Source organism: Pagrus pagrus (assembly GCF_965226575.1).
Source record: "Pagrus pagrus genome assembly, chromosome: 1".
NCBI lineage: Eukaryota > Metazoa > Chordata > Actinopteri > Spariformes > Sparidae > Pagrus > Pagrus pagrus.
The window spans coordinates 30,445,905-30,515,994 of NC_140185.1; the positions used below are offsets into that span (position 1 = coordinate 30,445,905).

The following is a 70,090-nucleotide window of genomic DNA, read 5'->3' on the forward strand; positions in this document are numbered from 1 at the left end:
CGGTCTCGGTATCACTCACACCAGGTGTGACCGAAACTGTACTGCATGTGTGTGTGTGTGTGTGTGTCACTGCAAATGATCAAACCAACACTTTTCTTCATCTGCAGATTACAGATTTTTTATCAAACATACACAGAGACATATATCTGCTAATCTGCTAATGTGTTCAACAAACTACACATTCACTCCGGGCCGTCAAATGATAGTGAAAGAGATGCTGTCTCGCACATGGGGCTGAGCTGGTGTGTGGTCAGTGACATCATGGGACAGAAGCGCTTCCTCATTCCAGCTCGCTCACTGACACTTGGCCCCCTCACGGTTTCAAACACAGTTGGCTCAGTATCCCTTGACCTTCAACGACTTTATTTGAATTGTTGGTGAGCGTTTTAAACCCTGCAAGAGAAGTTCAGCACCGTGTTCACACCAAGGAAGTGACAATTGAGATGACACCTTTGATGTTTAAAGATGCTTTCTGGGTAAGTCTATTTTTGTGGTCTTGTGCTTTTTGCTGAAACTGTCCTTGTCAGAAACTGAGAGACCATTGCTACCTTTACTGTCATGCAACAATTTATCTTTAGGTTTTTTTTTTATATTGAATTCACAAGGTAAGTGAACTACAATCTAACTGATTTGTTAAACAGACAATCTAAAGTATGTGAAAAACAAACCGACACTTGGCTTGTGACACAGACTTCTGCCTCTGGTGTATATATATACAGTTCACTATATTTGAACTTGAAAGACAGTCATCTAGAGTCTTATAATTAGCCCACATGTGCACCACATTGATGTCACACAATGTTAACTGTGAATAGCAACAGTATTGTACGTGCATGATACAGTGCAGAGTTAAAATAAAAACGTTACTTTCAAATCGACACGTATCGTTTGAGGGAACTGGTGAGTTGTACAGTTGATAAATCCCACAAACTGTCTCTGTGCTACAAGACTTCCCTCTGTGTCAGAGTAACTGTAATGTGTCGAACTAGCGCTCTTCGCTTTTGCCTTATTTGACGTTCTGCTCCGCTGCTGTGGGCCAGATGAATTAAGCACTGGGTATGTCACATAGAAACTATTTTTTGCTCAGTGCTACTTCTGCAATTTTACCACATAGTGAGTCCAGGATTGACTCAAGGACGTGTTGCAATAGTCGTTGAGCCATTTCAGTGTTAATCTAAGGTTTTCTTCTGTGTTGTCTCAATACAGGGGTCTGAATTCAATTGTCACGCCGGGTATGACGCTCTGATCCAGAGGTTACGAGATGGACGGCAAATGTGCAAAGACGTGGAGGAGCTTTTAAAGATGAGGTAGCATCATGTCGGCGATTCACTGAAACCAAAACTGATCATTTAACTTGAGGATTTAGGAAGTTCCTCGAACCACATGTTCCTATGTTTTGTGATCGTTGTGTAATTAAAGCCATGACAAAATATGACAAATAGAAATTTAGCACATTTAGATTTTCCAAGCAATGACCAGCTCACAGCAGAAAGACAAAACCACTGTATCACCTTGAGATTATCATGAGACAACACAGGTTAAAATTACACGAGTACCAATTTTGACATGCAGTATTTGGACTTCACTTGTAGTATTTAATGCTACTTTATACTTTATAAATAACAAAACTTCAGAGGGAAACATTGAGTATCTTACACCACTACAATTATAGTTACACAGTTCTCTATAACCACTTGGCTAGTAGTCTATTATCTGAGTACAAGAATATAGTAAATAAGAATACAAGTTTTATGTAAGTTTGATTTAAAGATGTTACCACAACAAAAGATGTGTGAGGCCAATGAGGGACATCTTATCATTATGTTATCGCTACCAAATCAATCAGCAATGACCACAATAAAACAATAACGACGTTCTTGTTGCTAAACGATGAAGTCCCGTCGTAAAAAAAAAAAACAAAATATAAAAGACAGACTTCATGTGAAACTGCGTAGCTTCTTACTGTGAGCTTCAGCGGTAACTGGGTGGAAGGTGCTAGTGATGTTATCTGCAAGTGAAGACAAAACAGAGTGGCGCTTCTGTCTGTCTTTTGTTTGGACACAACAGTTCAGTTTTACCACTAAACACTGAAAGACAAACTGTGGGCGTCTGTTCCTGCTGCACAGGGCGCTGGCAGAGGAGAAGTATGGGAAGGAACTGGTCACTATTGCTCGCAAAGCTGGAGGACAGGTGGAGATCAGGTAAACGCAAAAATTCAAGGTCAATATTATGGACTGTAAACACATACTGTACACTTGTTATGACATATGAGTCAAAAAAAAAACCTCTGGTTTGAAAAAGGGTTAAAACATCAGTCAAGTGCCCCTGAGTCACATTGATTTTAGAGGAAACACACATTTATGTTTCTGTGTGGCAGAAAAAAAGAGAAGGGAGAGGCCGTGTGTGTGTGTGTGTGTGTGTGTGTGTGTGTGTGTGTGTGTGTGTGTGTGTGTATTTCAGTATACAGGTCATTATCTCTTGCCAGTTTCCTGCTCTGTGGTAAAAATAACGACTCACATTTTTCAGCAAATGTCAGAGAGGGTGATCTTGATGGTTCTTTGTCCAAACTGCTCTGTTGTAGCTGCTTAGTCACCATCAGCAGTCAGACAGATGAGCTGTACTGAGCTTTGTGACTGTGTTTTTTTTTTAGAAATGAATAGTAAGAAACACATGATGCTGAGCAAAGTTTATTTTAATCTTCTGCCTGTTTGTGCCCGGCAAAAAATGCCGATGGTCACCAAATTGCCTCCAATATTAAATATGCATTGTCTTTTTCAGCACCTTGAGAGCCTCCTTGGAACAACTGAAAACACGTAAGTTCATCTGTTCAAGCAAAGCGCTAAAATCTGCCGCTATATTTCTTATTACAAAGTGTACAATGATTCATTTTGCTGTTCATTTGGCCGCAGAAATCGAGAACATCGGGAACTTTCACATCCAAATGTCTGATAAATTGAAAGAGGAGGTGAAAAAGATTGAGACATTCCGAGAGCGGCAGAAAGAGCAGAGGAAGAAGGTACTGGGCAACTTGTGTTGCTTAACAACTGGCATATTGTGCACAAACAGAGGTGAAGTTTGACTGACATAATGTGAGATTTGATGGCTTGCTCTAACTTGAGGCACATAGAAATTATTCCTCTCCACCTGTTTGTGTCATACAGGCGCACAGGTGTGCCTGTTAAATCAGTGTCATGCAATACAAGAGCGCTGCAATCATTCCTATTTGTGAACAATACAATTTCTATTTCTACATTTTCAATTTCTTCTTCATAGATGTTGAATTATAGAAAAGTTGACTCAACCCTGTGATCATTTACGTAATTATGGTTCTTCACTTTCACATTTTTAGCTTGAAATCTGTTAATTTTGACCCTTCTGTCTCCCTGTATAGTTTCAAAGCATCATGGAGAAAGTCCAGAAGAAAAAGGTTTCATTGTACAAGAAGACCATGGAGGTAGGAAAACACCCGATTAAGTGTTTTACATTTAACAAAGACGTCACACATGAAGCATTTTTCTTATCGTAAAGAAATTGATTTGGTGGCATAATGCACACGGACATCATTGGTAGTAGCAGTTAAGGGCTACACAGCTCTTCCTGTTTTGGGTGGAACACTGTAGTTTCTGTGGTTTCTGTTTCTGTTTCTGACAGTCGAAGAAGAGCTATGAGCTGAGATGCAGGGAGGCGGACGAGGCAGAACAGGGGGCTGAGAAGGCGAGTGTTACATCGAAAAACCCTGACAAGGTGCAATAACTGAATAAGCTCCCAAACTGTAAACGTAATGCCAGGCTGGTTTGTGGTTTAAAGGGATTTAGATACAAACTTTCAGGGTATTTCTTTTAGACCCTGACCAGAACTTTTCCAGCCGATAGCAGGTCAACATTAGTGGTGTGAGTTTTCTGCAGCTGTGCACAGTGATGCAATGATGCAACACCTAGCAAGGAGGAATTTGAGAGTGTTCGTGTGCCGCCCTGGCGCCTGTCATCTCAAGTACTCTTCGGCAAATCCCTCAAATGACACCAATAAACTTTTTGTTTTTTCAGGAAAGTAACCTTCCCAACATGCCTAACATATTTTGTTTCTTCTGATGTGACAATGATGATGATTTAATGTGTTCAAGTCCCACCAGTTTGTGCTCAGAGCCTGTCACGATTGCCATGAACATCTTGTTTCCTGTGCAACATTTATTTCACAGGTTCGTCACAGGGCGAAGCACTGCAGACAGACAGCCAATGAAGCAGGTATGACCCAGAATCACCTTTCGTCTCTTGAATTTCTATTTTTAACCTGCATACAATTGATTTTAATGCATTTGTGTGGAGAAATTTGACATTTCTCAATAAATCAACCACTGATTATCTATGGACTCTTTATACATAGTCAGCTCTGCACATTTTTTGTATTTAACAAATTCAGATGTGTTAATTCCTGTGTGTCACTTCTAACCATAACCATCCATGACACACAGAGAAGCTGTACTTCACCAACACTGTTCAGCTAGAAAGTGTTCGCCAGGACTGGGAGGAAACACACAAAAGCACATGTGAGGTACTGTGGACCTGCCCTGCTCCCTCACACTGCCACAACCAGAACAATGATTTCTATTCACAGACTAAACCTCACACCACATCCCCTTAATCTGTGAAAAGTAGAATTCCTCTAACAACATCCTTCCTTCTGCTGACCAACGCATTTTATCATCATTTAACATCAAACCCACAATCACGGTGTACATGATAATGAGTATGTCAGCTGTTGCAATGCATTTAGATGATACAGCCGGTGCAGAGTAACAGAAAGGAATCAAGTCTGTGCAGATGCAATAGAAACCAGTGGTATGCGCGTGTTTCTCAGGTGTTCCAGCAGCTGGAGGGAGATCGCATCAGCATGCTCAGGTGTGCTCTCTGGGACCACTGCAATCATTTCTCCATGCAGTGTGTCAAAGATGATGAGGTGAGCTCACTTCCTCTTTATTTATATAGTTTCGAATGGACACAAACACAAGCTCACTCCAATCTCTCAAACGCTTGGTTTGAATCCTGTCGCCAGAAACAAGCACCAGAAATTTAGCTGTGAATTGGTTAGGGCACTATCTGGGTCATCAATGAAACAGACCAGTCATGTTTTTTCGTAATGTCACAGCTTTGACCGGAAAATATGCATTTGGAAGCAGTTATCCTTTCAAACGCATGTTTAACATTGTAAAATGGTTGATTTTATTTTGGAGCCTAAAATGATGGTCTTCCAGGAACCAATCATATCATAACATCTTAGCCTTTAGCTCTAACCACAGCTGTAGCAAAGTGCTGCGTATCCCGACCACAAGCATGGCTGTAAATATGTTGTCTTTCTTGAAAGCAGGCGAAGACACTGCATATCAGAACTTTGCCAGTCATTCAGTGGATGATTTAGTCAAAGCACCTTTCATACAGCCTACCTCACTTCCCCATTTATTGTTTGCAAGACTAACTGCAATTGAAGTGAAAGTCTCTCACGAAAGAAATGTTTGCACACTTGACCTTTTGAGTTTTACAGGAACAGTTCTGATTTCACAAGAATTGCCTCCCATTTTCTGACTGTTGTCCTGTTATTTTTAAATCAGCTTTACGAGGAGGTGAGGAAGCAGCTGGAACAGTGTGACATTGCAGCAGACAACAACTATTTCATAGAGACGAAAAGCACGGGATCGAGGCCTCCAGGTGAGCTGTCATGCTGGATAGTAATGAAGTTTTACAGGCTTGTCAAGTTGAGAAGTTGAGGAAAACTTGAGAAGTGAGGAAAAAGTGCAATTACTAATGAACCGGACTTAGAGTGCTACTTAACTACTAACCTTTCTCTCTCAGTTGACACACAGGCAGAAAGCAACACTTAATCTCACTTCTCAAATGAGCAGCTTCCCTTTTCCCCCCACAGAGCCCATACTGTTTGAGAGCTGTTACCAGGCGGAGACTTCCGGGAACAGCAATGGCCAAGCTCATTTCGCAGGAGGAGAAGACGACACGACGAGGAGGTGTGACACCATCCACCTTTGGAGGAGGAATCAGGAGTAGATGGCAATGTTTCTGTACAACCTGCCAGGTTACTGTGGCAGTAAGAAATTGCTCTCTCCTCCTGATTCATCTGCCTTCAGTATCTTCTTCTTCTTTTAACCAGAAAACACATCAGAAAGAAACATGTCCAGCTTTAGTCCCTTTTTTTGTTGATCGGAATATTTCTGGAAGACACTGTGTAAAAAAAAAATTCTCCTTACCTGGATCCCTCAGGTGCTGTGATCCTCTTCTTGCAAGTTCGATGACCCTCAATGTGGACAGTCTTCACAACTCCCAATCAGCACTGACATCTCCTGACGGTTGTAAGTACTGCATTCACTCTGTCGCTCTCTCTTACACTTAAAGTATGGTGGGGTGTAATTAACGCTTCAGCCTCTTTGTGCTCTTAGTGGATCTTTTTTCATTTAAAAATGGACTCACATATTTAAAATTATATATGGCCTTTTAGCAACCAATCGTACGGTTATATAAATTAAATAACAATATAACATTTTGCATTTGTACCTGCCAGCTATCACTCTGACTTCAGCTGAGGATTCAGATGGAGGATATGCACCCCTACCAGGCCTCCAGTATGAAGCACCACTGACCACAGTTTCATCTCATGAAGAAATCTTTGCTGTACTTTATGATTACTCTGCACAGGTAATGACTAAAAATGCATTATCTACTGTGTAAAAAAAAAGCAGGTTAGTGTCACCTAACAATTGTCTTATTCATATTGACTGGTCAGGAATTGGATGAACTGTCCGTCATCAGAGGGGACATGGTCCGAGTTTTGGTGCGAGGAGAAGATGGCTGGTGGACGGTGGAGAGGAACGGGCTGACTGGATTGGTGCCGGGAAACTTTTTGGGCCAAATCTGAACACACACACACACGCAATCAGGAAAATACATTCGGATACACGCAGACAAACCACAACACACACTATCGTCAGAAGCAAATGTATGTGCATGTGCTAAAAATAGAAGCGTGTATGCATCCTGTGTGAAACTTGCATAAGCCTCTTCAACCACACGTACACACACCTTTTATCAGGCTGTACATGGGTCTCTGAACCTGAATTGAAAATGTTGCATGCTTGAGTAGGCCATAAGTTATTTGAGCTTTGCTTTTACAGAAGTTTTGAACATGATCATCAGATACCCTTTTACAGTAATTACTTACACAGCAAAGCTTTCCAGAAAGATTTCTTAATCGATCAGTGAGGTTATTATTTATAAATGATTTATTAGTCCCGAAAAGATGTTGCATTGTAACGCTGCTACCTCATGTGTTGTACAGCTGGGATTATACATGTGCATTGGAGAACTATAAATCATCTGGTGTTGTGAATTTGATAGACTGTTTAGTCAATGTCATATTTTCAACGTGAGTGAAACAAGAATTGTACAAGTGCAAGCTAAGCTCTGCATGGTGGCAGTAACCAAACTTTTCTTTATCAACAATCTGAGCTGTGGTCATCAAATAAATAACTGATACATGGATTTATCTCCAATTTATAACAAAATGACTTTAGCACTGGGTTTGATTGATAAATTAGGAGTCACCATTAAATAAAGTGAAGAGTGTATGATTGAAACAGGGTACTCTGCATATTTTCCAGAAAAGTTAACCTCAATTAGGCTCTTCTCAGTTCAAGGACAGAAACTTCCAGGGGAAAAAAGGGACTGGAGTGCGCTGACAGACTTGTAGCTATACCACATGCACAATTGTTATCGGATACCAGATATACAATAACAACCTGTTGTAGGTAAAGAAATGTCTGCCTTATGTCTTCGTCCATTCTGACTCTGTTAGACAGACACAGACACTTTAACATTAGTGTAACACAGTCCCTTTTTTCCCCTTTGAAGTGTGCGTGATGTTAGTAACACCCAGCTCTACAAGAGCTCATGAGTGTCAACATTTCTTTAGACTGTTGCTGTTCATTATTTTAATAAATTAGACACTATGTGTCTCAAACAATAGGGCAGCTGTGCAAGAGGAAGATCCAAGAGTCGAGTTGGGAAAAGTGGCTTGTTGAGGTAGTGCCTGGTTTGGTTTTCTCTCAGGTTCTGTTTTTCATTTCACTGTGTTTTTGTTGTTTTGTTTTGTGTGTGTGAGAGCTAGATGATATAGGGTTACATGTTTATAAATTGATCTGTAATTTCAGTATGTCTTCTGTACATAATGTATTTTGTGTGACCTTGTGGATAGATCCGCAGCTACTGCATGGCGGTAGCAGCTAATGTAGAGCAATAACAAAAGATAACTTACTATGACTGAGGAAACAATTTTCACAAACGGTATTTGTTTATATTCATTTTTTCCAGCATCTGATGAAGTATGAAATAATTACCTCTGTATGTATAGTTGACCTGCTAATATATTTACTTAAATAAATAAACAACCATGTGGATGAAATTAAACATTCAAGTTAAAATTAGTTTATTGGTCTCCTGTCTGTTCTCAAGTGTATACACGATGTTTGTCATATTTGTGTGTAGTGGCACTAGCTAAATAACTAAGGATCAACTTAACAGCTCAAAAATATTAAAACGGTGCACAATTTCACAAAAATGTAGAAAATAATGTGTCATGATACTTATAGCAGGTTCATAACTAACAAAGTAAACAGAAGGGATTCTCTAACTGTAACAAACTGAATCTACACATACACAGGTCTTCAGGTAACACTGATAATAATCCTACTAACAGCAACTGGAGACTAAAAGGTTCATTCACAATTTATATATTGGCAATGCCTCAATACTGAAGCCTGATTCAGGGAACATCCACACCAAAACAGTGTACATTATTCACAACCTGAATATTTGTGAATATGAAGAACTCTTTCCACCAAACATGGCTCTTTGAGAGACCAAACACATAGCTGCTCAACAAACTAAAATGTAACGACTGAGATAAAAATACTGAACTTGTTCTGTCTATGGTAGAAAGTTTTTTTTCATTTTCACAAAGTCTGGTCAAACCAGGTTCTGGGAATAGTGTACGTGTTGTTTTTAGCATAGGTTTTCCGTTTTAACAACCAAGAAATATCTCCAGAGCTCCAGTCGTAGTGCAAACTAGCACACAAGGAAATACATTCCACACGCTCCCAAGCATAAAGTCACACATACTATGCTCCAGAGTACCTCACATCATCCTCACTGGGGATGAGCCCAAATTTTAAGAAGCCACAATTAAAAGGAAAAAAGATCTGCATCAACATCAATAATGTCAAATAGCCATATACAACTTTGGCTTCTGTAAATATTTCAGTATTGGTAAGAAAAAAAACATTTAAAGTAACAGTAACTTACAAAGCATGTCGATAAATAACTGGTTTCCCCTTGAAGCCCCCGCCCACCCAAACCACGTCTTCAGTGTTCGCTACTTTATCATGAATTGTGCAAGGTGTGCTTGAGCTTATATAACTACAGCTGAAATCTACTGTGGACATGTCCGGTGACGCTCCTTTTTTGATTTTCTGAGTGCTTGGTTTGGCTGGCTGCGTCCTTCATGCATAGCTGTTGGTTGTGACCAGCAGCTCGTACGCTGGGTCGTGACTCCTCCTGCACAGCACCACGCAGGCACAGAGCATGCCCAGCATCTGCAGGCGGACAGCAAAGGGAACAAAATAAACTCGAGTCCTTACAGTCTTCAGTAAACTTGGCAGGAAAATAATGTAAGTGTGAGTAAAAAGCAACAACTAACTAAATATAACTCTAAAACTATAGGAAATCACACTTTATAAGCAAATGATGCGTCATCTTTTCACACATAAGATGCATGGTGTATTTTAATGAGTGTGTTTGAATTTAACATCAAGTGATTGGCCATGCTGTCTTTGTCACTGCTTTGGGAGCAGGGGTTTCCTGGTAAACAGCTACCATGCTGAGCTGTTCGACACAGTAGCAATCCTTTGACACAATTAGGTCAGAGCTTCTGTCAGCTCGGTTTGTGCTGACAGAGATTACTGTAGCTTTGATCATGCTCCCAATGCCCATGCTTTTACTTGATTTAAATATAGTTATGTAATGGAAGTCTTTAATGTGTTTTTTTGCAGTGAGGTAGCTGTTTGCTGTGAATGAAGTAACCTCAGTGTTAACCACTCACAGAGGCTGATTCTTTGATTTAGAATTACTGTCACCTTTCCAACTCAAGATACAATCCTTGATTTTGATTATATCAAGGATAGAAAACGATATTTTGCAGTATAAAATGCAGCGTACTTGAGAAACAGACAGATTTATACAAGTCAAAAGCTCAGCTGTAATGTTTAAACCACTTATGATGAACCAGGAAATATCTCTGCAAATCTAATAAACATCTACAACACATAATTTGAGTTTTTTTACATTTGTGGCTACAGTAGGATGCTTAATTGGGCATTTGTTTAAAACCTGTCTGAACACTCATGTTGCTTGCACTGATGGACAGGTGACAATCCTTGTCCTTACCTGTATAGATGCAAAAGTGAGAGCAGCCCATATGACGTACATCATGATCTCCTTTAACTTCTTCACAACAAGAGCTTCACAACCCTAAGACAGAAAATACATGATATTTAAAGTTTCACGACATTTCTTCATAAACAAAAACACAGGTAATGATGTGCCATGGACAAAACAATATTTTCATCCATAACTCAAACTTTGTTCTGTGGTTTTATCTGAAATGCCACTTTGCTTGAGCATCCTGTCCGTACCTCTTGGTAGAGATCTCCTGGTCGAGTGAGAGTGCCGGTACAGTTAGTGATGCTGGGCTGACAGCAGCTGACTGGGACGCTGTTGTTCTTGGACTCTTTAAACCAGCGAGTGTTTCTCCAGTCAGAGTAGTTGTGAATGCCGCAACAGTGAAGCTAACAGAAGAAGAGAGAAGACTGGTGAGGGAAAATCTGCAGGGGCTGGAGTTATAAGTGTAATTTGCTTCACAACCTAAAATATCCATCCATCAAAACAACATAGGCACGAAAGAGACAATTTAGTGTCAGTTTAAACTTGAATTTTAAAAGAAAAAAAGAAAATAGTTAACACAACAGATTTTTCTCCTCACCTGCCTCTGCACATAGTCAATAGCGCGGCTGGGAGCATCAGTGTTGGTGCCGTTGTATTCGTTGTAAACCTTCTGGATGGAGTGATTCACTTCATCTTCTACCTGAAGCACAAACACAAGCAGCTGTTACGGTTCCTGTTCAGCAATTGCGCTTTGTTATTATATTTCATCTCTAAGGAACAGTTTCTCACATTATTATAAAAACTAATTCAGAATGTAGGCCCTTAGGTAACATTCTTGCCCTAAAGAGTTTGTAAATATGAGATAAGATGAAGAAAAGTGTTTACCTTTGCCCTGTATATGTAGCCAAGCACCACCACCACACACTCTGTTACAAACACCAGTAGGAGGATGGCAGCAAACTGAAATGACAACAAAGACACATTGTTCAGAGGCTCATTAGTAAGGTGAGTGAGAAAAAAAAAGATAGGAGCACAAGAACGACACAAAACCAAATTCAATTTGGGTGAAATGTTCCTTTAATGGCACTGCGAATCATTAGCAGTGTAAAATAATCTAACATAAACTGTTGCATGTATGTTCTGCCTCTGCGTTCAGTTGATTTTAAAGGTGCAAGTAAAATGTACTCACGGTTGCAAGACCACAGGAGCTTTCACGTATTGTTGCACAGCAGCCGATCAAGCCAATGATGAAGAGAAGAGTCCCGACTGCTATTATGATGATAGCAGGGATCAAAGTGTACACGTCCTCAAAGAAGTGGTCATAGTCGTCGTATGTGATGAACACATAGGCTCCAATGTAGCATAAAATTCCAGCAGCAGCCTGCAGAGGGAAACAGAGAGAGCGCCTATTTTTATTATCTGTTTTCTTCATCATGATAATTTCATTCAGTTGCTAAATAAATATTATAATGTACATTCTTTTTTAATTTTCTATGTTGTATGTGCATTAAGGGGTGTGCATCAAACATACACCGATCAGACACAACTTTAAAACCACTGAAACGTGAAGTGAATAACAGTGATCATTTCAGGACAATGCAATGTTCTGCTGGGAAACACGGGGTCCTGGCATTCATGGGGATGCCACTGCAGACCCACTTGAGGCCCAACCATTGATTGGACTTGGCTCTGACTCATCGAGACACTGACACAGGGATTTTGGGGGTGTCCTGTGGTGTCTGGCTCCAGGGCATTGGCAGTGAATCCTTTAAGTCCTGTCGGGCCTGTCACTTTCTTCAGGCCACTCCTGAGCAGTTTTTGCTAAGAGGCAGGGCACACTGTCCTGCCCAGAGGGCCACAGCCATCGGGTGTGCTGTTGCCATTACAACTGTACCGGATCTGCAACAGTGTTGGGGTGGGTGGTGTATGTCAAGTAGCGCTAGGGCTGCAGACTTAATCGCAAAATATCGAAATCGCAATATGACTTAAGTGCATTATCAAGAACTGCAATTATTTCATAAAGGTAAAATGAGTCACAAAACAGTGTTTTAATGAAATGTTGTGGTGCTGCAGAGATGCTCTGGCCTACAAAGCTTGTTCTCCAGATGTAATAAAACATATTTGTGTGGCAGGGACCAGGAGAAATGCCACATCATCATGAATTTACTAGTTTTTCAGTGACAATGAAAACTGTGCTGTCAAATTGAATTATATCGTTATCGCAATATCTATCAAGATAATCACAAAAACACTTTCTGACCATATCGTGCAGCCCTAAGTAGCATCCACATGGATGCCAGAACCTAAAGTTTCACAGCAGAACATTGCATTGTAACAAGATGATCAATGTTCATCACTTCACCGGTTAGTCCTTTTAATATTCTGCCTGATCAGTGTACACTGTGGTGTTGTGTAGGATTGAAAATTATTATACTTGCTGCACACTTTTGCACACCTTTCAACAAGAACCAAAAAAAGTAGATCACATCACTCCAGTTCTTAGATCTTTACACTGGCTTCCTGTCAAAGAATAGATTTCAAAATCCTGCTGTCTATGAACCATCAAGACCTTTGAGGTCGTCAGGTACAGGTCTGCTTTCAGTCCCTAGAGTCAAAACTAAACATGGAGAAACAGCATTCAGTTATTATGTCCTACATATCTGGAACAAACTCCAAGAAAAGTGCAGGTCTGCTCAAACTCTCACCTCTTTTAAATCAAGGCTGAAAAACCTTTTTGTTCATGTCTCTTTTAAACCTATTCTATTTCAGCTTATTTTCCTATATCATGACTTGTTTTAATGTATTTTAAATGCAATTTCCACTGTCTTTTAATGTAATTTGTATGCCCCTGAGTTGCCTTGTGTCTGAATTGTGCTATACAGATAAACTTGCATTGCCTTATATTGTCAATAATGTATGCAACTACAGTCAAGCAAATAAAAATCTGCATTTAAGATGACAGAAACAGTATAAATGCAAGAGATTACTAACTATATTTTGGTTAGTCTATGCTAAATATCACACATTAACAAATATGCTAATTTAGCTCCAGCTAAAGAATAACAAAGACTGGTGCAGTGTGATCAGGGCCACGTCTTCTCCATCCTGGAGATAGATGTTCTCCTTTATGCTCAACTATTCACAGCTCTGTTCATACTCAATACGTGTTTATCTTAATCCAACTCTGCTAGTCTGTTGAATTCACGACACAATCCAGCTCAAGCAGCACTGCAGCTTCACTCAGCAGCAGCAGCAGCAGCAGCTTCAGGACCTGGCAGCTGCTGCATAACGTCATAGCTACAACTTGTGGGCGGCAGCTACCGACACACTCCAGCTAGCTCCCCTCTCGTTATTGTTTCCCCAATGAGCATCCCCTTACAGTGAAAACAAAAGCGACTCAATGTCCGTGAATATTAAGGCTTAAAAAAAAAAACAGCGTCGCCGAGACCGCAGACTGCAGCGCATCTCTGGCGCAGTTTGCTAGCTTGCTAACGCTCTCCATCCCCTGGCCCTCACTGGGATGCTGCACATTGTTCAAACATCCTTCATCCGTTTTCTTACCCAAAATATGAGATTGAGAAAAACCAGGACGGTTTTGGAGGACGTAATTCCACACTGCCCCATGGTGTCGTGACGTCTAAAGTGAAAACTGCGACTATTATTATTAAAAAAAAAATACTGATGCACCTGCACCTTTTGCTGTTAAAATAATAAAATGGCTTCGGTGGTCCTGCCCCCACTGTGCGGATTCTTCTGGGCTCGACCAATCAAATCACCGCAAAAAAAAAAATAAAACGGCTGTCACGTGCTCCGATGACGTCACCATTCAAAACAAACTGTGATGGAGGGCGTTTGAGCGCTGAGCCCTGCAGCATCAGTACGTTACATAAAACCGTGACAAAATACTGTGCACAGAGACGCACCGCAGCACATGTTGCACTTAAATGCACTTGACCAAATAACAGACAGTGACAAAATATAATTTATGCTGTTCCCTTGATGTTTGATTTTTTTTCTCCTCCTCATATATCTACCATTATTTAGCCTTCTTACACAGATATGTTTGGATTGCTTCTATGTCATTAAACATAATGTATACAGGCAGTGTGATTTTGATTTTGAAGAAATGTAAATGTCCAATGTGAGTTTTACATTGCTCTTTTGATATTATAAAGTAAAAAAACAATATAGATAGATAGATAGATAGATAGATAGATAGATTGTTTAATATCCTTTTACACAAAAATGCGTTGCCACAGTCTCTACAGAGCCTCCACACACAGATACATAAATACAGTAAACCTTCATAGCACATATACATGAAAAACATCCGTACCTTGCCGCTTCTGCTGTATTGATTTTGATCATTTTTATTTAAAGGTCATCTGTACGAAAAGTCGATTTTTGAGTCTCATTCCCAACTTGTCAAATACCGACGCTTTGGGATTGTAGGACGGGTCGGCCAGCATCCCTATTACATATATATATATATATATATATATATATATGCGTCAGTATTTGAGAAGTTGGGAAACCCGAAGCGTCAGTGTTCGCCAAGTTGGGAATGAGACTCTAAGATCAGAGCAAAACTAGTGGATTGCTCTTCAAAACCTGTTGCCTACATTACCCACAATACAATACCCACAATTCAGCAACTCAGTGACATCACTCGAGGCAATTAATCAGATTACATGCCACTTCCTCAGGAGCCACAAAGGGCTTTATACTACTTTTTTTCACATATGCAGTTATACTCCACAAGACCAGTAAACACACTTTAATGTGTAAAATTGGTGGAGTTACACTTTAATATTTAGTTTTTTTTTAGTTTTACTTGTACACCACAGAATGAATTTAAACGTGTTAGACAGAGCGGGATGTAAAATGTCAAGCAGACACCAAATGTACTTAAGTACATCCAGTGCTGTCACAAACATTGAGTGTCAGTAGGCAGTAGACCTTCAATAGTTCAGCTCTGACATCCTGAGTACGAGTGCACAGCTTGTGGTGATGCTGCTTGACTGGGTTGTTTCAGGCTTTTATCGTTTTCTGCATTCGCAGCACCCGTCTTTTGAACACATAATGTAAGCCTGTTAAAAAAAAACACTGACAGGCTGCATCAGCACTGAGCTGTGCTTATGTGTGGTATGGGTTTTTATGCCAGAGGGTGGCAGCGTAGCATTGCTAGTTTTACACTGGCATCAAATGTGTGAGAGGAAGAGGCAGTTGGTAAAAACACCCTACAACCAGACTGTAATCCTCAAGCTGACTACATACATTTTTTAGATGTTCACTTACAGGTTTGAATAAATGAATAATATTCACACAGTTTCTTGGCAAAACTGAATGTAAGACACATGTGATATGCCCATATGTCTTTATTTAAACCCGTGAGACCTGTTTATCTCCTATCAGAGCAGGATTTATCGCTCAATTGAAAATTAGTGCCTTAAAGCCTTGTTTTTATTGGGTTAAAGCCCGACACATTTGTCTATGTCAGCTTTTGGTGATCAGACTGAGCAAGAGTGAAAACCGTATACAAATGCAAGAGGACGCCAAGGCTACTAGTGTTGACACAACATACATTTACACTGTGAATTATGCACCAGGGATACCTGTTGGCTATAAATTGACTCATTATTAAAGCAAAGCAATATATAACAAAGAAAGGGTGATGAAGACAAGATATAGTCCCAGAGGCATAAACATGTGCACACGGCTTTAGGTCACATGTTTCGACACTGTTAAAGTGTGTTCATAGCCTTGAAAAATCACATATTTCTGCACCATACGCTATCAAACGTGACAGCTGGTTGTTAAATATTGTGGTGAATTACATGAGTTAAGTCCAGAATGTGGTTTTACTTGCAGAACAAAGCAAAAAGGGCTTTGTTGAGTTTACACATTTTGCTCCTCTCATCCACGTCACATGAAAACATGACATTTATTTTCATACAAGTGAGTTCAAATTTCCAGTTCAATGTGGTAACAAAAAAGCAAATTGAGTGTGATGTCCTGCTGTCTGTTGTGTTTGTTCAAATTAAAATGTTCAATTAAAATGCAAATGGCTTGTAAAACACATTTACAACCAAAAGCTTTAATTAGCAAAAGACAAAACTGACCTAGAAACACCCTCACGGAAACAAATAAACTGTAAATCATGTTTCAAAACATGAGTTAATAGAGACATTACTGATCCATCACTACCATACACAACCCATATGGGGGATTTGTTTGAATTATTTTCAGTCACATCATAACAGAGAGTTTAGTGTCCATCTATAAATAGAACTAATTTCTAATTCAAATTTAAAAACAAAATATTAAAGGCTTCATTTTTAGATAAACCTCAGCTGCCTCAAAGATTAAAGTCTTTCTCTGACTGATACCAGCTTCCTCTCATTTGGTCAAATTGATGGAGATTTACTTTGAGGGAAATAAATTATAACATTTTTTGACTGGAGATTCACTTCAACCAACAAAAAAAGAACAAAAAAGAATTAAGAAAATCATAAGTGTGCAGGAAAAACATTTCCTCATCCTGGAGAATTTAAATTTATAATGATCTCCTCTTTGGCAAGCATCGAGTCTCCTGTGAATTCAGAGACTCGGAGCTGTTCACTTATGTAGGCTGACAGAACGAGGGATTACTAGATTAATCTGAACATATAAAGGACTGAAGCATTTATATGAGCAAACGTTCAAAGTAAGCAGAGGGCGCAGAGGTGCTAAATCTGAGCTCTCATTCCCACAGAATGGAGGATATTGCTTACGACAGGGGAGGTCTGTGCACGCTCAAATTGTGTGGAGACATCACCTTCTCATCAGTTAACACTCTGCAACATGTTTGGATCTGCAGTTTTAATTCATGAGAGGACGGTCATATTCTCTCTCTCTCTCACGCACACACACACAAACATTAATAACTATAGTATCAACACATTGAGCTGCACTGTGCAACAGATTAACACACAGTTGCCTGACATTTCAGATTAATTAACAGAAGACAGTGTTTGGAGAGGATTTTTTTGTCAACATTCAAATACCCACTGTCATATCTCATGTATCTGTGCTATCAGAGAATAAATAAGCTATGGCTGATCCATAATTACAATGTCCTGAATTTTAGCTCATAAAAACAGTTTTCGCTGCACAGACCCAGGAACAGTTTGTACTTTTAACCAAAAGTAACACAGTGATATGTTTTTTAAAGTACACACTCCTCATCAAACTTTCTGAATGCACACTTGAAGGCTGTTCTTTAGGGACTTAAATGTAACCTTTTGAGCTGGCTTATTTTACAAATCATACCCAATTTTCCGGCCTAGTAACCTACTTGTGTACAATGTTCTGCACCTGAAAGTTCCAGTATCTCAAGGCTGTTGTTTGGCAAAATAAAAGTACATGTATTTATGGACCAAAAAAGATTATTGTCCTCCCGCTGACCCAGCTGAAAAACTCTGATTGGATCTTTTTTGTGTGTGTGTTGTAATTTTATCAAGAGCAAATGTAGTTTATATATACGTTAGTAAAATTAGACGATGCAACAGTGTGAAGTTATCAACATAAATGTCTTTTTGTGTGACTTTGTTGACCCAATTCATAATAATAAAGGTAGACAAATTATTAGAAACACCTAATACAATGAAATACAGTTCAGCACGAACTACAGCCCCCAAAAATGACCATGAAGTTTCAATAGAGCTTCCTGAGGGGGGCCAGATTATTCCATTATTGTTGTTTTAAACTACACTAAAGCTCAGAGTACTGTGTGTCTTCTTTATTCTGAGTCACGTTTTAGGCCACAAGATATCCAGACTAACACAACTTTCATCTCCCTCTGGATTATAGTCTGTATGTTTCCACCCACCACCTTGGACAGGGAGCATGTTCCCCACCTTGAACATGGCGTTAAAACGACAGACAAGGCATTGTGGGAGGGTTATTGAAATAGACAACACATATAACCTACAAAAGACTAGCCCAAGGCAAACAGAATGGGCCATCTCACTTCACTTCACCACTATTGATCGAAAAGAACAGATCATCCCTGTATGCAAAGGACAGGAAGAGTACAAAAGGTAATATCGACTTCATGTAGAAATATTCAGAAAAAACTGGAAAATGTGATTTATATAAGCTGCCTACATTTGTTTTTATGTAAGTGTTATTTTGGAAAACGCCCTTTGGCACCAAAGCGAAAAGAAATCTCACTCATGCTGACAAATCAGTTGTTTATGTCGGGCCTATAAATAAGGGCTGTGAAGGTCACATGAACCAGACCCCTGTGGAGGAAACACAGAAGGGGGCAAACTCCAGATGAAAGTTTTCACATTGTAAAGCCTCAACCAGCATAAAGCTATAATTATAGAAACTATTCTCTGACTATTTTTCAACCTAAAGCGGTTTTAGACCTTGCATTTTTCAATAAAGTCTTTTCTGTGTTCTCCATAATCATGAACACACATTTCAGAAACAAACAGAAGAAGCCCAGAGGTGTTTGTCAAGTGACTGCTTCCCCATGCTGATGTTAATTGAGACATGATCTCAGTAAATCAAACTGTGATCTGCAATATGTCATAATTTATCGACCAAAGTCACAGCAGTGCAAATAATTATTTTATTCAATATAAATAACTTTAAACGACAAGACAGTGTGAAATATCATCATTAAAACAAATTAATAAGACATTTACGTGTATTGCAGATGGCACATGAGCTGTAGGCTATATGACAGTTACAGTAAATTACAATCATCATGAGCAGGAGACTGTAGACTAATTTATTTATTTATTTAAACCCTTGAGGTCAGATAAGCTCGGATCCGTGTAAATGCAGGCGTTCATCACTTTCGGCTCTGGATGTAGCTTTCTAAAATCTTCATCAACAAGTCCGCCTCCTGAAACAGAGAGCCCATAATGTCACAATACAGAACCATCACTCCAGTCACTTCTGTGTGTAAAAAAAAGAAAAAGGTTTGGTAAAGTCAGCTCACCTGATTTTTCGAGCGGCTCTCTTGTGTGTCCACCTGCGCTTGCAACGCCACCCGCAGGAACTCTTGGAAAAGCTCCCCGAGAGCGCTCTGCTCCGCAGGTAGGGTGACTTCCAGCGCATCACCGCCCTGTCCCTCGGCTGAAGGCAGCAGAGGGGGGTCCATCACGCTCTTCTTGCCCATGAAGTGTCCTGTCGGATGAAAGAGGGAAAAAAAGGCCCGTTAATATGAACCAGAAGTAGAGGAAAAACCTTTTAGGAGCGCAACAAATTAGACATCGTTTGGAGGCAGAAAATGTGATCATGTAAAAAATAAATTAATAAACGTAGAAAATATATTAAATTAAATCAAATTAATTAGATTTTATCCAATGCAAACACGACTGGTTCAAAGGTTTTTAGATCAGATGAAGATTCTTACCTGTAGCCCAAAGGTTGCCTCTTGGATTCACTTTAATTTTTGCAACTTTATTCCTAAGCTCAGTCAGGTCGAAACTGACTGCGGTGGTAAAAGACATGAAAGAAAAGAAGACGAGAGAAGTAAATAAGCCACACTGGCAAACATTATTCAGCGTGAACCCTCTCATCTCAGTGCGGAGTGGCGAGCTGTCCTCCAGGGCGCAAATGTTCCAAGTGTCTGATGTTGGTCGTGGGTTGCTCAGACGCTTTGCTCCAGCTTTTATAGGCTCTCCTGAGCGGGGTGGGCTCTGTTTGTGTTGCGTGTGCGTTTTATTCAGCCAGCTGCATACTCGGTCACTGACGAGGGTTTGGTTGGACCGCGCCTCTGGCTGTGCGTCTTTTACGCACCACACGATTCATCTTTGACTCAGGGCAAATGCGAATGTTTTCTGAAAAGAAAAAAAAACAGTCTTCCCACTCAGCTGATGAGCAACAATATATCAGTGCGCTAATGTTCAGTGGAGGCTGGTGAATTAAGGGTTGGTTTTATTTGCCCCTGTAAAGATTTAAAAGATATTCAGAAGTTTTTGAGGATGGGTACACTGCAGGTGCCCCCTTTTTTATTGAGAAGAAAATCCCTCAAACACATTCATTTTCTACTGTTTATTCTAAGCCAATCATATCTCATATTCTACAGCATGCAGTATATTATAGCCATTATTAAAAGCTCCATAAATGGCAATTCCCTTGAGGTTGTGAACTGATGTAAGGTGTAAATGGTGTAAATTGTGTGACCAGATCAAAATGGCATAGGTGTTTGTTAATGTTCCTTCTCGGGCAACACATATAGTAATTTCCTGCCCAGGTCCCTCCACCCTCCCTCCCCCTCTCAGGGCCAGTCTGGCCCCCTTACAATGAGCAACATGACATTTGGCCAGTTGCAGCATGCTGCTGTGATCACCATCAGTCCTCTGAGGACAGGAGAACCTGCTGATTCTCTCTGCTAATTTAGAGCTGATAAGACAGACTGCCTCTTTGTCACTTCAGGGTGCTAAAGTTGCAAGTTTAGTCGAAGGGCTGCGGCTTGCATCGTGCTCTTTTAATAACCTTTGGCATTCACACACTCTCACAATAGTTGCGATTTCTGCACAGCTGAATGTCAGTCTCATTAGAGGAGCGTCTGACCATCAAGGCATCACACTAAGTTCACAGATTAGATGAACTGGGACAGACGTGCTTTTGTGCAACACTGCAGTTTCCGCTCAAAGATGTGACGGATATTTCAAATCTCAGGCTCAAAATAACTGACTCATTGATCAAGGGGCCACAATTACACCACAGTACCTGCTGCTGCTTTGTTCCCTCTGGGCCTCGCCATGTAGAAGTTAATACTCATTCAACAACTGACACTTCATCAAAGGAAGTTGATCAGTTTCCATGTCTGCATGAGATTTTTTTTAATCTAATTGTGACCACTGAACCACATTGTTTTTGTGATAAACTGTAGAAACTATCAGAGGTAAAAAAAATAAATAAATAAATAAATAAAGCCTAACCTAACAGGCATCATGGTCAAGGTCTCTGAGGTCTAATGAAGATGGAAGCCATACACGTTCAATTTTAGTTCGAGTACGTTAATACAGTTTCAAGTGGATCCATATTACTGTGTGATTACACTCCAGTGTTGGACAGCCCGAGCCAAATTCACCTTGCTTTCAAGAACAATGAAGCGTTCGCACGTTGTATACAGAACAGCAACTAGGTTAAAGCTTAGAGAACTGAAGAAAAGCTCAGCTTGAGCCCCACTCCACTGACCTTTATAGCAGAAAGTTATCAAACAAGCCACTACCCCATTTAATTCACAAGAAAACATACGGACAACAGTTTATTTCAGGCACAGCTCTGCAGATTCACCAAAATGTTATGCAGGTTGGTTCTGGTTTCATTGAACATGTGGACACACTTTGAATGGAAGACAGTTCAATCTATTCTTTGATCACGTACTGTATATTTGAGGATCTTTTTTCACTGCTTCTCAATAAAATACAACGCTCACCATTATATAGCTTTAGCAACAATGCTTTGAAGGTCACTTAAATGTTTCTCTTTAACAAAAGAAATACAAAAAATGTCTTTCTATGTGAATTAATCTGATTCTGAGTATTGATTACAGATGTAGACATAATGCTCAGTCCACTTGTGATGCGTCTTTCACATTTCCGCAACACTACTGCTCTTATTACCTAACAAATGTTATTAGCTCCATCACCGCAGGGAAGACATCCTCCGCAGTGCCTGTTAATGTAGAAAAGGGCCAAAAGAAAACGAGACAAAGACTTGAAATAATCAAAAGTGGATGGTAACCAGATTTCATATTTAATATCATTCATATTCAGTTGTCATAAAATACTTCACATATCTTTTTCAAAGACAACGATTCAACAGGAAAGAAACAAGACTTAATTTATCTCGACGAATGCTCTTTCACATTCTGAGGATTACAAAGAAAGATCGAATTTAACCTAAACCTAGCCTAGACCCCTCACAAAAATACTTTAAAGCTTGGATTTTTTTTCAAATGTAAACACCCTATCCACATTTCTACAAAATGTTCAAACAAATGGTACAAAAGAGCCAGTTGGGTTCGACAAAGTCTAACTTAATTCTGTTTTGAAAGGCATGACTGAGGTTTCCTGGACGTAGTTTATCCTTCTTGAGTCCTGAAGCTTGGGTGCCTCACTCCCGATGGACCAACACGAAGAGACCCAACATGAAGAGAACAGCATACTGTAGAATGAAAAACACAGGAGTTTTAACAAACCAGACGGCCATGCTGAACATTTTGAGGCTTAAATTTGAAGTAAATGTCAACTTGGACTGTGTGTGATGGGCTGGACAAACTTACTTTGAACTTTGGGTAATCATTCATGAGAATGGTGACTATTCCAATGTATGGCACAAACCTGGAGATCGATAAAGGAAATTTCAATAATGCATAAAATATTTCAGTTTGTAATCGATAGCATTTCCTATGGTACGCAAAAGGTCTAAACATATGTCACTGAATTAGAAACTTTCATGATTTTTGCAAGCACAGAAAGCAGAAATCAATCTGCCATGAACAGTAAAATTAGAAATGATGAAAAACAGACGGCTCTCCTTATGAAATATAATCAAAAAACCCTTCTAGGATCAACATTAATAAATAAATAAACCCAAGTGTTCAATGTTCAAGTAACCTGTCACTAATTCTCTGATGGTAATTGTGTGTGCCATTGTGGTGAAGCGGCTGTTATTCTTATTTTCTGCTGATGGATATCTTTTGTCCAGTTTTACTTTAATATCGCATCATGCAGAGCATCTTGTAAGGTAAAGGTGTTTTTTGTCAATACAATTAAAACCCCGGGGCACCGTTACAGTCATGTTCTTTGTTTGGACAAAGTGAGTCCAAGGCGTGTCAGACAGACCTCCCTCTCACACATCTGGACAAGCACTGAATTAAAGGATGGACTCCCTGAGTCTCTCCCAGTTCAATAAAAATGAACAGCAATGATAATGGAACAAGGCACGAATCTCATGTCTCAAGCTTCTCAAGCCTCATCTGTCTGTCTCAAACCAAAGACAAGCTACAGGTCTGTCTACTCGACTCCATCAGATTGTACAAGTGTTGGTTTGATTGACGTGTCAGATAAGCCTTTGTGACACATAATGTTTCCTCTAACTCATGGACTATTGAATTTAATGCATATTCTCTGCCTGACTTTTAAAACTGTGATTCATTGCAATTCTCCTCCAGCTTTGAGGTGATCTTGCTGACACTTGTGGTATCTACTATAAAGCAGTCCCATTATGTTATTAAGAAATCTGCACTGTTACATTATGGAAAGTACCTACCCTCTAGCTCGTCCCACCACATCTTTTTTCTCCAGCCAGTGTTGGCCCTGCTTGTACAGTCCTCTGTCATCCACTGCATTGTTGTCTCCTTTGGTCAAGAACTTAATGTCTCCATTTTCCCTGTGGGCAAAGTGACAGTGTGATTTTAGACCAAGACTTTTTCAAAATATTTCTGCCTGGATGAGGATGCATGATAATTGTGAAATGTCACAGACGACTCTCTGACTCTGTTGACTTTTAATTACAGTTCAACACTATAGATGGTAATCTCAGGTTTGATAGACAGGCATGGGACTCTGAGAGTACAACATGATCATGGACGGTACCACTAATAAAGTATTTGTTGTACTTTTCATGGATCTTTAGTACTCTGTGTACTATTGGGATCTCTCTGCCCTCTATCCTGAAGACGACAATCTCCCCGACTCTGATGGGATCCTCTACCCGGTTGGTCAGAAACAGCAGGTCTCCTCTGTGGAAAGCTGGCTCCATACTGCCACTGAAATGACAGACAGACACACACTATCAAAATTAGTGAACACAATTTAGATCTTTTAAAGAGAATTTGAAATAATATGCCATGCCAATTTAATCTTTGTTTCACAGACATTATCCACAGCTTGTGGCAGTGAGAGTTGAAGGAAATCAAAGTAACTACATGTTTGCAGTGTGGAAACAGGAAACAAACTCCGTCCAAGAGCAAATTGTTGTATTTGAAAGGCCACAAGGAATATTAAACATGAATGCTCAACATTACAGGACTTTGATTAGGACCAAAAGACCAGCTGCATCAGGACATCCCTACCCACCATTGGTCAAACTGGTATTATATTGCTTGCATTGATTATGACAAAAGCTAATATGACATGACAAAGTTAAATACATGTTTCAGTCCAAAGAATGACTTCACTGAAAGATCATCTGGTAGAATAAACATTAATTACAGGGAGTTACAAGCCATACAATAATTGAAACGGCAGTCTGATCTAACGCATCCTAACATGATCCATAGGTCAACAATTGATCAACAGCTTGTTGTGTGCACATTGTTACTGTTCACAACACACTACTGTAGAATAGCGTTACAATACTGTATTTCTAAGTTTGATAGAATACCTTGAAATATCCAGATATATGTTGAGATATGGTTTAAAAATATTGCTTTATAATATCTTTATTATTATTATATAAGACCATATCGCCCGGCCTTAGTATAGAGTAAAACTGACTGAAGATGTGAGGATATAAATGGGCGAATGAGAAAATCAATGAGATTAAGTGACTCAGCCGTTTCTCCTGATGGATATGTGTCATGGTGTAATATACTTTATACGTTCACAGTCGCACAACCAAAGCTCCCAACCTGTTAGTGTCCTCCAATAATAACTAACGGCTGCCTGAGGGAAAATGTGAATAATGGTGTGTACTGTTGAGGTCTGTGGCTTTATAAATAAAATGAATAACTGTCCTCTTCTGTGCACGGCTGTATGCATGCATATGTCCACGCAGAAGGAAGTTGCTCTGGAGGGGAAGTGACACCAACTCAACTCAACAGAGGTTAGAAATGCCACTTTAAAAAGGCAGAAGAAAGTGTCAAACACCCAACAACACCTGTGAATAACTTACCTGAGAACAACAACAATTGGACTCTCACTGCCGGTGACAACCATCAGTCCTTTCCAGATCATGAGCGCAGAGGAAACAATCATACCAAAGTTCAGCACCTGGTAATAGAGCTGAAAACAACAACATATTCACATTTTAAAGCTTAATTGTGCATATATAACTGTTTATAAGACAGTCCCAGGTAGCTCAAGACCAACTGAGTGGTTAACTGTTGGATCTTTACACCATATGTTTGAGATGTTAAACTCACTGATGAGCTTCAGACTGTGGCTAACAGTCCCATGACAATATGGGGATAAAATGAGGAAAACAGCTAGCTACACTGAAGTCAGGATTCATGTTTAAACAGGGGTTTCTAATGTTTCTTTAGCGTTGAAGTATAAAGGGGACACCTTGAAATACACGTGTGCACACAACAGTCCACTTTACGTGTTGCTAACAAGTGACAGAGAGGCTGCAACGTTAAAAAAAAAAAAAGCGGTCGGCGGCTAGTTGTCGTTAGCTCGCAGCGGCTCTCTCGCACCGCACAAAGAAGCGGACGTTGCAGCGGAGCGAACCAAAGCTCGGGTACGTACCTGCCGCTTATTCATGCGACGAACATCGTCGAGAAAGTCTAAAGACAGCATCGTTGCGAATACTAGCGGGTAGAAAAAAGCGCCTAAATCACATGAAAACGTCCCGGAGTGACGAGCATATGGATGCACGGGTCAGCCAGCGAAACTCGCATCCGAATCTTCCGGGTGCGCTCAACCGGAAGTCCCGCCCACCCGCGAGCTGCTGTGTTGAGGTGTCAGTTCAGGATACGAGAGAGCGCGCGGGGGCTTTCCAAAATACACGCGAGTGCGACGTGTTGCTGCTGTTTCAGGGGTTTGTGCTGTTATTCATGAGAGGGTAACAATAATGCATAATTACAGTGATTGAAAACAGTAGGAGAGAAAATGTGATCGGGCATATCCAGGTCGTGGTAATGACTGTGTGTTTCAGTCTCTTGAAGATGTTTCACCTCTCATCCAAGAGGCTTCTTCAGTTCTGACTAACTGGAGGGGAGTTGCAGGCTTTTAAACCCTGTGTGGGAGTGTCCTTACTAGGGTTGTCACGATACTAAAATTTTCAACTCCATACCGATACTCAGGAAAATATTCGATACTCGATACCATTTTCGATACCACAAGGATTAAAAAAAAGACCCCAAAATTTAAAAGAAATACTTTTATTAAAAATATAGTATCGATACTTTTGAAAATGAGAATCGTATCCGGATACAACATTTTAGTATCGATACTTTTTTGAATTTCGATACTTTTGACAACCCTAGTCCTTACAGAGCCGTTAAGGACTTGTGTGAGCTCTGAGTTTCTGGTTAAAATTTCTTCCCCAAAAACTACATAGTGCACATTTAAATAAGGGTGTAAATAACATCTTCTCAAATAAAAATGGGATCTCTATGGATACCGGAGACTTGGATTATGCTGGACGCAGTTATATGGAGCCATTTTATGTTGTTCACAGTTTTGCTGTGAAGCTCCAGAAATGTTTTGTGGCCTATGGAGGTGAGTAAATAGTGACTACATTTTTTTATTTTTGGGTGAACTTATCCTTTAAAGCTTAGTTTTTGTCAGCTCATAGGTGCTCAAACACTCCGAAGAGCTGTGGGGAAACTGCAGAGTCAGGTGATAGTTCTCTGTGGGTATGGTTGTTAATCATTCGAACCATCGATTTAATAAAAACACTATAAATGCAGTTTGAAAGAAAATGGTGGTCGATGTGCTTAATAATTAAGGAATATGCAAGTTTTGATGCGAGCGACCCTCTTTCAAATTAGGGCCCTTTTAGGGATTAAAACATGATCCACCATAAAGCCAATATCAGGTCAGTTGGTGTTAGGCCTTGTTCGTGCATGTTCAACACAAATCTTTGATAGAATTTGTGCAAACCAACGTCTGTTTTGTAGAAAAAAGAGTCAGTTTTTTGGTGCCTGACACATGTATTTCCAAAAGTTACTTTAAGGGTGCTATTTGTAAGAAAAGTTTTCATTCCCAACTCGTCAAATACTGATTGGGATTTTAGGTCAGGACGGCCGCCATCCCAATTTGAGGAGTTGGGAATGACACTCGAAAATCAACTTTTCTAACAAATAGGACCTTTAATCACTTTACTAGCGAGTTAATAACTTTGTCCATCATTTGGAGCTGAGCAGGTGGCAGTCACTGAGCTTTTCAGCCCTTTTTTCATTGCTGTTGCAAACAAAGGCTGATGAGAGCAGTGAGACTGAATCATAAATGCTGATAAACTCTAAAACACTCATGAGTAGAGATGTTAGACAACAAGCAGCCTCTCTCAGATTACACATCATTTAAGCCATTGAAAATGTAAAGCTTTGGAAAAGCAGTCTCAATACAAACAGAGCCGTCTTTCCTTTTACAATGTTAAGTCATGTGAGATAGGGTTTACAGTCAGTGGCATGGTTATTACGAGTCAGTGGATATCACAAACCAAACAGCCACCAATAAAAAAACAGGCTGAATTCATAATTGATGACATATTAATGGCTTAATTAAAGGTGGGTAAACTGTATTCTGCAAATAAAACACTGCGTAAAGTGGATTTAGGCGTGTTTACTTTCCACTACAACCTTAATTAACACCTGGACCGTCTCTTAATCTAAATTTAATAATCTAACTAACAAAAAAAGAATAAGTGAGAAGCTTTCATCATCAATAATTATTAACTACTTTCTTTTATCTTGGGCCACATCCAATTTCCGAGCGGAAGTGAGTTTGACCGAGTGAGTGATAACATTATTAGTGACCACACCCGAAACCCACAAGCCATTTTTTTGCTTGTTGACCCAGCCTGTGGGGATTATTAGCAAAACATACTGTATGTCATAGATTATTGAGCTGTAATTAAAGCATCAGGTTTAATGTCAGCATTTATATGACTCAAACTTAATTGTATCCCCCCCCAAAGCTCATTTTAATTTCACAATATGTTCTGAGACTGTGTGTTGTGTTTTTCCTTGATGCAATGTGTTTCAGCAGCACTGTTTGGTTTTCCTAGGGAAGCATGCAGGAACACACGTGCATCAATAACGGCTGAGGTTACGTCATGCTGACATTGTGTTAACGTTTTTAAAAAAAAATCTGTCTACTTCTGCGGTTAAGTTTTATATTTCTCCACTGAAGAAATCATTTATACTGTATTGTGCATTTATAATTGTTGGTGTGTAACATATGATTATTCATCATTCGAGAATATCCTGAGAAGTATATTCTCATTTTTTCCCAAATAATCCAGTCTTTCTTACCTCGAAGAAACACCTTTGTGTTTGTTCAAGTAAAACAAAAAGTCTGATTTAATTTAGTAACAAAACGTTTCGGTTGTATGTGCAGTCTGTGTTGAATGTGTGAATATCCAAGGGCACTTACGAAAGAACAGCAGCTGTCAAGTTCCCACAAGCAGAGTTCAGGTATTCATTCATTTTCATGTATCTCTTGACAGCTTCTAAACTTGAATTGTTATTTTTATTTAACGTTTTTGTTTGTTGTTATTCCCTGAAGAGCAATATGTAACTCAGCTTTGGCTGTCCGCATTCATCCCTTCATAGTGTTATTTTAGTGTTTAGTGTGTTAACGCTGCATGCAAAACTGAGTCCCACAGTTGGTCGGCTTTACACTCCATTAGTCTGTTGTGATCTCTTAACATCTTACATTTGTCATGCTTCATATACAGAGGATTTTGCGGTTGCTGCATATTCTTTGCTAATTGTAATGCAACTCTCATCTGAGCAGGTGATACCAACTTTTTTTATAATGACATTAAAGAAGTGTGGTTTTTTTTTACATCCCACCTAGAATACTGAGCGATACTGTGAACACCATAATTAGGTCGCCCACTCAGGAAAAGCCTTTTTAATTTGAATATTCCTACTAAAGGGTGAATATCTGCTATTTTTGTTCTCTTCTTTTTGGCCATGTGCGCAGCAGAGAACTCTTTTACTCCCACTGCAATATGCATGTTAAACAAGGCAATATAGACACTGCTCTTTTAATGTAGCTTTGCACACATGCTTTAAAGTGTTTAAGTGTGAATGTTTTTTCATGTTGTTCGAGCCCTAACTGAAGGTAATTTTCTGTCACTATGTGATAGACAATAAAGTTTCTTGAATCTTGAATGTTGTTTAAAGAAGACCTTTATGCATTTTTTTCCTTTCCTTCTGTGTCATAGGCTCATGTGCATGTAAAACATCTAAAAAGTTAAAAAAGGTTAAAGTCCGACCAACAAGAGCTCCTCTCTCCCACATAAATCGCTGCACCTGAAACGCCTCGTCAGTAGTCTCGCCTTTATTCTGTGACTTCTTGACATCACACTGCGTCACCATATCACACATTTTCATAATGTATGCCTGTTCTCACAATACAAGTGAAGCTAACTGGAAACTGAAAACATGTCAGAGGCGACTGAAGACGTAGTGAGCAGTGTTGTCTCAGGCTTGTGTGAGCGGGCCAATCAGAGCAGACTGGGTATTCCAGTGAGAGGCCTTAAAGAGACAGGAGCTAAAACAGAGCATTTCAGACAGAGAAAGGATACATGGTTGCAGCACTGGACAGAATGAGAAAACGTATGCGTTTTTTGTAAACCAATTCTAGTATGAACCCAAAATAAAATTATGAACCTGAAAATTAGCTTAATATATCTCCTTTAAGTGGTTTAAGGGTGGACTGTGAAGTCTTTGTGTGCAGTTTTTCCGTGACAGTCCGAAGGATGTGAATTTATGAACGTCTCAGAGAGCAAGCTAACATTAGCTTAGAAATTGAGCCGGCTAACTAATCGGTTAACCAGCTTCCACCACAACACAGAAGTTCCTCAGAGCCCCAAACATATGACAGATACCTCTTTACACCCAGGTGTCACAAGACTTTGGTTTCATTCAGCAGCATATGCGTTTTCTTCTAGCTTCCTCACCTCCTCTTCCTCTGCAGTATATTTGAGAGGGAGACTGCACAGCACCATTGGCCAGCGCTACATCATGTGCATATTCATGCATCCAGCATTTAGACAACACTGATTTTATTCAGATGTAGCCTTTAAGGTCGCCGGTGAGAGGAAATAACGTGAGATATGCATCTGAATGTCATTATTTAATAGTCAGCAAAAGCATTGCTGCGATATGGCAGATTAACTCAGCACTGACAGTCAACTTAGCGATGGCACAGAGACCAGTGGCCGTCTGCGGCTTTTGGTGGACCGGAGATAAAACTTTTTTCAAATGCCAGCTAGTCTGTGGCATTTAGGGATGTGTGATCCTTTTCATATAATCTGCCCAAATGGTCACAACTACCCTGGCCCGCCAATGGTAATTGAGGTCATTTGCAAACAACGATGTGAGGTCAGAATCACAGGCAGCCTTGTGAGAGGTTGGATCTTAGCTGCCACACTTTGCCAGCTGCTCTTCCTGTTTTACCATTTTATTTCACGATATCTTACTCACTGTACATTCTCATTGTGCGTCTGATGTTGTACCTCACGCACATTGTCTGAATGTTAAGATGTTATTCTGTCTCCTGGCACAACCGTGCACGGCTTTTGTAGACCGATTTTACCGCTTTCTGTTGCTGTTGCTACTGTTATTTATTTAATGCTATCGAAATGAAGTGCATATAAGATTCCCTGTGTGAAGCACATGTTAACATGCTGCCACATAACGAGCATAATGTGTTTAATGTGCTCGAGACAAGGGCTCTCAGTGCGAGCTCTCCACACTAACTCAACATTAAGTCCTGTTAAATGAGATGGCAATTACTTAGACTTAACTGTACACACAAAATTACTACAGTTGAGGACTAACAATTCTCTCATTTGCCGTGTTTTATCATGGGTATTAATGCAGAGATTACTGGGAATGATCCAGTGCTCGTCATTGCATTCCGTCAGAGCAGCAGGAAGAGCTGTGCCAATGCATCTTTTTCTCTGTAATTTTTGCGCTTCGCTCATTATTTTTTTCTGTCATGCCTTGAAGGAAACTCATTTTGATTAAGGTACGTCTCATTGTCTGAAATTATTCCTCTCAGTCAAATGTGACTCTTCAAATAGAAGGCGACACTGACAACGTGAAGAGCTCACGGTGATTTGAGTTCATTTTCCAAAATAATATACATTTTACATATTTTTGTCCATAATCAAACTGTAAGTTCATTTTTGTGTATATTCTGTGATGAGTGTCTTTTATCCCCCTCTTTGTAAACCACTTTGCTTGTTTATAACAGCTGATCGGGTGAATATTTGGCTCATGAAACCCTCAATTATAACATATAAAGTGTAAAAACAGTAGTATTTACACATGTGTAAACCATTTAATCCAACATTCACTTCAGTATCTCCACATAGACATTTGACAATGCGAGTAGTCCCTCTACTTGTCTTATTTTCATCAATGGTACGGTGATTGAACTAACAGTAGGTGGCAGGAGTGTCTTGTTTCATGACAGGCACGATCTTCTCCATGTTGCCATCACACCTCAGTTACACAACATGCAGTCTGTTACCCCTGCAAGTCATCGTTTGCAATACCTCCTGTGCGGCTGGTCCAAACATACACCCACATCTTCTACATGGAGTAAATGAATGGAGTGAATCAGGTCACGTGGTGGAAATCAATGAAATAATGAGTTGCCGACCAGATTTCATTCAGTTTTGTTCTATTTGCTGTTAATTAAAGGTTTGTTCTCATTGTACCAGACGATTGGTGAAAATGGGCAGCATCAGCTCCCACCCACTACAGACTGTCATCCCGTCCTTCTGTCGACAGCATCAGACGCTCTCACGCTAACTGGACAGCATCAGAAGTGACACTGAGCAAACTTTTTTGTTGAGCGTACATATAGCTTTCCCGGCTCTGTTCACACTTGTGCGTGAGCTCCCCACTTACATAAACGATGACTCACTAATGACTGGGAATCACAAATGATTATCATGATGAAGTTAGCCTTTCACCCTGTAAACACACACGCTGGTTGCAAGCAACACTTCATTCTCTAATATCTGTGAGGAATCTGATTTGCCCCTGAGTGGTAGAGCTGTTCAGCATGCGATGGGTGTCAGAGGGAGTCTTTTTTTACCCCACCCACACAAGTCTTCTCTCACGTCAGATATTTATAACATGCTACAGAATAAAGCGATGACTCCTGTAGTGCATTTATTACGAAGGTATGTTATTTTTAATCCTAAAAAAACAATGTACTCTGGATCTGTAACTGAAAGGCTCAAATATCTCAACAACTATCTGATGGATTTCCATGACATTTTCTCAAGACATTCATGATCTCCAGAGGATGACTCTTCATGACTCTAGAAATCCCTAGACCTTAACTCTTGCACCATCATGAACCTGATATTTGCCATTTTTAGTGAAATGTCTCAACAACTGTTGGAGGGCTACAGCGATGCCAGATGGGAAATATCATACCAGAGGCTTACAGTTATTTTAATTTGGGGGAAATTATCATATGTGAGTCATAACCAGGCTTACAGGTGTATTCACAACAGCTCAACTTGTACACAAAATACTTTGGTGAGAATGTTCAAGCATCACCTCCAAGCATCATCATAGACTACACCAAGCATGATTGGCTGAAAAGAGGTCACATTAATTAAAACAAGACAGCGTAGACTAATATTAGGGCCACAAAATGGTCAAAAAATCATGCATTAGGGGCTTTTTTGGGGCCATTATTGATTGTACATCGTACAGATGGCAAAATTATTGTTTAAAGGAGACATAGTATGCCAATTTTCAGGTTCATTTCTAAACGTGTGTATATATATATATATATATATATAGGTTTAAATTGTTACATCTGGACTGTTGTTGGTGGTGGTGTTTTTGTGCGTGTGTGTGTTTCAGAGGTGCTGTGGAGTTGCTCATCATGGTTTCCTGTATGACCCTGTATACCCTGGTCTCCACTTCACCCGCTGCCAGATGATTTCCTCAACCAGACGTGGTACATGGTCTCCTCGTGAAACACTCGTTCTCTTGAGCTTCTCGTGTCTTTTGTTTTTTCGTCAGTGATCTAACTCTGTTTCCCCTCAAACTCCTCCAGTGATCAGTCTACTCCGGGCCTCACCACGGCCCGGCCTCCCACACCTCTGCCACCAGCCCGCTCCACCTGGGATTCCCTGCGTCACGCTTCACCCGAGCTTTCAGCCCGTACAACCGTGAGTCATCTCTCCTCCCCGGCGGAGCAACCAGCCTGAGCCCCAGCCCTCCTCTACCACCAGTCTTCTCAATGTGCTCAATGAATACCTTTAACCATTTCTCTGTTTCTGGTGTCCAACAAATATTCTACGACAGATCGTAACATAAATAACACATCAGTTTTCTCATACTGTCCAGCGCTGCAGGATTATATTCCCTCTCTGTTTGAAACGCTCTGTTTTAGCTCCTGTCTCTTTAAGGCCCCCCCTTCTGTTGGTAAGGACTTTGACCTTTTTAACTTTCAGGATCTTTTACACGCACAAGAACCTTAACACACGGAAGGAAAGGGGAAAAAAAGAAAATCATAGGTCTCCTTTAATTTTGATAATTATAGTTCATCTGGCAACGCTGATGAATCTTAGTAACTGGGATCTCTTCACTTTTTATCTGGTGCCATCATTTGGCCGGATTTCAGTTTGTCCAGTTCTTTGGTTTATGATCAAACACCCGAAAAACTGAAGCACAGTACAGTCTCACAGAGCTGCTCGCACGGCTGTGGACACTCAATGTCTGTCTTTTGTCCTTCCAACAGGTCCAGAGGCTTGTCATGTTTTTTAAATGACCTTGTCCTCGTTCCAAAACGTCTGTGTTGTACATTCACGCACCACTTCGATGTTACTGGACAGACACAGTATGGGATACTAGAGGATATTGCTTTGACAGAATACTACAGCAAAGTAGATCAGCTTTACAACTTCTGTAAAATTCTGATGTAAAGGGAAAAACATTAACAATAATATAATGTAGCTCCACTAATATTGTCTAAAAGAATCAGCCCAGATATGGCAAACCTTTTTGTAGATAAATAATGAATGCATGTCAGTATGTTGACAGAAAGAAATGTGACGGAGTCCTTTCAGATAACAGGAGTCACTGAGATAACACGGGTTAGTTATTCTTTGTAGACGATATATATGATAAGGAGTGACTGAGTGGGATGGCTTTCATTACAGCCCACTCCATAATATGCTAATTTCTATTAAAATGACAAAGTTTTAAAAAGCACATCATGCACTTTCACAGCGTCTCCAAAAGGCGTAATCATATCTTTTATTTTACAGCCAGTTGCATTCAAAGGTGCAGTTTCTAAAAACGCAGTGCAATGTAGAACAGCAAGTAAACATGACAGGTTACAATATAAAAGCACAGCACCGTTAGCCACTGTACAACAGTGTCATGTGAAGCTACAGTCGGCTGGATACATTCCTGAAAAAAGGAAGAAAAAAAACGTATAAATGTGCTGCGCGTCCACGGGTCTTCTTCTATCATCCTTGTCATGGTTTGACTTCAGGTGACATAATGACGCCCCTACATTCACACAAAGGTGACTAAAAAAAATACAGGTTTGTGCTTTTACATTCAAAATGACACATAGACTACATATAATGCCACTTTTCACTCTTGCATATTCATTTAGTACAAATACACTGACCTGAGATTGGGATTCACAATCTGTGACCTGCTGTGGTACATGGATTGATCGAATACAAACCCAGGAAAGCTTCTACTCACTACTACACTGTGACTTCAAGCCTAAGATTTGCTGAATGTAGGACACAATAGATAATCACCACAACATGTGAAGGCATCAATCCACAATAAGTGATAATGACAAGGAATGCTGGCTGTTCAAATTAATTCATCAAGCCATATTATTTGAAGGGTTGAAGGGTTTTAAACCTCTCCCAAAACGGTGTTGTCGTCAACTCTCTTTCTTCCTTCCAGTTCCTCCTGAACTGTTTTGCTGATACGAACCCAACAGTGAACCATTTCTGGTTGCGGACTTCAAAAAAATAAATCAGGAATATCCTTGATCTTTAATGAGACTTATTCCATCTTAACAACTTTGGGAGCGTCAGCAGCTTTTTGTTGAGTGGGGGTCTTTCTGCCTTCTGGCTCAGTCTTCCTTGGCAGTCGGGGGCTGCCAGCAGCTTTCCTGCCGGTCTGGGGGCTGGAGGAGCCGGCGGCCATTTTGCGTTGAAGTAACGGGCTCCTGGAGCTCTTGGGCTTCGTTGGCGTCAGTAAAGACTCCATGACCTTCAGTGAGCGCAGGCTGAGCAGCCCACAGAAGTAGTTACACTGGTGCTGGGAGACAAACTGCTCAAAAACTTTGGGGTTCCCTTCGACAGGTAGACCTTGATGCCTGCAGCAACACACGCACACAAAAAGTTGTAAAACATAAAAAGTTAATTACCTGTAAAATTAGGTTTTCACAGCGTAATTTGTAACATAATACAAATTTACTCACCCTGTTGATTTGACTGACACTCCAACATTGGTGATCTTAGTGTCAACACCTGCGAAACAACACCACGTATTTACTTCTGTTTTGTTCAGGTAATATATTCAAACATGACGGACCACATTCAATCCAGCACAAATATAATAGGAGGAAGAAAAATTATAATTATAAGATACAAATTTTCAGCACATAACACTGGTATGACGTATTGTGTTTTGTTTGTTGTTAGCACCTACATGTCTGACAAATTGTTACAGAGCCGGGAATTGCATTTGCAACAGTGGTGTTGACTCAGAAACTGTGTGTAATGTTGCTTTAGGGCAAGGTTTTCTCAATCCTGGTCTTGAGGGCCCTGTGTTTTGCATGTTTTGGATGTCCTCTGCCTCAACAAACCTGATTCAAATAAATGGGTCATTATCAGGCTTCAGCAGAGCTTGATGACGAGCTGATCATGTAAATCAGGTGTGTTGTATCATCATATTCTCAAGTGTATTACCTGCAAATGAGTGAAAAATAGATTACATTACTCTGTTGAATCAAGGTGTCGGTTTACCTTCTAGTCGCGTGAGTAGCAGATTGCCGTTGGTCCACTGAAAGATCCAGTGCTGCAGGGCGCTGCACTTCTGTCCCACCTCAGTGCCAGTCCTCATATCTATTCTGCCTGTCTGATCCACGACAGAGTATTTCTGATAGACTCCCGCCAGATCAGCCTCCACTGTGGCGTAAGGAACAGTGTTCGCAGGTCGGTACATCAAGTAGACTGGAACCACCCTGCGTAGCAAAGATTTTCATGATGTGAATGACCTTGAGAGAGGGTTTCATGGTCCGTGTGCGGTGAATAATACTCAAGAGGATGTCAACGTTTGATGAGGAGTAAAATGATCGAACTCACTCTAGAGAGGGGCCAAAGTTTTCAATCCCTCTTGCCTCTGCCGTGAAGATTTTGCAGTATTCACGAGCCAAGTTCTGAATTTTGCACTCCTGTGAAGAACATTGGAGAATAGCCAGTTAGGATAAGCTCAACCTACACCCGCGTTTATTCATTCTCCATTTGATTAGTGACACAGTAATCCTACGTAGGTGGCAGGAATGGCACCTGACTGACTCTCTTTAATGCTGGATATGTTAGTTTTGTGAATGACACAAATAAACTACACAATCAAACCTTTCTTACCTGCTTGATAACGTCCAGGTTCCTGTCTATCAGGCCGCTCTCTCCTTTCCCTTCATATGCGATGGGGTTGCGTGCTTTAATGATACATGTGTTTCCAGACTCGAACACAGGCTCCAGACCATAAATGACTTTTGCCCTCCAGACTTTGTGTGAGCAGCCATTACCAATTTGAGATTCCTGCATCATTATACGGCCAAAGAATTTGTTGCCCCAGATGCCAGAATCGGCCACGCCCTTGCTGAATATCATGGGTGTCATTTCGATTTCTTCTCCAACTGCATGCAGAGGAATGTAAGAATGGCAGTCAGAAAAACATTTGGGCTCTGACACTGGAAACATAGCGCTCTAAAGAGGTAAAATCATCATCTTACCACCAAGGTCCTCACGGAGGGACATTCCTGCCAAGACTGCAACACAGTGAGAGGGAAGATGAGACTTGTTGTGGTCCAGTAATGCAAGGAACATTTTTATTTATGCCAAATGTAAAAGGGTACATACTATCTGCACTAAGAAGACAGTCCGTAGAGTCTGTCCCATATTCATTAGTGATTGTGCATCCGTAAACACCAGAGTCTCTGGACGATGCCTGGACAATTGCGAGATTGACCTGAGATTCATCGCCTGCACTGAGAAACAAACGAATAATAAATAACCCAGAATGCAACAGAAAACATGTGGTTAAACTTATGAAGAATATATTAATATAAAAACAGCAACATGTACATCACGACAAGATTTTCAAAAATGAAAGCTGCAGATTAACTTTCGCGTTACTCTGGGACTTACTTTCTTTTAATCTGAGTAATCCTCTGTTCATTTTTGAACCACTGGATTGTAGAGTCACTCAGAACGTTGAAGAACTGGCACCACAGTTTCAAGTGTCCTGAGGAATCTGCAAAGGTTTCGCCCCTGATCTTGCGAATAACTTGAGGAGCTGAAGGGAAAGAGGTCCAACACAGACAACATGATGAAGATACACAACCTTCTATGTTCTAACTATCAATAACCTCAGTACATCCAGTGTATTATATACTTTATGCACTATACGGTAAACACTTTCCACATAAGATAATAGTGTACTGGGTCAGCAGATATTAGCCTATTGCACATATCTCAGTATTGGTGTGTACATCATTTGATAAGTATTAAGACATTGCAGTACAGAAATGCCAAACCAGGTTTGAGGCGATTTAGAAACAATCACAAATTTGTCCACCAGAGACCGCTGACAAGTTAGGAAGCTCAAATGCTGGGAAAATGTTCTGCTGCTGTGTTACAGGTTGCAAGTCGTATAAACTGGTATCTGACAAGTGTTGTCATTTCGCCACTTACCAGTTGAGTTGCAACAGAAAAGATGAAGGGTAGTGAAACCCTTAAGGGAGAACAAGGCATATTTCAAGGTAAAACAACATATTAGATAACCCATTAGCGAACGTTAGCATTCAACCACTTCCTAGCAGACATTACCATTTGATTATATCCAGTGTGTTTTACTTCCAGGTTTAAATAAATGTGTCAGAGATGTGTTTTCATGTCACACTATCAAGCTGGTGGAAGTGGTTGAATACTGACGTGTCTAATGGGAGCTAATTGGTTATCAAATATGTAGTTTTATCTTGACATATGGCCCAATATATATCCAGATTTTCATTATCTATTGTCTTGTCAGTTGCTGTTGTGGTTTTTTTTTTTTCAGATTCCCTAGATTTATAGGACTTGCAACCTGGATCACAGTCGTATGACATTTGAGCTTCCTGCTCTGAGGATGATGTCAGAGGAAAATGGCCGCTGTGTGGACATGCTCTCTTAAAGCAACAGAGTCTTCAAGGAACATATAAATGTAGTATTCTGACATAAAGGCCATTTTACCTTTGAATGGGTCCTGCTTGTTTTTCTCTGCAGGTTTCCCCTCAGTTTTGGGGGTGTGGATCTCCTCACTGGGCTGCTGGCTTGGTGCTTGAGTCTCAGGCGCCATCTTTCTCCTGCTAAAGAGCGGTGAATGCCTTTCTGCAGGAGAGCTTTGCTCACCAGGCAGCTGCAGCAGAGGCGACCGTCGTGCCAGGCTCGGGGACGTAGAGAGGGTCGGAGGACTTGGAGACAGCTTGCTGCTTGGTGTGGAAACTTCCTTTTTCTGGGGTTGGTTATCAACAGATGATGTGGCCTCCGAGGCCTCTTCAGGTTTGGCCTTGGGTATTATTATTTTGCGTCGGGCTCCCGAGGCTAGCTCTTGTGCAGTAGCAGAAGGAATGGGGGAAGCACAGTTTCTTCTCTTTAACAATGGACTAGCCTCGGGGGCTGGATTACGTGACAACACCTCAACCATAGAGCTGTCCTGCTGAGTTAACTGAACATTATTCTCTGTTTCAGACACACTTTTAGTGGGAAACCGTTGTACACTCTGCAAAGAACTGTTTTTTGCGTTGTCTTCTTCCATTTTGTGTTGATCTAAAAGTGTTTCACTAGTCCCTGTTTCGGCTTTGATTTCTCGAGTTAACCTTTGTATGAATCCCACGTTTTGTCCTCGAACTGGTTCGTCCTTGGCACGTTCCAAAACAGTAATATTTGACTCTTGACTTCTGGCCTTTATAGGTGTAACTGTGAGGGGAGTCCCAGATTCTTGACCGACATTTTCATTTATGTTTGAAACTGATCTATGGGTCAGTTTATCCTCAGAAGTCGACGATGTGTTGTGTTTGACATTTTCACTCCCAGAAAGAGGAACACAATCTTTTGCCAGAATTGATTGATTAGTACCTTCATTATAGTTTCTGGCACTGCCATGAAGCCGTGCAGGCTCTAAAGTCTTGCCAGTGTCTACAACAGAGATGGGTGGGATTACAAGAGGCTGGACAGGTGGTGAAGTTGCATCTTGAGTCTGAATTTGCTCCTGATCAGTTAAATTGAGTTGATGATAAACCTCCATAAGTGTTTCCTTGATGTTTTTGGGAGGAGTTTCGTCATTTTTTATTTCATTTTTCCTCGCAGACTTCTTCACTTCTGATTTGCGTTTGCCGTCATCAGTTTCCGTAGCTGGGGCTGGGTCTTGTACAAGGTCAGCATGGAGCGGTAATGTGGTCAGTGAATTTGCTAGGCCAGAGTCAAGAGCCTTTATTTGGGCTCGTAAAAGTTCAGCTATAGATATAACTTTTGTTACTGGTTTTTGAATTTCCTGGAAGTCGGACAGGTTTGTGTTTTCTGGGATTGGGAACGCAGGCTTAGATGTATTTGACTTCAGATCGTGTAATTCTGAAACACCTTCCTCCACCATTTTCGTCTTCTCAGTTTCTTTCTTAGTTGCATCCACATTGGTTACATCAGTGCATTTACCTGCTGCATCTTTGGTCTTTTCGGTCTCAGTGTGGTCAGTCACATGTAGATCAGCACTTTTAGTCTCCATCTCAACTATCTTCTCTTTTGGGGCCACACTGTCAGACTGCAATACCAACTCACCTACCTCCTTACCCTCTACCTTCTCATCAACTTGTATTTCCGTCCCTTCAACAGTTTTTATGGCTGTATCAACTTGGCTTTGCAGGGTGCTGGGTGAAACATTACACCCACCAGGGTTCTCACCACCACCGGGGCTTTGGATGGATGACTTCTGTGGGTCTGTAAAAAGGGCCGAATGGCTTTCATTTGATCCCCTGGAATGATCCCATGTGTCCTGTGTTATTTTGTCAATGGCTGCTTGAGGACCACGGTGCAAAGAAGGGGTCTGGATGTCATCTGTCGAGGTATCTCTCTCTGATAGAGCCCTTTGTGGTGGTCGTGCGTCCGTCGCGCAATGGAGTGGAAGCTCAAGGTTGACAGGTGCATCATTCCTGTTCGTCATTGTATGGGCCTGTGTAACCTTGGATAACACAAGCAGAGGTTTCCATGCTGTAAATACTTATTCCTTCATCCCTGAGTATGCTGGACATGGATAAACACATGTACTTTTAAAAACAGCAACAGTGTAACCAGCAACAAACAGTGAACAGAATGAAAAGACCTGAGAGAAAAAAGGAAATATATGAACCAATAAAAAAAAAAATTTCACTGATGGTAACAAGAAACCTTCGTTCACCTATAGCTTACCTGTAGTGCCGTTCTGTTTGGAGTTGCCAAGTCTGGCCTTTCTCATGTAATTTAACTAGATGGCACTCATGGTGCTCAGAGCGCCAACAAAATGACATTACATTGGTGTGAGCATTTTCATGTAGGAATTATTTTCTATTTCTGTAGAAGGAAGCATGCATCTAGTCATGGATCTATTGAAGATGAGGCAGACATCTCCACAGCCAATATCTCCATAACTTAGCAACTCATATCAAAACAATCTAGATGGATAAATAGATCTCGCAGGTAAGGACAAAAAATTGTATTTTTGATTTTGGGCTGAACTGTCCCTTTAAATATGTCCCATGCTAGTGCTTGCATTCATGTTGGATGAAGATTAGTAGAGTTGAGAGAGGCTTGAAAACAAATATATTTGTCATTTTTACAGACAGTATCATCCTCACCCTGGATCCTAATCCAGCACATCAACGTACACTTGTTTGAGACAAGAACGTTAGCTGAGCATCAAAACCCCATTCAGTCTGTTATTGAGCTGTATCCCTTTTTAAATTAGCAGATTAGAGAGGTTCCCTGTGTCATATGCCTTTCCATCATGGATAAGATAAGCCATAATAAAGCACAAGGGTCGTTCTCTGTGCCTCATTGTGACATTGTGTGGCCTATTCACATGTAAGGTGGCTATTTCATGTTGAAGCGTGGCCAGAAAGGAATGCGAATCATTTTAAGAGGTGCTTCAGCTGTGCAGCGTCTCGTCTCAGCTCTCAGAGTCGTCAGTCTTCGGCCACATAGCCGGAGTCAGGGCGATTGCATAAGCAGCGGACAACAAAGGTTCACAATCCAAATAACAGAATAAGTGTCTTATTCTAAAACAGGCACATCTTTTCTTTATTTCCTGTAATGTTATGTCCTGATATAGTGTATTTATGTTACAGTTACATACACATTACATCCCTCTATATGACCTACATTAGCAAACGAGACCATCAGCCAGAAAATTGGCTATTTCTGTATGATTATTATTCTTAATGCCTGACACTGGGCCGGATTCAGACTTATGGCAGAGTACTCGCAGCCCAGTGTTACTGTGCTACACTAACACTACTTTTGTCCAAAGGGGCGCCAGACTCAAGAAAAACTAAAAGTTCCTTGTAGGAGCTTCAAGCTTCAGCATGCATATCTGCTCTAAGGCTACAGTCAGCAGCTGTTAGCTCAGCCTGGCACAAAGACTTGATACAAGAGGAAACAGCTAGCGTCAGACGTCACTTTGTGTTGTTATATCTAATGTGATGAATCCATTCTGAAGCTGAAGAGTAAAGACATTAATTACCATCTGACAGAGAGATTGTCAGATTCTAAGTATAAATCCAAATGATAGGAAATGCTGCGTAAGTCAACTCTCAGACCTTTGAACTTTCAATATCAAGTGCACTGCATTAATGTACCTGTTGTGTCTGTCAACGTGTGCGTCATTTAATTCTTGTCACACAGCAGGGCATACTTGTAAAAGCTATAAATACCTGCAGGTTGCTTGTGTTACTGATGAGGCCTGTGTTGGCAGCACAAAGCTCCCATGAGCTCATGCGAAAAGGCTCACTCACCTCACTCGGCAGCGCCGGCCGAGGCACAGACGCTCTTTTTTGGCAGGGGCTTGTTTCCCTCTCAGACACCAGATCTCCAGCCTGTTCGCACGGACGCTGGGGTAAATCAGTCCTGCTTTCACACAGTCCGTTCACTGACTCGACGTCTCTGTGTGTTAGGGATGCACCGGTGGAAGTATTTGACTTGTCATCGACATCCATGACTGTAACATGTTCTGTTTTAGAAAAATCCTCCTTTACTATGCTGGGGGATGTTGCTGCAGCACGTGACTGTAGTTGTGTCGAGGTGATGTGTTCTTTATCTTTACGTCCAACTTCCTTCTCGTGCTTTGCAGCTTGTTTACCTTCACTTCCTGACACAGGATGACTTGTGAGGGCAGCAGGAAGCCGTTCTTTCTGCGAAGGCACAGCTACCTCAGCACATACGTTGTCATCCTTTGACGGCCTTTCAATAAGCAACACTTCTGATTTCAGTTGTTCTGTCATGTCTCTGGAGTGTGAATCCACAACTGATGAGCTAATAACGTTCTCTACTTCCATGACCTCGTCTGAATTCCCCTCTGACTGTATTGAATCTGTGCAGGCCGGAGCTACAGAGGTGACAGTCTCATCTTTGGCCCTTCTCTCCTCAGATGCTCGCTCTCCTGGTGTGTCTGATTTGGCAACTTTTGCACCGTTGGAAATCCTAATCTTCTTTTTGACAAAGGGAGTTTTGGGGTGGTGTGCGGTAAAAACTTTCTGAGCGGAGTCATATATATATGTCCCGCTCTTGTTACCATTTTCACTGATGGTCTGTCCGTTAGTTATAGCAGACACTGCTCCATTGGTGATGGGAACTGGCTTTTCTTCCACCTTTTCCACAGCTGCCTCCGCCAACCTGGCCTCGGTGTCTGCAGCTACAGCCTCATGGCTCTCCTCATTGCCCTCATCCTCCGTTGAGCTTGGCGTGCTGAGGAAGGCCTCCATCGTGGAGCGGCGCTTCCTCTGTGTGCGGTCTGGACTGATGGTTCGTAGCGGCTCCTGGTTTTCTTTGCCTTCCGCTTCCCTGCGTCTGTTTTCAGCCCTTTGTTTGAGCTTGGCAAAGTAGCGCTGGTGGATCTTGAACTCGTTCATTTCACCCACCTCCAGAACACCGGAGCAGGACACGATGCCTTTACAGTTGCTGGCTGAGGCCTGGTATATAGCTGCATCCTCCACAGTGCAACTGCAAAAGAAAGTCAATTTAAGTTGTCTTAATTAATACGATATCAAGCAAATTGATTGACATGAAGAAAAGTAAACATTGCTGACGAGGATAAACTGCTATGTTGGCGAAACTCTGTTTAGGGGATAAGCTATTTTAATAGGCTTGCTTAATGTCGAGGCACTCTTAGTATTTTTGAATAAATCACAGCAGAAATATTAAATTAATACAGTTTTGTTGGCTTAAAGGCCCCCCCCAAATACATATTATACTCATTTCCAGGTTCGTTCCCATTGTATTTTGGGTTCCTACTAGAATAGGTTTACATGCTTTAATGCTCAAAAAACACATCAATTATCTAATACTGTCCAGTGCTGCCCCACCGTATTCCCCCTCTGTTTGAGATGCTCTGTTTTAGCTCCTGTCTCTTTAAGGCCTCCCCTCCTGAATACCCAGTCTCCTCCGATTGGTCAGCTCACACTTGCCTGACCCAGCACCACTAACGATAACAGAGCAGCTCTGCTAAATCAATTCTAAAATGCCAAACTAGCCATAATACCATAAAAGGTCTTCTTTAAATGTGTCTAAGTGGAAGGTTTGCACGGACTGACACAAAGGTATTTTCTTGGTAAAAGAAGTGCAGTCAGTCAGCGTTTCCCAACATACGTACTTGTAAATGTGCAGGAAATGGTTTTGTCCATTGCGAAATATTTCATATTTCGGTAGTCCACAGTATCTGTCTAACTGCACATCGTCCTTATACCAGATCAGTTGAGGAGCAGGGTGTCCTGAAAAATAGAAATAAAAAGATATGTGTCAAAAACAAAGGAAGCAGTTCATATGTTTGTCGTATGTTTCAGATGCTCATGATGCATGAGGCAGTTTGCATATTGATCCTTCTTTCAGATGTAGTACATTAAGTCCTGTAAGTTGTTTTTAAGTTGTTAATAATATTTATTTTACATTCTTATGTGTATGCTGATTACATAATATTAAGTGTTACTACACAATATAACTGTGAAGCAATGTTTACCTGTAACCACACAAGAGAACTTCACGTTGCAGTTCTCGGACACGGCTCTTGACTTGAGGGTTGTTTCGAAGGAGGGCTGAGTGTCCTCAGTCAGCTGCGCCATCATACTGCACAGTGTGCTCCTGTGTGACAAAAGGCAGCCAGTCAGTCATGTTGTTAAGTTGTTATTGTAACGTGTAGATGAGCAGTTTTTAGAAATTGCAGTCTCAGATTTTTCTATCATTCTAATATGGATTGGTTGATTGACATAAAATATCAGATGTGCTATTTGTCTCAAGACCTTGCCCCCTTACTTATAGATAACATTCTTCACATTAAAGCGCTGGTGATGAAGGTTAATGCATGCAGAGACGATCTCCGATTAAAACTCAAGATTTCTACAGAGCTGTAGGGAAACATATTGCCAGGCTTCAAAGCAACACACACGGTTTTAATGATAAATTTGAGAGTACCTCAGGCCAAATTAAAAATGAACACCTTAACTCTCCCGATTGTTAGCTGTAGTCCCTCCTGCATGATAGTCAGTTAAGCAATTTTTGCCTTTGCTTTATTTTTATAGGCTGAAACGTTGCTCTGCTTATATCTCTTTGGGGTGCCTGGCTTTTTTATGGTTGTACATTGTCTTTTTTTTTTTGTCCTGTTTTGCATGTGGGGTGTGTATAGTTTGTTTGTAAGTGTATTTTTTATGATTAAAAAGATTTTAAAAAAAAACTAAAAATGTCTTTAACTGTAGACAAATGTAGAAACATCCTCCATAGTTTCACTAAGAGGAGGTAAATTAATGTTTTGAGCCAGCTTGGACAAGACAATCCAAATTTACATAAGAGCCTGGCTGGGGCGAGTGATTATTGAACGTCAAGAGAAAAAATAAACAAAAAAGTCTATGAGCTTATTAAATATTCTGGGTATTTACATCGTCACCATGCCTTTTGTATTTTTATTTACAGTGTGCTGATCTGTTCATCAAACACAGGTTTGTTTGTTTTCTTATTTATGCCGACAATCACATCAATACAAACTAAGACTAAGGTTTGTCTTTATTGAATGTTGAGCAGTTGTCTCTGGAGGCAAATCTTACACATACAGACCACATGAAAAGGACGCGTTTCCTGCTATCTTTGACTTCAACAGTTCAGTATGACTGAAATTAGATGCATCCTGAGAGAGGTCTAATAAGTCCACATGACATTAATCATAGAAATGAAAGTAATCACCCGAAATATAATGGGTCAAGAATCAGACACGTATTATACTGTATTATAACATGAATAGATGTGGGCTTGCATGCATATTGTATGGCTCTCCTCTATATATATATACACACACATGCACTTGATCCATGTCTGGTGTTGACATCACTTCAGTGTTGGTTCAATGCATAGTTAAATAGTACTGTTACACTTCACTGCATGTTTCTCATGATTAAGCAAACTAAACAAGACACTAATACTGAGGACAGTTGCACTAACATGATATACTGTCCATGCGATGTGGTTTACAGCCTACATGCGCTTTGTACTGCTGTTCATCTTGTTGACATTCAAAGACAAAAACACTGTTGATATATGTCGATTTTAAAATACGTAAACAGGTTAACATTATATCTGTTTGTTTGTTTTCATAGTAATGAACTGTTAAGTGATTCATGCTCAATCTGGAAAGAGTCAGGAGATGACTTTTGTTGTGATTTCGATTGATTGAACAAAATAGTTCTCAACTGTGAAATTTACAGTTGGCAAAAAAAGAAAGCTGTGATGTCTTTTACATTGTCATCATATTTTTGGTATATTTTGCCGTATTTTTACAGCGTTGTGTCAGAAATTCTTGTTTTTCTTGTAGTTTTTTCTCATAATGCTCATGATGCTTCAATACCCATACCCATTTCCACGCATCTATCTTCATATCGTTTTGCGGTGATAACACACCTGAACCACACGAGCAATGGTCTTGTTAAAGGCCAACAATGAGTCAAACGAATCAAAAGTCTAGTTTCCTTAAATTCTTAATTTTAGGACGGGGTACAACAAAGACGGAAAGAAAAAAGACAAAGGGAAAAAACTGGACATCAGGGCAGTATTAAACCATTCCTGAGTCATTCATTGTTACTTTGATATGTTGCTGTAATAGCTGCCCTGTGCTACTGGCTAGAAGAGAAAAATATTAATTATTATCTTTATAGTGTATACCTATCACCTGAGGACGAAGAACTTAAGAAGTTGCTCCTAAAGGTCAGCACCTTTTGTTCCGTGAACAAATCTTTCCACGCAGAAGCTGTTGTGAGTGTTTTGCTCCATGTGCAATGGGGCCCATGCTGCATAACTGAGATGCTGTTCTTAATCAGCAGTTTATTTAAACTCTGGTGACCATGGCAACAAACACAGAAATAACATACCCCACACGTACACCTCAGGTTAGGAAAATGTTAAAGTATTGAAGTGTTATAGAGCCCATGTTGGACTGACATGATCCCGACAGAGGGGTTTCAACAGGTCGCTCAGCACACTGGGTCAGTGTTGTACCTGGTTTCTGGCCTCACGTTCGAGAGGTAGCTGCAGCCGCCGGGCCGGCTGCTCCCGCTGCTATCATTCCCATTGCTGGATCTTCCATTGCTAGAAGAGGAGCGTATCGGTGTCTTCCGTGAGCCCATTTCTCACCAGATAAAAAAAAAAAAGTTGCTCCAGAAAAAAAAAGAAGTATTTGTGCCACCTATTTTGTGTTTCCAGAGAGATCAGTGAGAGCTAAAAGAGAACAAAGAGTGAGAACATGAACACCGAGAACAACAGAAAGTTAAATTACAAAAACTGTTTTTCTATAGTTGGGATTGAAAACACAAACATTACTGGAGATGCTCGGTAAAAATACACCTCTGACCTATTCTTAATCTACAGAACAAGTCTATTTTACACTGTTAACTCACCATTCACCGGTTTCTTGCCCTCCTTTGACAGATACCCCACAGCACTGACTTAAGGCACTGCAATTTCCAATCAAACATGAGCATGCGTAGGCTGCTGGACTATTTATAGTTGGCCTGCAAATAGGCACAAGAGCACATCCAAAACTTGCCTTTGGACCATTTTATAAAAAACAAAAACACCAAAAAATTGCCAATATAGCCGTGTTGTAAAAGGTCAGAGCAGAAACAAGAAGATCCTTTTGAAGAAGAAAAAAATCCACAAGTCAAATACAAGGTCATCCCGGGTTTAGTAGTTCCCCGAATAGGAGGAGAGGATTTAAAAACCAGGGCGAAGGGTTTTTTCCTGTCTGGTACCAATGGACTGCATGCGCTCAGAGAAGAGGGAGACCACTTGTGTGGTCAGATCTGTGTACAGACTGTAGTGAAGAATCATTTGAGCCTGTCAATCAGGAGAATGACGCATTCACTTTGAAGTGCGTGAATACGAGCAGTATATTCTTTCAGTCGTCCGCGGTCACACGAGGTTACTTTCCAAACATCAAAAAGTGTGGAGTTACAATGAGCACTGTTTACCGAGGCACTTGTTGACACAGAGTTACAAGCAAAACCTTACAAAAACAGCACAATTTGGCACTTTTCCCCCCCATTTTTGGAGGATGAAAGTACATTTTCTTATCATATCATATTAAATAAGATGGTGAGACCTACCAAGCTCTGTGGCATGCATTGTCCAGAGTGACAATTGCATTGTATCCCCAGAGGAAACACAGTAGGAATAGAACAGCCTTATATAGGCAGATCCCACCGACTGCCAAAGAGCTCTTATCTCTACACAAGCATGCACACACACACACAGTCATCCGCTCTCTCTCTCTCTCTCTCTCTCGCACACACAGACACACACACACAAATCAGTGATTAGCACTGTAATTAGTTGTATTTTTGTACTTACTGTATGTGATGTGTTGATTATTTTTAAACACGAGTCACACAAATGTTTACGTAGCCTGTCGACTTTTATGTTCTCGTCAAACAAATCATAATTCAACAATTTAATTTAAATTAACCTGTAAAAGTTGAGAGCAAAAAAGCTATCAGTCATCTTAAAGAGGGTTTTATTTTTTACCCTTGAACTTCCTTCTCGCCTGGTAAACAAACTGCAAACCCGCCGAATCTCCTTTGAACTGACACCAACTGGCACGAGCGCGACATTGATTTACAGCTTTTCTGAGCGTTCAAAGGCATCAATCCGAATTTAATCTCATGTTACCGCATGCGCTCGTCGTATTACACATGCCTATGTGCCGTCTGATCAGCTATTTTAATTTTTTTGTTCCGTCCATCCATCATGGTCTTTCTGTAACTTGCACACTTTCCATCTTTCTTGCCAGGGAGATGTTAAATTCTTGGTGATAATGTTGCTCGTCAAGTTGAGACAGTAACATTACAACACAGTTACACAGTATCGACTTAAAGAGTAACATTAACAACAAGAATTTAATTTAAAACAAAACAAGGACGATTCTAATAAACTTACTATAAATGTAGATATCATTATGAAAAAAATGACAACGAGGGCCCTAAAACCTACAAAAGTGGACATACAATGTGGCAGTCCATGAGTGATTCCCATACAAAACACACACACACACACTCACACACACACACACACGCTGTAGTGATTGACATGTTTGGGCTGCAGAGCCTTGTGTGTCTGGCTGCCAGTCCTCTGTGAAGTGGCTGGAGAACACAGTTGCCTCAGCACGGCGAGGATATTCAGGACGGGGTGTGTCCAGCGATCAAAGCATAACAAGCTGTGGAGACACTACAGAGACTCGTCGTGTGACTCTATTTGACAGTGTGTCCCCCTTTTAGCATGTTACCCAACTGCTGATGGGAGAGGGGTTTCCTAATGCTGAACCACATCAAAGAATAATAAAGACACAAGAAAAATGTGCGGTAATATTGTAAGGCAGAGGTAAACATCTGGAAGGGACCGTAAAAATAGGGCCAACAGTTCTTCAGATGTTATTGCTTTTCCATTAAAGCGGCACTATCTAGTTTTGGAGAAGAAATTCAAACTCAGAATTTTAATATTTACAATATTAATGAGTTAATAACACAAACTGAATAAATAAGCTGTTCTCAGAGGAAAATAAGGTCCCCAGAACATTGTTTGAAGCTAGAAAGGTGGCAGGGTCCGCCAAATGTAAACAAAGTAAAATTGTGTTGTCCTTTAAGGTCAGTTTGTTTACTCCGTTTATTCAGTCATGAAAAACAAAGAGAGCTTGTTTATTTAGTTTGTGTAGACGTAAAACAATGAAGCTCTTTCTCCTTTCAGTTTTGTTTCATGTATTTTTTGCTATCCACGTCAGCTTTACCCCCAAACAAACCATCACGTCAATGTTTTAACAATCCCCCTCCAAATCTGAATTCAGACGTCGATGTCCGGTACGGTTATGATTACAGCATTGCATGACCGTTGCCTCATGCTCTGCTATGTATAGCGCTTCTCGAAATCCTGCTGTGGCTTTAGTCTGGCAGATTTATAGATGCTGCTCCCTGAGATCACTGCCTCCGGCTTTGTTGATGCCATTATCTGTCTTTTGCAAACATAATTGTGCCCTATCAGATATAGGTGGAGGTTACCGCGGGGCAAATGTAAATTGTCATAATCAGTCATTAGAAGCACAGTGGTAATGGACAGGCCCAGGTCTAAAGGACTGTTGTGTACAGGGGTGTGTGTGTATGTGTGTGTGTGCGTGCTGGTGGATTTAGGGATAGACCAAAAAGGTATGGAGCAGGTTGGCCAACTGTCACCTCTTCAGTTTCACTGTGGAGTTTATTTACCAGCTCCATGGCCGCCCAATAAATAGTGACCTTTCAGCGCGTGCTCATGATCCTTTCACTCACAAATTCCTGCTGTCCCTTTGCTCTCCTTGTACTAACATCATTTCTGTCTCACTAAAAGATAAAATTGTGAAGTCTTCGCAGAAAAAAACAGAATCATTCTTGTTTTTTTGTTTGCCTTCAGCCTCATGCAAACCATTCTGCACTTGACTTAGCCAAAATAGCGTCAATTCAGTTTCATTTTTCTGTGCAATTAAACAATCACAGCATATTTGCCATGAACAGGTGTTGTCTGTAGCTTCTCACCAGGTAAAGTCTGACGGAGCTTTGAGTGTGAATTGTTGGCTGACGCATAATCAGAATGAGCAATCAGAGCACGTCCACTGGTGTTGTGGTAATCTCGAGAAAATGTTTAATAGGGTGATGTAAACTTGAACTCATATGAGTGACCACGGGGCAATATGGTGTTTCCTGTTGACTAATTGTGTAGTTGAGTGCATTCGTATTATTTTGTAATGTCAGTTAAAGAAATGTATCAGGATCAGAAATACTTTATTGGTCCCGAGGTGGAAAATTGGTGACATTACAGGTGCTCCCTCTAGAATAAAGTGGCACAGTGTAGAGCAGAGCTGCCCAAAGTGGGGCCCATGGGCCAAAGTTGGCCCGCCATAAATTTTAGAGGGGGAAAAAAAAGTATGTTTTCAAAAATTACAATATAAATCATATTTTTTTGTTCGGTAAAATGCTCATCAAGTATGTAGGATCAATAATTTGTAGCTATTTTTCATAATCTGAGAGCAACGGAATTTGGGATCCAATAACCATTTTGCATCTTAAAAATACAATAAGTGTTTGGTTTTCGGCCCATCGTTCAGTTTCAGTTTTGGCCCTCGAAGGAAAACAGTTTAGTCACCTCTGGTTTAGAGGAAATACGAGAAAAATAGAAAATAGAAAATAGGTAATGTTACAGTATACATAAGTATGTTTGTATGTATGTATATAACGTATATACATATACTTGTATAATGTATACATAGAACAGAACCATTTGAACCATTTTTAGCTTATCTGTATTTTGTCATTCTGTATGTCTGTGTATGTAAGCTACACTGAGAGCAATGTAAAACCAGACTCAAATATCTTGTTTAATAAAGCTGCTTCTGAAAAACACTTTGCACAATGCTCCTAATGATCTTTGAGAGACCACTTGCCAAATCACGGCCACAGAGTTATAAAAACACAACGTCTAAATTGGGAATTCCCTGTTCGATGTTGCTGCCCGCGGAGCAAACAAACTCCTGAGAGAAATCTCTACTGTTAGAGCTGCGTGAAACACCTGCTGCATGGTGAACACGCTGTTCTAATCCAACTGGGATATTACAGCACCCAGATCCAACATGGTGTGAGTGGAGAGGTGTCGACACGGACAGACGAGGAGAGGGGCACACCAGTGGATAGATAGCGTCAGGGGCAGTTATTATTGGGGTTTTGATTACAGATGAATTCATCTTTTGGGAGCAGGGGCCAATTTAAGATGATTCGAGGACCCAAACTTTTAGATCGGTGTCTCTGATCTGAGAAAATATCACATAATTTGGTGTTTTAGGCCCAGACAGACCTGTAAGAGTCTGCCGTCAGAGTTTACGGGCTGAGTGGCCCGGTGCCAAGTGTACCCCCAAACACCCTGCAACACACACGCACAGTTGGACAGCAGATTGTTTTGATGTTTGACAGTCTCTGTGGAAACTGAGCTTGGCTTTGTACGGGGCGTCTGGCCCGCTGCTGAGGCTGTGACATCATCTTCTGGATATTCACACCAGTGTCAGCTCCAAGGAAGCAGAAACAGGAGAAGACTTGACCTCCAAGGACAGCTGTATACCCCTCACACACATACACACACACATCATGTCTTTACGTAGCACTGTGCAGCCCACACCGCCTTCGGCCAATCACAGGCACAGACTGTAAACATATACAGTATGTGGTTCCTATACTGACTAATGGGACTTAGTTAATATGGCAGCATGCTCCTGATTAGACAGGAGCTGATGACCGTTATGACGATTGGGATAAATTTGGCCTGTTTCCATTTTTAATTCAACAAATTAGGGATGAAGGCGCTGAAAATAAACCTCATGAAGAAGCAGATAAATGATATTTGGTTGGAATTGCTGCACGACGGAGGTAAAATGTGTACAGACTTTGTGCTGGAGATTACATTTTGGGGTTTAGAAAATGTAACAACAATATTACTTTTGATTTCATCACAGTCGTACAGGCATGCGATATGTTTTCCTTCCTGCCCACAATTAAATGATTTAATTGTCTGCTCACAGCTGCTGTCCGTGTGTGTGTGCGTATGTTTGTATGTAAAATCTTCAACTCATTTCAACATTTCTCTTCCACTTTTTTTGTTTTATCGACAGATGTGAACATTTATTCAGAAATATTCTAAAACTTGACATCCAGCATTAGATTGAAGCCCTAAATGTCTCTGTAGCATGTCCTCACTAACTTCATCCATTTAATAAATAAATAATGTACATTATAAATGAACGGCCATGTGTCAGATTTTTCTGCAGGTGGAACTACAGCGACCTCTAGTGGTACAATTAAGTGGTCTACAACACCTCCAGTTCTGGAGGAATTTGGGCATTTAATGCTCTAATGATCTGTAACATATTTTTGAAAGAATCTTTATTGAGTTGGATTAAAAACAGGTAGTCGTACAATATAAAAGGAGCAAAAAATAAAGACTGAATTTCTAGACTGTGACAGTAAGGCATTTTGCTGCATAAAAAACCTAGAGTAACAATAAATAGGTCGACTTGTGAAGCAGACCCAACCTGCCTCGATACAAATTCAAGTCTTCAGACAAGTTGAGACCATTAGGCTCCATAAATTCTGACTTATGACCAAACATACAGTATTTACATTCACTTGTAAACAATGAAATGGAACAAATATAAAAAAGGAAAAATATATAAAGTAGAAAGCCTGCACACCCAAAAGAGAAAAGCTTAGGACTGACCACGTGAACTTCCATGTAGAGCTTCTGGACTGAAAGGATTGTATTTATCTGAGGGAAACTTGTATATACAGGTGTAGATTGTGACTTGTGCAAGCATTACTTTTTTTTATCTTTCTTCTTCAGCATGTCGACGACAGACGGTGCCTTGCGCTTTACACCTGAGAGGAAAACAGAAGAAATATTAAACAAGTCATATTTTCTGTACACATGAGTAATATTAAAGCAGATGACCTTCTCATGAAAGTAAACTTTTCTTGCAATACCTTGTTTTTTGCTGGGTGATGCTGCAGGATCTGCCGATCTCTTGGAATAAGCCAACTTCATCCTCTGGATGTTCGTCTTGCTGATCACTTCATGCTGCACAAGAGGATGCGGGTAGTCCTTACCCACAATGCACCCTGCTGCCTGCTGGACACTTCTTGGAGCTTTCCAGGGCTCATAGATATACTGGGCTGGGAACTTCTTCAGAAGAGGGAGGTACTTTCTTAAAAGCAGAGTAGAGTAAAAAATTAGTTCATAAAAAGACAAACAAGCTTACTGACGACTTGAGCTTGTTCAGGTTCTGATCTTACTTGATGAAGTCTCCATTTTTGTCTGTCTTCTTGCCAAACGCGACTGGAGAGTAGACCCTGAAGAACTGGTGGAAGAAGGTGCTCGCTGAGAGCCACTGCCAGTTTCCAGCGTTCAGAGCCCAGTCGCCATCCAATAAAAGCTCCTCGAACACCTTCAGGAGCAGCGAACAGAATGTTAAAAGAAGACGCAACAAGTCTTGTGTCTTGACTTAATCTGCAGTAGCATTATGTACACGTTTCGTTCACACACCCTCTGGCCTTCTTCCCAGTTGATCCACAGGTCTCCCCTGGTGAGAAAACAAGCGACAGCGTGTCTGGCCAGGTGGTGGATCCAGCCCTCCTGCCTCAGCTGAGTCATGATGGCATCAATGAAGGGGAAACCAGTCCGAGCCTTAAGGGAAATAAAGCACATGACACTGAATATTTTGCATAATCCCTTACTGTTATTCTACTGGGTTATCATGTAAACTACAGCCAACAGCATCATTTATCTTCTTTCCATGGGAAAATGATTTGAAAGCACTCAGTACCTCTCTCCAAGCAGCCAGATATTCAGGGTTTGTGTCCCAGTCCACCTGGGTACATACAGAGTTGCCCTCCATCTTGTTAAAGTTAGGGATGCCCACACTAGCAGTGTAGAAGAACTCTCTCCACAGCAGCTGGCCATGCAGGGACACCGGAGGATCTGAGTGCTTCTTCTGGAAACGCCACAAACGCCCAACAGTTAGACGAGGTCAGGAAGTTAGACCAATATCAATTGTTCAGCCTTGTTCATAACGTAGCAGACTCCCTCCGAAAACTGGACTGTGATGGCGACACTCACCCCCTGATAGACGTCCGTCAGCCTCCACCAGAAGGTGCGTGCAGACAGGCAGCCGAAAGTGACATATGGACTGAGAACCGTGGTGCTGGGGCTCAAAGAGTTTGGGGACGTCTGGGGCTTCTCGAAGCCACACACCCATCCCTGAAGTAAGGAAACAGTCGACACACGTAAATCGGACAGAACATGTACTGTATGTATCTCTGTCATAACATCAAGGGGTTATGTGTATCAGCAGTTTATTTTTTACTGTCCCTGCAACTTAATTCAGACCCTGTTCCTCCCAATGTTTCTCTCCCTTAGAAAAAGTTCCCCCGGAGGAAATGCAGCTAAAAAGTCTTGTCGATGATTCACAGCTGAAATACCGTTCTTTGCATATGTTCATCTAGTCTCCTCAGAGCCTCCTGCTCTCCTCCTGGGAACTTGTCCTCTCCGAGAGCTGCAGTGTCCTGGTCGAGCTCCTCCAGCGTGGGGATCCCATATTTCTTCTCGTGGTTTTCTGAACAAGGGGTCTGCACATCTTTGACAGAAGAGATACACATCAATCACTCACATATAATTAGCTAGTTTAAGTGCTCTGTGAACACACTTTGCATTGTCTAGTGCTGTTTGTAGTACCTTTCATGTTCTCCGTGGTGGGGGCAGGAATCGGTTTCTTAGGGGGACCAAGAGTCTTCACTATCGCCTGCATACGGTTATAAGTGAGAGGAGCCTTCCCATTGTTCTCCTCAATGATCCTGTTAACGTGACAGACAACATTAAGAACTACAATACAACATTTTAGAAGGATCAACTGCATATGAAGTAAATGTGAAAGCAAAACCATACATGTGTGAGTACCTGTCTATGTCAAAAAGAGTGTGTGAGACTTTGTAGATGACTTCCACTCCATGTTCTTTGGCCAGTGCCGTCACGGTTTTGTCCCGGCTCACGCTGTAGGGCTCTGTGTCGTACTCATAGGTCAGCTTGGTTACTTTCCACTCGTTGAACAGCGTGGGGAACACATCCTCCGGCTTTCCTCTCACGACAAAGAGCCTGAAGGAGTCCAACACACCACCGACTTATAATAAAACAATGTGTACATGATAACAGCAGCACAACCAGTCTTACAATTGAAGACAAGACCTTGAAATGGCAATCAGGATTGTGTTTCCTAATGTTGTTCCTGCGTGTCTACCTGGAGTTAAGCTTCCTGAGGCTGCAGTCCAGGTCTTTGAGGGCTCCGATGAGGAACCTCCAGCGGTTGATGCCCACACAGGTGTTGTTGTGGAGGTTTGGGTCCAGGATGAAGACTGGGTAGAGCTCCTTGCAGTCCCTGAGAGCAGCCATCAGGGCTGGGTTGTCATGCAGTCTGAGTCCCTTGCGGAACCAGTGAACACATGTGTGAGCCATGCCTGAGAAATCTGGGAACACATCACAGACATATATATTATATACTATATTTACATTATTTTCACTAGTATTCCCCTATATACACGGGGTTACACAGGCATTATATGCTGAATGTGATCTGGGCTGGAAGGAGTCTCACAAAGTGCAGTCTCCATGTTCAAACAGTGGCACAAATGACAATATGAGCTTCAATCTTTTCACTGAATTGCTTGAAATGGCTACATCTGGAAGGTCTGGGCTTAAGAGTAAAACTCACAGACCCACAAGATGTATTGTCCTTACTTTGCAGAAACAATGTGCATCCTACAGATTCGTCAACAATGAGAGAATACAGAGAAGCAATGCGACAATAGATCAGAGTCACTTTCTTAAATGAACCCCAGATGTGAGGCGAAGCTTTACCTTAATTGTTCCTGTAAGAGCCACAACTCCTGCTCGGTTCTGTCTGTGCGCTGTGTTTACTACAAAAACTTGTGTTTTGTAACAACCCCATTCAATGTGTTACAAAACCGGATGCCGGTGCTACGTCAGCGGCAAAATCAGCCAATCAGAGTCGAGCTGGTGAAGCCCACAACGCGCAGCACCCGCAGTTCATCTCTGTGACCACCAGATGTCACCGTCGTGCAAACAATGCTCCCGTTATACTCTGTTAATATTAATAATTAAACACATTAAACCATAAACTCACGTTGCTGATCACTGTTTTCAGACACAGAATGGTTTATTGTGTGTCCACTGTGCTTCAGTGGATCCTTCAGGAGATTTTCACACAGATGTTATAAAACATGCTCATCGGCTCATTGTTGAATAAAACTACACGTTGTTTTCTCTTTCACGAGACAAAAACAACAATAAGTACTAATAATGATCTTATCCCCCCTCTGCACACTGACTGACTCCTCGTGCAACAGGCACACCGAGGTCTTGGTCCACTAATCACACTAGATTTTGTCTCTCACTGAACCACCAGCTCATCGTAGCTCGCCGTGATCGTATAGTGGTTAGTACTCTGCGTTGTGGCCGCAGCAACCCCGGTTCGAATCCGGGTCACGGCATTGTGGGACAATGTCACGGCAGATGAGCTGTCTTTTGCGCTTTGTCACGATCATACGTGTGTTGTTAGTGGTGGTACTGTGTGACAAAAAAAAATGCGTTTAATGCGTCTACTTTTTAACAGGATGAAGGCCGGACGACTTACCACGTTTTCTCACATAGTGGAGGCCAGTGTTGCGCAAGTTACCTTCAAAATGCAACATATTATATATTACTGGTTACCTTCATTTTAAAGTAATACATAACGTTATAATATCACTGTCTGCGTAGAGTAATATTTACATACTACACTACTTGTTTAGTTACTTTCAACAAAATGCCCAAATAACCTATATAGAACAATAAACTCTTATAGATCTTTTTAAATAAATGAACACAAGGATAAGCAGGCAGACAAAGGATCTCAGTCTGATAAATTATAAGATAGGAATACTTATTTTTAATTGTAGGCTCAGTCATATGAAACACAGTGGACTTATACCTTCTCTAATGTAGTGACAAACATCTCTTTATCTTTGCCTTTTAGGAGGAATACATGGACATGTGTGATTCAGGCTCATTTCAGTCACACAGAGACTGAACAAACAACGTGTAGGCTCGGCTGTAATAAACACACAGCCTGTATTAATATGGTCATGTTGTCAACATGTTGGATGGATCCTTAAAAAAACTACACTAAACGCTTCACTTCGGTCGGTAACGCGGATTGTAACGCGTTACGTGACATAACTGTCGCAATACATCACTGAAATACTGGGCAACCAGGGGCGGACTTACCATTAGGCAAAACTAGGCGGTTGCCTAGGGCCCCAAGTTCCTGAGGGCCCCATAAAAATCCTCACACACTCATGGTTAATACAGTTATTACTTATTTGCGCACATTAATTATGTTTTTGATTAAAATCCTCTCGCTAAAATGCCAGCAGAATGCTAATCGTATTACGTGTGTGTCGGGCCCCCCCTTCAGTCTCCACTACATTGGATCAGTCCGTCTTACTGCGCATGTGCAGAACGGATCCAGGAAGACAGCAGCAAAACGAAAACAAACGGCGCGAAGTGGCGAGAGAAGAAGAGGAGAGTATAGAAGAGAAAAGTAAAGAAAAGAGACAGATGAAAAGAAGCTACCCCGCCGTGCTGAAAAGAGGAGAAAGAAGGAGGACAACAGAAAGCTGATCTCCAAGTTACAGAAAGTGACTACTGTCTGTTCAGACCTTAAAGCTATGACTTAGCTGCTGGTACTTCACTTGTAAAATAGATTATAAAAATGACCCACGGCACATTTTTTACATCTGCAGCAATGTCAGTTCAAAATGTTATCAATTGGTGCATGTCCCTGAATACACGTTTTGCAGTAAGAGCTAACAGAGAGGAAACTTTTTCTATTTTGCTAGGTGTTGACATAACTGTCTGTGTCTTCCTGTGTCCGTTAGTGTGACTAGCTGAAATCCATGCAGGATGCAATCATTGTATCCTGCAAGTTAATTTAATTTAATTAATTATTAATTTCATTTAGATTTGAAAACGGTTCCTAAAATTGAACGGTGTATCTCCATCTTGGGGGTTGATCTGAAAATGGTGATGATGAATGAGTATTTGTAATTAATGAAAACATTGGTTATTCATTGGGTTGTTGCAAATGTGTGTGATAATCTCTGGACACGAGGGACCTGAATTTAAAGAGAATGATGAATATAAACTTTATTCGGGGAGTGCTTCATGATGAGGCGCACATGTCATGGAAAGACGAATGGGTGGATGTCCAGTGGAAAGGGGGCGTTATGTCCCATTCACTCCAACAAGATGAAGCAGCTGTGGTGTCATTGTTGTAAAGGTAAGCCCAAAACAATTTGTTTTCATGATATGTGAGGTAGGAATTTTTCTTGGGAAAGATGATTTGATGTGAACCAATATGGGCAAATGTACAAATTATAGTGTGACAAAAGATAACATTTTTTTAAATAGCGATCATGAGTGTATGTAGTTTATTATATGCCCCCCATTATTGTTGTACCTGCATTTGATCTTGTTTAGATGGCAAAAGCCCTGATAAAGGCTTTCCCAGCCATCCCTGACATGAACTTCAGCACATCTAAAAAAAGAAATGGAGGAGAGGAGAGATCTGGCTCTTCACATCCTGGAAGCCTCAGGTAAAGGCTAATTAAGCATACAAATCAAAAACAAGATAGATAGGAGGTATATATAATAAATAAATGTTGGTTTTTTTAGTGTCTGATGATCAAAATTGCTGTGCTGTGTGCCACCTTCAAGCCACCAGGACCAGGAACTGCCATTGTACAATGGGTGAGTAATTGAAAAACAGTTAAAGACATGTTGAATTGTTATATAGCCATGAAAAAAATATAATAATGTTTAGGTGTCAAATAATAATAAATAAAAAAATAATGAAATATATCATTTGTTTTCAATTAAACAGATCCAATGTGATGACTGCGACCAGTGGTTCCATGGCTCATGTCTGTCCATGGACAAAACCTGGAAATGTCCCTTATGCCAATAGAAACAAGGGACATGTATATGTTATAATAAAATCATTGGAGCCCTACTAGTGTTGCATCATGTTATTCCACTGGCTGCATGAGATAAACCTCTTGTTTTTACATTTTATTTCTGTTCATAATTTTTATTAATTTTTATATGCAAATATTAGCATTTTAGCTCAATAGCTTCCAGGTCATGTGATCAACAGACTCAAAATCATGTTGGGATCATGTAACTACACTGGCTGCATGAGATACACCTCTTGTTTTTACATTTTACATCTCTAAATATTTTTTATTAATTTCTATTATTTTTTATTAACTTTTGTATGTAAATATTAGCATTTTAGCTCAATAGCTTCCAGGTCATGTGATCAATTGACTCAAAATCAGTGTGGGATCATGTACCTACACTGGCTGCATGAGATACGCCTCTTGTTTTTACGTTTTACATCTGTTCATAATTTTTTATTAATTTTTAGGCTATCTGTAAATATTAGCATTTTAGCTCAATAGCTTCTCAAATAGCTTTAAACACAGTACCTCTGCTTTAAATATCCCACATTTTTATTTTGAAAACAGGAAGTCGGTACACGCTGCAGCCGTCTTCTCCGTGTGTTTACTGTAAAGTCTGCAATACGGGTGCACTTGAAATGTTGGAGTGGCTCACCCCACAAAGGAAGACTCTTTCAGTTTATCACAAATATTAGCATTAAATCATCATTTTGAGGGAACATGGTTTTCACTGGGCAGCAAGAGTTTGAATTATGTAACCAGCAACGTAAATGATGTGGAGTAGAAAGTGCAGTATTTGCCTCTGAGATACAGCGGAGCAGACAAAATTGAAGTTGCATGAAATCCTAACATGTCTAGTCAGCACTTGAGTAAATATACTTACATTTCACCACTGGGTAAGAGCCGTATACTGTGTTTTGTGTGTGTTTGTTTTCAGAATGAGGGAGAGAGACAACGTGAAAAAGGGACAGGAAGAGAGGGACAAAAGGTAAAACAAATAATACATGTGTATTCTGTTAAAATGTATGTATCTGTATAATTGCCCTGTTGTTTTGTGTGTTGTCTTCTCATTTCAGAGGGCCCCATGCCTGCCTTTGCCTTGGGCCCCAAATTTCTTAAATCCGCCACTGTGGGTAACGCGTTGCTTTTGTAACGCGTTACCCCTGACACTGGCGGTGGCAGACGTATTTTAAAGTTTGGAAGCAAGAGGTACATTCAGGAAGTCTTTACAACCACAAAATACAACTGGAAGTATTATTTTGCGAGGTTTTTCCTCATTTCAAGAGCCCTTAAAAGCACCACGAGAGGGAGACAGAGTCAAGGAAACAGGGAGCTGATGCAGGTAAGAGTCATCAATTAGGATGTTCAGGGTATTCATGGCTGCAGCTGCTCGCAGAAACTGTGAAGGTGGGCTCTATGAGGGGCATTTAAAGGGCAGGTTCAACATTCAGTCATTTTCTACTCACCTAACAGCTGAAGCAGATGGGGACTGTTTATCCTGCTCGCTCATCAAGACTCTAAACCTCATATTTCTCCCTCTGTCTATAAGGCTGTGCTAATATCTAACCCTCACCTGAACCTACATGAACCCTGCAGACTAACTTAGATACAATTCCTTGAAAATGTTGATATTTGATACCATGTTTTAGACCACGGGGAAAGATTTATATGACATTGGGGGCATAAAATGTTGAATATATAAATATATCAAAATATATTTATAACAAGGTGTGTGTACTGTGTTTTACTTTTAAAGCTCCAGTATGTAAGAATTTCAGTCGAAAACATTCAAGAATTATCAACAATGTAAAGAAATAACATTTTCCACATTATTACATCTATGTATTGAAAAACCTAAACTAAAAAAACAACCAAATTGATTTTTTGTGATGCTAAGATTATTTTTTAAGCAGAAATCTTCACTGCAGATGCTAAACTATAAGCATTAGCACGCAGGTTGACCGCATGTCGAGGGTGTAAACGACATCTTTTCTAATCAAACTACAATCGCAGTGCTTCTACAGACTTGGATTATGCTGGACGAGCTGTATGGAGACATTTTTGTTGCTCTTGTTTTACATTTAAAACAAGTCCCCATCTACTTCAGTTGTCTTGGAGAAATGTTGCTTTGCTGTGGAGCTCCGGAAATGTTTTGTGGACGACAAAACCTCACCCGACTTTCAATCGGCGTAAGGGTGACTAGATAAAGATTAAATATTTCATTTTTGTTTGAATGCATCCTTTAATCCCGATTGGTTACAGTAGATCTCAAGTCTAAATTCATAAAAGCGAATGAGACTGGTGCTAGAAAACAACTTTTAGATTAAAGCTGGAAGAGATGCATCTTGGATTTATGCTTCCAGAGGACTTGCGGTACTGCAGCCTATATATTCATGTGTTTTTATTTGTTTGTTTACTTACTTACCTTATATAAAATTAGAAAAAGTAGCCTACTTTATTGATCAAACCGACTCTAGTTAGGCTACTCCAGGCATAAACATCGTCAGATGGAAACAAGGCTACATATTTATATCAGCGTTGTGGACAGAACAACCTGTGGAGCTGAAAAAATGTAGAATATGGGAAAAAACAATGTGCTGCTGCCTTTAAGTTCCGTCGGAAATATCGCGACTGCACACAAATCGCGAGCCAACAAAGTGGTGAAGCTGGAAACATGGCTCATGCTTGAATACTGAGGTGTGTCAGTGAAAACATGAACTGTTTTAACAATATTTAGGTGATGCATTTTATGATAAATCACATTCACATGACACTGCATCAGTTAAGAGTGTCTTTTTTAATGTACATCTATTCATCTCATGGATCCACCATCACAGAGAAATGTTCACCAGCTCCTGCAGCTTCACACAAGAGCCGGGGACACTCTCGGCCCCCCCGCTGTGTTATTATTCCCAACCATGTGGCTTTAGTCACGACGACCAGCAGCCTATCGGAATGTCGTCTCCGGTCGTCCCCTCTGTGAAGGCAGCACCTCGCTCACAGCTCCGTTGGCTGGCGGACTCGCCATTCACCCGCCTTCAGCCCGCCCAGCGGCATTAGAGCGGCATGGCAACGGCGAGGAGACGAGGGGGAGAAGGTGTGGTGAGGGGTGACAGTCTGACCGGACCAGAGAGGGAGCAGCAGCGCAGGCAGTAGCACTATTTTCCAACCCCTCACCCCAGTGAAGAAACGCACCGTGCGGTGGCCAAACCCCCCCCACCCCCCCGGGCGCTCTCTCACACGCGGATGAGACAAACGATGCACCACCGCCGCCGCCGCTCCGCACACCCGCTGCCGCTGACCAGGTGTTGGACCAAAGAGCAGAGACAGGGGCGTCGTTAACGTGACAGCAGATCAAACTTGTATGTATGTGCGCTGCGGTCCCGTACGCAGACCACCGAGAAGATGCTGAGCCGACTGATGAGCAGCAGCATCAGGAGTCTGGACAGGGAATGCAACTGCACAGTGAGGCTGCTGGACGATTCGGAGTACACCTGCACGATACAGGTCAGTCACCGGGGACCGTTTCCTGTTTCTCTCTGATCACCTTGGTGGTGTGAGGACGTGCTGTGAGGTGGAGAGCAGGTAAAAAAAAAAATGGGAAAAAAAATGGGGGGAGATGCATCTCCTCTGGTGCTCACAGAAAATACAGATTAAAGAAGGAGTCAGTCACCAGAATCTCACCAGAATGTTGCTTTGTGGTCCAGACTGTCCGTCAGCATCAATGGGCTGCAGACGTTACCTGTGAGGACGTCATGACCGCCTGCTGTGTGCATTGCGTAGCACACTCAAGGATAATTAATCAGCACTGTGTTGAATTTTCCAGCAAAATAAAGCAAAATCTCCCCATAAGCCGTTGTCACCATGCAGCTTCATGCATGCATTGAATGCATTATGAAACAAAATCTGGATAATCTGATCTTGAACGGTTTCAGCGGAGGGCTCAGGGAGGATTTCTGGATCGTCTACATCATGAGACAGGCCGGAGGCACAGGAGCGTTTTGGCTCTGTAACCAGAAGAGGGTTTGAGTTAGTCTAAATAGAGGATGAGCACCTTCGTTTGTCACAACAGAGCAGGGGTCAGACCCCCTTCAGTTGTCCTTTTGCCCTTCAGACTGACCCTGGGGTTGACCGTGGAGTATCACTCAGGCTTCTGCTTTAAAGAGCTGATCAAACTTTCTTGGGATCGTAAAGCTGTGGAGCAGTTTCATAAATATATAGGTTGATCTGTGCCTCCTTTGCCCGATCTGCTGCATCTTCTTATCAGTTTGGTGGAAATTAGTCGTCAACACACAGTCTGCATTAGCTTCTTCCTGACCTGAGGGCAGCGGACGTAGTGCTGCTTCTCCAGAATGCATTCATTAAAGACGATTGTTGGGGATGTTTGAGCAGTTTAAGAGCCTTTGGTCTGATTCTGTGGTCTCCTGATTCATACTTCCTCCATTCAGACTTTGTGTTTGTGGGTATTTGTTTCCGCTAGTCCATCATTGGTTTGTATTCGTTGTTAATACAGTGGCATTGATTTACGGTCACCTCTGAGACTTGTGTTGTTGTTGTAAAACACGAGCCGAGGTGGGATTTGTTATATTTCTGTTTTGTTGCGTTGCAAATGTGTTTCTGTTTTCTGGTTAGCTGGTGTAGATCAGTGTCCTTAGTTCCCGTGACAGGTTCACTGATAGTTCTTCCATTTAATCTGCTGTTATCGATTCATTCTGCACATTGGATTAGTCACTTGGCTGGTCCCTAGCAGACTTGTTTGAATCGTTCCTCTTTATTTCTCACACTCAAAAATCAATTGTTCTATTGACATGGACGCAGGCGAGACATGACTAGAGTCAATAAACAGACAGTGTGTTTGTGAGCGTCAGAGCCGAGCGGTAAGCGACTGATTAATGTCTACGACCTGCTTTGTAAATCAAGTGTGTGTCTGTGTGGGTCCCTGTTTTTACGTCTTTAGTGCGGCTGCATCTTTGAGAAGTCTGTCGTGCGCATGTCTAACCTGGCCCTTTGAGCTGCCGGAGCTGCGTTTGATGCCTGTTACTCGAAGGGATTCCACCGCTGCTGTATTAGAGATGACAGCACACAAAGGCCATCACCACCTGTTCACTTCTCGGATGTGACGGCAAAGGCAAAGCAAGCCTTTCAAAGTCTAACAAGTTAAAGTGGCGGTGCTCGGGGGAACAGATGAAACGAGGATTTCACGTCAGTCTGTGCCGGGGCTGTCCTTCCCCGCTCGCCCTCATCCCGTCTGGAGCTGACGCCAACAAGTGGGAGCGCCGTGATTGTTTTCACGAGGTTTCACATATGTGATCATGTTTTTTATTCAAGTTTAGCTTCCTATCAATTCCATATTGAGGAAAAAATAAGAAATGATATGTTGTCGATGGAACTTTCACCCACTTTCTCTTCATTTTTGATGTTTTGACTGTATGTGTTTACCTTCTGACCAGTAAGAGGAATCCAGTGTGTGTGTCATAAGTTGTGTTTACCAAAGTACAGCCTGCCCTTGCTCCCCCTTGCCTCCCGAGCAGCTCCTTCGCCCAGCCATCATTCAAAGTGTTTGGCTGTCAAGATATTCTGATCCCACCCTTCTCTCATCTGAAAGCACACAGCAGGGACTGAATGCTTAATTTTCTAGTGGAGCTTCTGTTGAGAGGGATTAGCTCTCTATTGGCATATTTCATTATTTCCCATGGTGGGAAATAATGAAATATGCCATTAATTCCCACCATGGGGCTCTTGATGAAGCACAACTGATCGAAATGGAAACATAAATAGGATCATCGGCTTAATCAATCGTCTTTTGTTTAGTACAACGGCACCACCGTTCGTTTGCTGGCACGAGAATGTACGAACACGGCGTTGAGGGAGCGGTACTTATTATGTTTTACACAAAGCGTCTGTAAAGCTGAATAAGAACAGGTGAGCGTGTCATTTTTCATCTCTGTAAAGGACATTGCCGTGGCCTTACGGGAGCACGACAACAGTGTTGGCAGACTGAAAATAAGAGCTGCCGTCCTGTCCTACACACCTTGGAGATGTGGCCCAGAATAAGGGCCTCTCGTGGGGCTCAACAACGGTCACACTCTCCATTTAGCGCAATTAGCCTTCACCTTGAAGTGCTGCACTTATACTGAAGTCACATCATAGAGGAATGATGTTAGATATGACCTTCATAAATGGCAAAAAAAAAATAAAAAATCTGTGTTACAGCAGCGCGGAGTGGACTACGAAGGCAGCCAGGTAAAGACGAAGCAAACGAGCCTCCGTCTGCTCCCTGTGCTCCCCTGCTGCTCCGGCCTCTTCAGATTCCACTGCCACCACCCATCTACCTCACCCTCGCTGTGCGTCCGACCACATCTCATACTGTTGCTGATTGCATCTTGACCCTGGAAGAATGGGGAGACTCATGCTCATTGATTTCTCCTTTTCTTTCAACACCATTCAGCCCTCCAGGATATCACAGGCTTCTCACAGACAGGTCACGAAACAATCTCTTAAAGCCTCAGTCCTGGATTGATGCGCCGTGCTGCTTCTTCCAGCCGAGAATTCAGCAGAGGGTTAATTAATGGGGAAGAAAGTGGAGGGTTAGCATGCTGTGAAGATGGTGGGGCTGATGTGGAAAAGCGCTGAAAGGTTCAACACCATAGAAGCTGATCAGGGAAGCCCTAGTCAGCCACAGCGCAGTGGCGGGTGGCAGTAGACGCGGCCTGTCAGTGTGATACCTGTGAACACTTCCAACTGAACGTGGTTGGAGCAGAACCTGCCTTCCTCCATACTGCTTGGCTGAGCTAAGCAGAGCTCAGACGTGTCTGCGGGGTGTTTGTTTGACGATAGACCTTTTTCACGGCACACATTTTGACTTGTCAAAGCCAGACAAGCACAGGTTGTAATTTCTTACGTTAATGATGGCTTCATTCCATTTAGTTGAGCTTGCTCCAGGGCTCTGGTACTGTTCATGCTCACTCACTCACTCACTGACCTGACTTACTTGGATACTTAATGGTTTGGAGCCATCTGTAACGTTATTGGTCACACACATGTTGTTCCTGCTTTGACAAGCCAAAATGTCTGCCGTGAGAAAGGTCTGTTATACCCTGGACGGCCTTGAGTGATGTAGTCATGGAGTACGGTGAAACATCTGGTCTAATCAACAGTATTTCCTTAGATACATGCAAGCTATTTGATTCGACTCAACATTAATAACCTGAAACAGATGATGAAGTTCACACACTTTCTATAAATAGTTATAGAAGTTTACCATCGGGGTAAAGAAACAGATGTTTACCACTCATAGCTCAACATAAACTGTTATGTGACCTCTGAGGAAGCAGCCAGTCCAGGAGTAATATTTTCATTGAGGATGCTGTGGACCATTAGCTGTACATTAATATTCCTACCGAGAACCAAGAGATGTATTTCAGAGATTGAAAGCGAGATTGATGATAGAGTAGCATTGATCCAGAAAGACGTACAGTACCTCGTGACTCAGAAGTGCTTCAGTCACCTGGCACCAGCTCAGATCCTTTATAGTCCTCTAATGAAATTAAGGCCTTTCTGTTGAAGCCAAATGCAGAACTTGGAAGGAGCTCCTCTTGTTTAGTGAATGCATTATTGAAATAGGTTGCTCTCGTCTCCTAAGTGGACTCGCTGCATATCTCATATTGTTTTCTTCTTAGTGTGCGCTGCTAAAATTGGACTGGAGGCTGTAACGTATTTTGTTTTCATACATGCGAGGGTCTGCTCTTCCTCTGCCTTTCCTTTTCCCTCCTCACTAAAATAATGATCTTGCAACATTTTACTTCTAAATCAGAGCACAGGTTTTATCATTTTGATCAGTCCAAACCAGTCCTCAGGCAAACGCTCATGTGCCAGTGCCTTTTTATTTATTTATTTACTTTAGCCCAGATAAAGAACCCAGAGAGTGCTGGATCATTTCACATTAACATAGTAATGTTAAAACATTCATAATATGTTTCTTCTCCTAGTGAGTATTGAAATGGATCTAATGTATTGAACTACAAGAATCCTGACTGATATATTACAACCCACTTATCAGAGAGGATTATGGCTGCTGAAATGGTTTTGAATGGAAGTTGAGGACGTTGATGCCTAAATCTTATAAGCCAGGGCCTGTGATCACCTGCAGTCAGAATTTCGGTTTCATTTTGTGCTAATTAGTTAGCTGATTAATCAACAGAAAATGTATTTGTGATAATCAATAGATCATTTATAGGTCTACTATGTACGGTTTAGTGGCATCTAGCCGAGAAGTTGCAGATTGCAACCAACTGCACACCCCTCGTGTCACCCTGTAGACCCTATAGTCACTCCATCTGCCGCTTTGGGGATTTTATGAAATGAGCAAATGCTCAGCAATAACACAATGACGCTGGACATGTAAATAAACTATTTGCCTTCACCTGGAGATGTGTTTCAAATAACATCCTCTTTTTTATTGTGTTAAAAGCAGGAACGTCCATAGATCAGTCTGCATTTATCTAAGAATTAGTTAGATTTGAGTGTTTCTTACAGTATCTGTTGTCAACAGCTGCTAAAAATCTCCTTCGTTTCATAAAAATCCCTCTAGCCATATGAAAGCAGCAGGACAGATATGCTAATAAATCTGCTGCCGCTGATTGAGAAGTGCTGTACCATGGCACAGTGCCACCGTATGTGGCTGTTAACTGTGTCTACCTTGATTTAATTATGTGCAAATAACACCAAGCTGCTACAGAGCAACCGAACACACCGGATGGGTCAGTTATCACTCAGGAGTCTGTTGTTTGCGCCCGGAAATGTCAAATCACAGTGGCTCAATCAAACCTGCTTGTCATCGCCAAATTAAAGTAAAATAAAACGTTTTGTGTTTTATTCTGAAAATGCATAAAGAATCACATAAAGGTGCAAACGTAAATAAATTAAAACGGAAAAAGTGTCAGATGAATGTAGTTATATAAACAGCTCGAACATTTTCTGTTATTTCTATCATCATTGCTACTAGAGGTGTGAATCTTCACTGGCCTCACGATTTGATTACCATTCAGCTGTCAACAGTTCGAATGCAAAACGATCACCCATGCATCTCAGTGTATGGCATCCTCAGTCAGGCTACTTTTTCATCATTTAAATTCTCCTTTAATTCAGAAAGTCCTTCCAATAATCAGACTACAGTGGTCTACAAAATAAAAGCTGCATCTTTTCAATACATAAACATCCCAAAACGAAACATTTATCCATCTGCAGTGCCTCACACCTTTGTTGTAATCTATAATGATATTGTTTTCACACAGCAGATGTAAGATAAGGCATTTATTGACTCCGCTGCACACACCTCTCTCAGAGTTGGACGGCAAAGTTGACAGCGCCTCCTCAGATCTTGGCTGATTAGCTGGGCTCGCTGTAGCAGTTATTATTTATGGCTGCAGACGTGATGCATCTTATAATGGAGAAATTTCCACACCTCTAATTTCTACCCTGCAACTGGCAGAGCGATTGACCGGTGATATGACTGGCTGTGAGTGCATTTATTAATCACCACATCCTCTGTTCTATATTCAACTTCAGCAAGCCACTTTGCATTATTGTACCTGCTGTACCGGCACACAAGATGTCCATACAGTCTATGTGCCCAAGAACTTCTTCAAGCCAAATGCGCACGCTAACATCAAAGTCCTAACATGCTCATGTGCAGCAGGTTTAATATTTACCATGATCACTATCTCAGTCTAGCCTGTTAGCATGCTAACATTTGCACACAACATCAAAAAATCTCTCCACCGTGAGTCAAACAAAGTGTAAAGTTAACTCAAAGGAGTGCTGTTGGAGCTTTCTGTTTTCCAATAAGTTAAGTCAATTTGTAAGTGCTGCATGTGTTTGTCATAACCCAAGCATTGGACAAATTAAAGATTCGATGGTGCTAGATGAAAAGTCACTAAAGTAATTACACTTGGTCCTGAGGCGACCATGAATGAATGAACCAATTTCATGCATTTC

General features: G+C 41.1%; 7 protein-coding genes across 11 annotated transcripts in view; 2 read left to right on the forward strand and 5 right to left on the reverse strand.

Moving 5' to 3' along the window:
* Positions 1-350: 350 nt before the first annotated feature.
* Positions 351-8,479, forward strand: LOC311257647 (proline-serine-threonine phosphatase-interacting protein 1-like). Of its 3 annotated transcripts, XM_084353395.1 has the most exons (15): positions 351-476; positions 1,207-1,307; positions 2,127-2,201; positions 2,779-2,813; positions 2,910-3,016; positions 3,392-3,454; positions 3,652-3,744; positions 4,196-4,241; positions 4,469-4,548; positions 4,855-4,953; positions 5,603-5,699; positions 5,914-6,010; positions 6,264-6,352; positions 6,562-6,695; positions 6,784-8,479. In XM_084353395.1, the coding sequence occupies exons 1-15, from the start codon at positions 444-446 to the stop codon at positions 6,913-6,915; spliced, it is 1,281 nt and encodes a 426-aa protein (XP_084209521.1). In that variant the 5' UTR covers positions 351-443; the 3' UTR covers positions 6,916-8,479. The 3 variants fall into 3 exon arrangements, with proteins under 3 accessions (XP_084209521.1, XP_084209519.1, XP_084209520.1); XM_084353393.1 differs by having other exon boundaries at positions 2,779-3,016; XM_084353394.1 differs by having other exon boundaries at positions 2,779-3,016; positions 3,652-3,714.
* Positions 8,465-14,234, reverse strand: LOC311257656 (tetraspanin-3-like). Its single transcript, XM_084353431.1, has 7 exons — positions 14,055-14,234; positions 11,683-11,874; positions 11,379-11,453; positions 11,092-11,193; positions 10,745-10,897; positions 10,497-10,580; positions 8,465-9,646 (listed from the first exon to the last, which is right to left on the reverse strand). The coding sequence occupies exons 1-7, from the start codon at positions 14,115-14,117 to the stop codon at positions 9,554-9,556; spliced, it is 762 nt and encodes a 253-aa protein (XP_084209557.1). The 5' UTR covers positions 14,118-14,234; the 3' UTR covers positions 8,465-9,553.
* Positions 14,235-19,099: 4,865 nt separating this feature from the next.
* Positions 19,100-20,145, reverse strand: nmbb (neuromedin Bb). Its single transcript, XM_084350113.1, has 3 exons — positions 19,906-20,145; positions 19,489-19,676; positions 19,100-19,392 (listed from the first exon to the last, which is right to left on the reverse strand). Exons 1-3 carry the CDS (start codon positions 20,069-20,071, stop codon positions 19,339-19,341), a joined length of 408 nt encoding a protein of 135 aa, XP_084206239.1. The 5' UTR covers positions 20,072-20,145; the 3' UTR covers positions 19,100-19,338.
* A 2,091-nt stretch (positions 20,146-22,236) lies between these two features.
* Positions 22,237-26,164, reverse strand: sec11a (SEC11 homolog A, signal peptidase complex subunit). Its single transcript, XM_084350043.1, has 6 exons — positions 25,979-26,164; positions 25,404-25,513; positions 24,127-24,276; positions 23,778-23,897; positions 22,789-22,846; positions 22,237-22,670 (listed from the first exon to the last, which is right to left on the reverse strand). Exons 1-6 carry the CDS (start codon positions 26,027-26,029, stop codon positions 22,620-22,622), a joined length of 540 nt encoding a protein of 179 aa, XP_084206169.1. The 5' UTR covers positions 26,030-26,164; the 3' UTR covers positions 22,237-22,619.
* An 8,451-nt stretch (positions 26,165-34,615) lies between these two features.
* On the reverse strand, positions 34,616-47,968 carry LOC311260828 (alpha-protein kinase 3-like). Its single transcript, XM_084359071.1, has 14 exons — positions 47,864-47,968; positions 47,466-47,684; positions 44,947-45,068; positions 44,584-44,701; positions 42,731-43,934; positions 38,943-40,923; positions 37,860-38,007; positions 37,572-37,699; positions 37,445-37,480; positions 37,074-37,348; positions 36,792-36,880; positions 36,453-36,670; positions 35,906-35,954; positions 34,616-35,800 (listed from the first exon to the last, which is right to left on the reverse strand). Exons 2-14 carry the CDS (start codon positions 47,591-47,593, stop codon positions 35,485-35,487), a joined length of 4,812 nt encoding a protein of 1,603 aa, XP_084215197.1. The 5' UTR covers positions 47,594-47,684; positions 47,864-47,968; the 3' UTR covers positions 34,616-35,484.
* Positions 47,969-53,393: 5,425 nt separating this feature from the next.
* cry5 (cryptochrome circadian regulator 5) lies at positions 53,394-57,020 on the reverse strand. The gene is made up of 11 exons (XM_084378955.1): positions 56,931-57,020; positions 56,314-56,539; positions 55,977-56,171; positions 55,755-55,873; positions 55,502-55,656; positions 55,140-55,280; positions 54,847-55,014; positions 54,567-54,707; positions 54,317-54,468; positions 54,008-54,228; positions 53,394-53,902 (listed from the first exon to the last, which is right to left on the reverse strand). Exons 2-11 carry the CDS (start codon positions 56,526-56,528, stop codon positions 53,841-53,843), a joined length of 1,569 nt encoding a protein of 522 aa, XP_084235081.1. The 5' UTR covers positions 56,529-56,539; positions 56,931-57,020; the 3' UTR covers positions 53,394-53,840.
* Positions 57,021-59,128: 2,108 nt separating this feature from the next.
* Positions 59,129-70,090, forward strand: part of LOC311255068 (FERM domain-containing protein 5-like) — a 69,699-nt gene continuing 58,737 nt past the window's right edge. The window contains exons 1-4 of one of the 3 annotated variants that reach the window (XM_084349230.1): positions 59,129-59,412; positions 59,613-59,728; positions 61,032-61,082; positions 61,171-61,436. In XM_084349230.1, coding sequence (XP_084205356.1) covers positions 61,431-61,436 — 6 coding nt within the window. In that variant the 5' untranslated portion in view covers positions 59,129-59,412; positions 59,613-59,728; positions 61,032-61,082; positions 61,171-61,430. Of the gene's footprint in view, positions 59,729-61,031; positions 61,083-61,170; positions 61,437-63,064; positions 63,602-70,090 lie in introns of those variants that run through there. The other 2 variants (XM_084349231.1, XM_084349229.1) reach the window with 2 other exon arrangements.

Coding starts and splice junctions, on each gene's coding strand:
- LOC311257647 (XM_084353393.1), top strand. CDS start 444: ATGACACCTTTGATGTTTAAAGATGCTTTCTGG. Junction 3,745..4,195: donor CATCGAAAAACCCTGACAAG/GTGCAATAACTG, acceptor TTTATTTCACAG/GTTCGTCACAGGGCGAAGCA. Junction 4,242..4,468: donor ACAGACAGCCAATGAAGCAG/GTATGACCCAGA, acceptor CATGACACACAG/AGAAGCTGTACTTCACCAAC.
- LOC311257656 (XM_084353431.1), bottom strand. CDS start 14,117: ATGGGGCAGTGTGGAATTACGTCCTCCAAAACCGTCCTGGTTTTTCTC. Junction 11,454..11,682: donor GCTCCTGTGGTCTTGCAACC/GTGAGTACATTT, acceptor TTGTCATTTCAG/TTTGCTGCCATCCTCCTACT. Junction 11,194..11,378: donor GCTACATATACAGGGCAAAG/GTAAACACTTTT, acceptor TTTGTGCTTCAG/GTAGAAGATGAAGTGAATCA.
- nmbb (XM_084350113.1), bottom strand. CDS start 20,071: ATGAGAGGGTTCACGCTGAATAATGTTTGCCAGTGTGGCTTATTTACT. Junction 19,677..19,905: donor AGGCAACCTTTGGGCTACAG/GTAAGAATCTTC, acceptor TTCATCCGACAG/GACACTTCATGGGCAAGAAG. Junction 19,393..19,488: donor AGAGCCGCTCGAAAAATCAG/GTGAGCTGACTT, acceptor TCTCTGTTTCAG/GAGGCGGACTTGTTGATGAA.
- sec11a (XM_084350043.1), bottom strand. CDS start 26,029: ATGCTGTCTTTAGACTTTCTCGACGATGTTCGTCGCATGAATAAGCGG. Junction 23,898..24,126: donor GTACTAAAGATCCATGAAAA/GTACAACAAATA, acceptor CTTTGCCCACAG/GGAAAATGGAGACATTAAGT. Junction 22,847..23,777: donor GTGGTGGGACGAGCTAGAGG/GTAGGTACTTTC, acceptor ATCGATCTCCAG/GTTTGTGCCATACATTGGAA.
- LOC311260828 (XM_084359071.1), bottom strand. CDS start 47,593: ATGGGCTCACGGAAGACACCGATACGCTCCTCTTCTAGCAATGGAAGA. Junction 45,069..47,465: donor AACGTGAGGCCAGAAACCAG/GTACAACACTGA, acceptor TTTGTCACACAG/GAGCACACTGTGCAGTATGA. Junction 44,702..44,946: donor GTTCTCTTGTGTGGTTACAG/GTAAACATTGCT, acceptor TCTATTTTTCAG/GACACCCTGCTCCTCAACTG.
- cry5 (XM_084378955.1), bottom strand. CDS start 56,528: ATGGCTCACACATGTGTTCACTGGTTCCGCAAGGGACTCAGACTGCAT. Junction 55,874..55,976: donor ACTCTTTTTGACATAGACAG/GTACTCACACAT, acceptor TCACGTTAACAG/GATCATTGAGGAGAACAATG. Junction 54,229..54,316: donor AAAAATGGAGACTTCATCAA/GTAAGATCAGAA, acceptor TCTGCTTTTAAG/AAAGTACCTCCCTCTTCTGA.